The following is a 72,089-nucleotide window of genomic DNA, read 5'->3' on the forward strand; positions in this document are numbered from 1 at the left end:
CTCGCCGAGTCACCGCCATGCAACTATTCTACACTCGATTCTGCTCGAATCCAAAACATACAAATGATAGATCTGAGTCCAATAAGTTGATTTACCACGTAAAGTTTCCAACTTTACGTGTACAAACACATGAACAAGGGAATAAAGGCTAGAAAGGCACTTAAAAGGGTAGATCTAGGGTTATGATGCAAAATAGCTCCATAAAGGCAATAGATCTGGGCTCTACAACTCCTAAATGAACAGATCTAAAGATATTTTGACATAAAAGGGCTTCCATATCAACATAAGGCTTGAGAAAAGCATCAACTAGATCTAGAGGGGGTTTTAAAGCATAAAAGGGAAGGAAATCCGAAGAATACCTCAAAGAACTCTTGTTTTCCCTTGAATCTCTGCTCTACAATCCTTCTCCTTGCTCCTTTCTTCAAGCCTTCACAATTGCACACAAAATCACTTAGAATCACTCAATAACGAATTAGGGTTTTCTCACAGCTTTTGAGGGTGAAGGAGGCGAGAATGGAGGCCATAAGATGGCTTAAATAGTGGGCAACCCGGGGATTTAGGGTTTCTCCCAGACGGACAGACTCGCCGAGTCGCTAGCTAACACGTGCTCGAAATCCCGTCCCTACTCGGCGAGTCAGGCTATGAACTCGCCGAGTCCCTCTTGCAAAACTTCAAAATAAAATCCAAGGAATCATCATACCGGAGACGGGTCGTTACAACTAGTCTCTCAATGTAATTCAGGTGGTCATAAACTTGAACATCGCCCAAAGGAATAACCCTTGAATCATCAGCCACACACTTCCGTAGCTGCGAAACATGGAAGGTGTTGTGAATCTGATTGAGCTCATCAGGAAAATCCAACATATAAGTTACCTTTCCCACCCTGGAAATCACCCAAAATGGCCCAATATACATGGGACCCAATTTGCCCCTCTTCCTGAAGTGTATTACACCCATCCAGGGCGATACCTTCAACAAAACCATGTCACCAAACTGAAACTCTAACTCAGATGGACGCTTGTTGGCATAACTCTTATGTCAACTCTAAGATGTCTGCAACCTTTGTCTAATCTGATGAATAAGCTCTGACGTTTGAAGGACTACCTTAGTTCTTCCCAAGACCCTTTGACCAATCTCTCCCCAACACACTAGGGTACGACACTTCCTCCCATAGAGAAGCTCGAAAGGTAGTGTGTCGATACTGGAGTGATAGATGTTGTTGTAAGAAAACTCATCTAAGGGAAGGTAGAAGTCCCAGCTCCCACTGAAGTCTATGTCACAGGCTCTCAACATGTCCTCAAGAGTATGAATGGTCCGCTCACTCTGACCGTCAGTCTGCGAATGATAGGCAGTGCTAAGATGCAACCTCGTACCTAGTTCCTCGTGGAACTTCTGCCAAAAACGAGATGTGAACCAAGAATCTCGATTAGATACAATGGAGACCAGAATACCATGTCGAGCAACAATCCCGTGAACGTACAAATCGGCCAATTTCTTGGCTGGATAACCCTCTTGAATGGCTAGAATGTGGACGCTCTTGGTCAGCGGTCCACAATAACCTATATCGCGTCGAATCCCTTAGCAGTCTGATGCAAATTGGTGATGAAACCCATAGTGATATGTTCCCATTTCCACATGTGAACCTCCAATGGTTGCAGCTTGCCATGCAGCATCTGGTGCACGGCATTGACCATCCAACAAGTCAAGCACCTCTCAGCATACCATGATATCTCTCTCTTCATGCACAACCACCAATAACTGAGCCTCAAATCCCAATACAACTAGGTGGCCCCGGGGTGAATCGAAAACCTAGACTTGTGCGCCTCCTCCAACACAGTCTTCCCGACCCCACCAAAATCTGGCACCCAAACCTGTCCATACGGGATCAAATAAACCACGGCTGTCAGTGGTAACCCTATAAAGCTCACCCCTGAGTCTCTCCTGTTTCCAATTATCCTTCTTGACTCCCTCGGCTTAAGCCTGCCTAGTCATATCAAGAAGCAAAGAATCAATCGATATTCTCATACACAGACTCTTTATAGAAAAACTAGTCGTCTTGCGGTTCAAAGTGTCAGCGACCACATTCGCTTTCTCGGGGTGATACATAATCTCGCAGTTATAATCCTTGACCACGCCAAGCCAGCTACATTGTCTCATATTCAGATTTAGTTGATCCATGAGATATCTCAAACTCTTGTGATCCATGTAAATAGTACATCGGACCCCATACAAATAATGCCGCCAAATCTTGAAAGCAAACATCACTGCTCCCAACTCAAAATCATGAGTTGGATATCGTACCTCATGCGACTTCAACTGTCGGGAAGCATAAGCAATCACTCTCTCACACTGCATAACCACCGCTCCCAAACCAGTGATGGATGCATCACAAAGTACCAATAAATCCTTAGCACCCTCAGGTAGGGTCAACACTGGGGCCTCACACAACTTCTGCCTCAATGTCTCAAACGTGGCCTGCTGCTCATGCTCCCAACAAACAACCACGCGCTTCCTCATCAAATGAGTGAGGGGTACTGCAATCTTGGAGAAGTCCTGAATAAATCTTCGTCGATAGTACCTTGCCAACCCCAGGCGACTCCTGATTTCCGAAGGCGACTTCAGAACCTCCCACTACATCACAGCCTCAATCTTGGCCGGGTCAACTAATAACCCATTCTAGTTAACGAGATACCCTGAGAATTGGACCTTTCATAACCAAAACTCACACTTCGAGAACATATCATACAACTGTTCTTGTCTCAAAACCCCTAGAAGCTCTCGAAGGTGCTCTTCATGTTGCTCCTTGGTCTTGGAATATACCAAGATATCATCAATGAAAACAATAATTGATCTATTGAGCATCGGCTTACACACCCGATTCATCAAATCTATAAATGCAACAGGTGCATTGGTGAGCGTGAATGACATCACCACGAACTCGTAATGACAATAACGAGTCTGGAATGTGGTCTTCTCCACATCTTCCTCTCTAACCCTCTTTTGATGATACTCGGACCTCAAATCGATATTGGAGAACCAAGATGCACCATGTAGCTGATCAAAGAGGTCATTAATCCACGGAAGGGGATAACGGTTCTTCACTGTCAACTTGTTCAACTCCCGATATCCAGTACAAACCATCCTTCTTATTGATGAACAATATCAATGCTCCCCACGGAAAACTACTCGGTCTGATAAACTGCTTGCCCAACAGCTCTTGAAGCTGAGAGGACAACTCATGCATCTCAGGCGGTGCCAATCGGTATAGTGCTTTGGCAATCAGAACCGCACCTGGAAGTTAATCAACCTTGAATTCAATCTGCTTCTCGAGAGGCACACCGGGTAACTCCTCCGGAAACACATCAACAAACCCCCTCATAAATGGCACATCTGAAACCGATGCCTGCTTCCCAACCTGAGTATCAACCACGTAGGCAAGATCACCCATACAACCATGTTGAATATACTGCCGACCCCTAACCGCCAAACAAAAACCTAACCCAATCCTAGTACCTTATTCACAAATGACCAGCTCTCCCCCGCTTGGGGTTCGAACTACCAATCGCTGACCCTCATAGTCTATCATAACACCAAACCGACTCATCCAATCCATCCCTACTATCACACATACATCCTTCATGGGGATAGGAATCAAATCAATCGAATAAGGCACCCCGAAAATCTCCAAGACATAACCCTGATAAACTATGGATGCAGAAACCCCGTGTTCGTTGGCGATAGAAACCCGCAACGGACACTCTAACTCCTCAATAGGCATATCAAACCCCCTACCGATACAAAAGATCGACTCACACCCGAGTAAAAAAGCATAAGAGCATGCAAAGAGTTCACTAGGAAGGTACCTAACAGAATCATAAGCTTAAGCATATCATAAAATAACTCAACATAATATAAATAGAAACACACCAAAAACGCCATTTGACGTTGCCCTATCCTACTTGGCGGTAAGATGGAAAGCACGACCTCTAGCCCTTGGCGGCTTCGCCTACCCTGACGTCCATCGGTGATCCTCATAGTGGCTGGCGTTGGATCCTACGCCAATCTCGCCACGAGAAAGGGATAGTTGGCCTTCACATGGCCAACCTGCTCGCAGTGATATCAAATTTGGGTACTCAGTACTGGGGCCTGCTGACGGTAATCCTTGGCATAATGCCCCTCCTTGCCACATTTGTGGCAACTAGATAAAGATCGACAAACACCCTCATGAACCTTGTCGCACTTCCCACAAGTGCGAACCCTTTGTCTTCCAGACCCTGAATCAGTGGGATTGAACCGCTTTGCCGCAAGCTGCGACTACATAGGGGCCTGCCTCAGCTCCCTCGATTGGAGCTCCATCTCAATCTACTGCCTCCTCGCGGTCTCCTGTAACTCATCGAGTGAACCATATCGATGAGTGGGCACAAACTGGCAGATATCCGTCTTGAGCATACTCAAGTATCGGGTCATCTGAGCCTACTCAGATACAACAAAATCAGGGCAGAAAAGAGCCCTCTCCATAAACATCTTGGTGATCTTAATCACCGTCTCCGTCCCCTGCCTCAAATCCAGATACTCCGGAGCCAGCCTCTCTCTCTCTCTCTACCAAAGGGACATGTCTCGAGCGAAACATCTCAGCAAACTACTCTCAGGTAACAGCAACCCTCTGCTCAGGAGTGTATGAGCCAGTAACAAATCTCTAACAATCCTTCACACTTGAATGAAGAAGGTTCAGGGCGCACTTTACATTTTGGTCAGCAGGGCAAGAACACATGAAGAAACAATCCTCTACATAAGATAACCACCTCATCGCCACAATCGGGTCCCAAAGTCCATCGAACTCCGGGGGCTTCGTGTTGTCGAAGTCCCGGTATTGGAAGGCTCTTCCCCCACCAATCCCCACAGTAGCAACAGTTGCGGTAGCTGCAGCAGCAACAACCTCAGAAAGAGCAGCGTATCAATCATCAAAGAGCTCAATCATAGCGGTGTTGATAGAACCAAACATATCCAGCATAGATTGTCGGACATCAGCAACCACCTCAATGGCGATGACCTCCCGAATCTGGTCATCCTTCATCCTCGACCCATCCTGGCCGTTCGCTCCAGATCCAGAACCTAATCCCTGCATGAACACCATACTGAAAATAAACCAGAGTATATCAGAATTCGACAATCCATATAATTACAACCATTCCAGACACATGAACCCTCCGGGTTTGTGACTTCCTTGTGACGCGTACAGGTCCTGTGCTTTCAATAGTCGATCCCATAATACCTTCCACACCTACCCGTATTTGTCTCAACGATCATCACAACCACCCAAACAGATACCACAACTAGGATACACATCCATCCTATTCCTCTCCCTCTCAAGGGCGGCTAAACATTTCTCTTCTAACTGGCTACTCACGCAAATACTCACCCTTGAAACTTCCACCAACCCTGTAGCACTCGCATATGCTAATCATACATAACATTGAATCCTATAGACAGTCGAATACTTGATCCTACCCTAAGACCACAACCAAACAAGGAATAGGAAATAAGGCCAAACCAAACATTCTCAGGCTATAAAATCTTAATTATGTATAATTGTGATGCATACACTAAACAACTACAGTAATGATTTCAATTCCATACAAGAAGTAACCCTAGGCTATCATGCATCATATATCAGGAAATTCTACTATGTCATTCATGAAGATCCCCAACCTATCACATGTTGTTCTACCATAAACATCATATCAAATAATAGTGTGGTAACTTGGGGTATACTTTCTGGCTCCAGCTGATCATACACATCACATCCTTCCTTGGTCACGTTTGAAAACATTTTTTTTTTGAAAATGATTTTAAAACTTTTGCAGTTCCTTAATTTGAGTTTGGATTCACACGAATGTTTCTCCAATTCACTCAAACCAAGACTCTGATACCAACTTGTAACAACTTAAAAATCACAACAAATTTAAACTTTTCAAAAACATCCCATTTACTCATAAAGTGATTACAACAACCATTGTTCCCAAAAATATTATCTAAAATCAGAGTTGCCCAAAATCCATAAACATAAAACCCAAGGATGTGTATGGTCACGCCTTCGCCTTGCCACGATCATTTGAAATACATGAAAAAATAAACTAAAACTTTAAGCCAAAGCTTAGTGAGTTCCCCTAAAGTACCAACACACAACAGGCAATAACATATATTGGGTCCACAGGTAACAGACTGGATTACCCATGAGCCCACAATATGATTCTTGTTTGCCTTTCAGGCCCACAAATCATATCTGGCCTGCTCCCGAATCCAAAACATAATTATGGCTTGCCCTTCAGGCCCACACTTATGTATGGCTTGCTCCTGGGTTTGTTGTCTACCGCACAAAGCAGTACTATCTCAACCTAACCATACTACGTCGATATATACATCATTGATAAACATATAACAACAAACAGATAATCATAAAGATCTTAACAGATCACTACAACATAACAACATCCTAAACATGATACATAATCTATCGGGTCGGCATTGGTGCCTTCGACTTACAAGTACAGTGAGGAAAACTCACATCTTAGTCCAAATACAAGTTGAATGAATCTCTGCTCCTAAAACCGGCTCTACCCGACTCCGAATAATCAAAACATTTCCCATTATAAGTTAATATCAATTTCCCAAAATACCCTTGGTCAAAATTAGTCAATATCAACAAAATCAGCCGAGTCAACTTAGCCAAGTCGACCCAAAGCTCGTACGCGGGGCGGGGCATACTCAATATCCGAGGAATTGGGGCTTGAACTGCGTATGTGCAGCGTACCAATTGGTACGCCCATCGTATGCAACTGGACTTCCTCTTAATGAGTTAAGAGCTTAATACTTAAGCTATTATGACCAAATTACAAATCCAAGTCCCAAACATCATCCTTGACCATAAAGTTTGCAACTTTAGGGTCTTGCATGGCCAACAAGTGCTAAATGCTAAAAAAAAACCACCATATTAACGCATTAAGACACTCAAACACATGCATGGAAAAGGATTAAGAGCCAAAACCCTATTTTTATGCTTCTAAACCCCTCAAAACATGTAAAAGGACAACTAGATTGGACTAGAGCATGTCATACTCTAAACGGTCAAGACTTGGGACCAAAATGATCATGAATCAAGAACTTAACTAGATCTAAGGTAATACACGCCAAGTTTAAAACTTTATACCTCTTTGAGGTTGCTAGAGAGGTGAAGATCACAGATCCAAAGTTTCTTCAAGCTTCAAAGGTGGTTCTACTTCTTTCTTTCTCATTTAAAATCACCAAAAACACACACAAGGGTCAAGAATGTTCAAACAAGTGGCCAGGGTTTGCTAAAATTGAATGGAGGTGTTGGAGGCTAATGAGAGATGAGTTTGGAGGCCATAAAGATGGTTAAATAGTGTCTAAACCCTAAAAATTAGGTTTGAAGGTCTTGCACGTACGCCTTGCGTACGCAGTGTACGCCCAACGTACTAAACCTCGGTCTGAAACTACAAAGATGCCACTATGGGCCATTTTGCAATCTTTCTTATACAGAATGGTTAAATACTATAAGTTTTTATACTTAAGGGTTAATTTGGAAATAAATCATCGCCGAGATGTTACAATCCTTCCCTTCACCCTCAAATTTTTTGTCAATCATCTCCCTCTTGTTCTTGATTTTTTTACTTAATTTGTTCATACTTTACTTTATTCAATCTTAAATACTTTGTTGAAGTTATTTATTTCAAGTCTTGACTGGTTTGACCAAACTTGACTGGATCCTAATTACTAGCGATCATCGATATTAAAGGTTAATTCAAGATTTATGTTTGCAAACCTTGTCCGCGCATTTAATAGAGTTTAAGCACTCTCATAATATACTTATTTGCTTTGAGAATGTTAACTATACTTGTTGATATTCTTCTATTTTCTCCATACATGATAGAGGTTCATCTTTTTTCTACACATTATTTCGGCTTCATACATTACTTTATCGATCATTCCCAAGATAACATCAAACCCACCAAGTTGGATGCGAATCAAATTAACACTAAACTTCACTTCTATCACAACATTTGAATACGCTTTACTACCATTAATTTATTTACCATCGACAGTTTCAACAATATTTCCTATCTTTAGTGTTTTCAATAGTACTTATAACTTTCTACCAAAAACGAAAGAAACATGCAAATTTGTTGCACCCAAATCAAATAAAAGTGATATTTGGACAAAGTTTACTAAAAATGTACACTACCATCGGTTGTCATATGCAAAGCCTTCACCTTCATCTTCACTTTTCTACTTGTTTCGACATTCATAAAAGATATATACTTCATGAAAAAAGTAGCATGTTAGGCCAAACAGTAGGGATGTACGTTTGGACTGAATACCCAAACCGAAACTGAAACCCAGACCGGACCAACCCGAACGAGGACCGAATAAGTTATTTGGGTCGGTTCTCGGGTATCTATTTTTGCCCAATTCGGGTTTCGGGTTACTCGGTCCGGGTTACCCGAATAAAGGGTTAATTAGGCCAAAAAGACCGACCCGGAAAGTGAATAGTCACTTAAACTGAATAACCCAAATAAACCGAAATGACCTGAATAACCCAAATAAACCGAAATGACCTAATAACCCAAATAAGTTCAAGAAAAAAAAAATATTAATTTAATATTTTTTCTTGAACTAAATATAGAATTTCCTTATTTTGATTATTCGAGTCATTTCGGTTTATTTAGGTTATTCGGTTTAAAAACATAGTGTAAATGTTTATTTGGGTTATCTCGGTCCTTTCGGGTTAATAACCGAACTGAAACTCATATTACCCGAACTGAACCGGTCTCGTATTAGTATAATCGGTATGAGTTTTGGTTCCCACTTTTCATCCAATTCGCGTTTCGGGTTATTCGGGTTCGAGTCAGTTCGGGTTGGTTCCGGCCTGAAGCACATCCCTACCAGACAGTATACTCCCTCCTGCTATGTGCGGTGGCCGAAACCACACACCTTAGGTACAGTTTGTAGTGAAAGATTTTTGGATGGAAGCTCTCTTCTCCGCTCCTTTCCTCTTTTGATTAGATGGAACCATTTAAATATAATTTACATTTTTTTTATTAAGTTATATATATACTAAAAAATTATAAATTATATATTTAATTGTGTGGTTTTTTATTCTTTCTAAAAAAATATAATATTTGTATAAAATATATATATTTTTTAAATAAAAAAATGAAAGATGATTTTGTGAAATTAGGTCTTTCCCTCCGCACTTACTTCCTGTCAGGATTTAGATTTTTCATCCCAACTCTTACGTCATTCATTTAAGTTCTTCTTCTTAGTCTACTCAGTATGCATAGGCGGAGCTTTATTAAGGCACAGCCCCCCCCCCCCCCCCTCTTAAATTTTTGGTTACAAATAGTCCTTTTAGTTTCATTTTATACATTTTAGGCCCAAAACTATAAAATTTTGGCTGTGCCCCCCTGCTTACCAATTTCTATACATATTATATTTCCGGCCCACCAACCTTACTGTCAAAACTACTCTTTCCTTGAGTTTCACTCACTTTTGCGTTTGTTGCCTTCTTGACCCACAATTTTTCCTTGTCTTCTTATTTTCCAATGTCTTCCTAATTTTTCTTACCTTTTTTTTACAGCTACATCTCTCTAAAATTCACCTTATACATACCTCTCCACCAAAGCAGTAATAACAGGGTAAAAGACGCTAAAGTAAACACAAGAGCAGCCAGTTTTGAACCCAAAGTATGAAAAATGCGATGTATGTTTGAGAATCAACGTGCTGTACTGTTTCTAGCAAAACTATGATGTAATTAAAAAAAAAAAAAAAACTAATTTACATAAGTATTATAGGTACTTGGAAAACTGCACAATCATCTATATGAGGTGAAACACAAGGTCCGTGTTTGTGATTGATTATGTTTCTAACAGAGCAAGTTGGAAAACATTCTCTTGAGTAGAGTGAATGCAAGTGCAATAAGTAGCACTGTGACCACTTTCTTTGAAGCAAGCATTCTCAAATTCACCCTCATACCATGTTCTCTCATAAACTTCACTGCCTCCCGATAAAATGTCATCACCCCACCCACCACCAACCTCATTGTATCCTTCACTCCATACACATCACCACCACCACCACCACCAGAAACCACCACATACGTGGTGCTGCTGCTGGTGGAACCATTCTCCCATGGGTGGTTCAGCCCAAGAATCTCGTTCAGCCACCCAGAAAGTTTCACAAGAAGAGTGGCCAGCCATGCCACCTCATCACCAGAGATTGGTCTCTTCATCCAGTCACCTCTGTATCTTATGTCTGTTGTCTGGCGGTTGCCACCAGTTCTAGGCCGGAATATCTCCCGATGTTTTTCTTTTTCTGATTGTTTGCATTGCGAGTATGATGTTATCACATTGCCACTAAATAGGCATCCCATTTGGGCCTTCACAGACTTTACAAGTTGTAGCTTGTTTGAAATGTTTTCATTTGAGATAACTTGAAGCTCCGACTCAGCACGCAAAGCAAGCAGCTGCACAAACAAATTAATCTGGTAAGTTGTAATTATTATTAATTTGGAAGAAGAGGGAAAACACAAAAAAAAAAACCTGAAGAAGTTGTTGTCCACCATCTTCACTTGTGCTGAATAGTTTCAGATCTTTATTCCAGTTCTCATGTAAGAATGAGCCATCAGCATCAGTTTCAGACAAGCCATCCTCCCAATCCTAGTACATTAAGAAAATTAAAACAGGTTGTAAAAAGACGCAAATGCCCTTGTCATCTTTATATTGTAAACTTACCTGCAACTGTTCACGGATTGAAGGGACAAATCTGTATAATGTATTAAGCATTGATTTGGATGATCCTGCTGCTGGAACTGAATGAAAAACAATGTCTACATTCTTTATGAGGTCCACAAGCTCCCTAGATGATGTCAACACATTTATAACCTGAAGAAACAATAGTTGGGTAAGTGCTCATGGTTGCAGATCACTTTCAGTTGCATATATTTCCTTATGGATGAACTTATGAGCAAAAGGGTTACCATGATAGATAATAGGAAACAAACAAACCTTGGACAACATTTGCACTATAACTTCTGGATCTGTATGAATGAACTTATGAGCAAATCCAATGAAGTGCATAACCAAGGAACTATAGAAAAGGTAGTTTGATAACACAAAGCCTTGCCAAGAGGATGAATATTCATGTGGTTTACAATCTCTTTTCATATTAACCGTATTCGCATCAAGCTCAGGAAATTCATCCAAACTAACTGCCCATGGTTCCATATAGTTAACCCAAAGGGAAAACACCTGAGAAACATTCTTCACAGGAGTGTCAACTGGGGAAAACAGGAATGTTCTCAAAATATATCTGTAGAGTGGCCTCTGGATGCAACTGTTCCAATAACCAATAGATCCTATAGAAGAAAACATCTCCCTAGACTTCAATTCAACAGAACCTGCACCCTTCCATGTTGCAGCTTTAATAAGTTCCATCTGATCACATCCCTCAACACCATTGAGAAGTAAACTCGAATTTAGGTATTTCACAAACACATTGGCAACTTCACCCAAAACATCTGTGGGGGGAAGTTCAGCCAAGATAGACCGAAGAGGGAGTACAACACCATATGACTTGCATAGCTTAACAGACAAAGGTGAGAAATCATTATCCACAATCCAGAAATGTATAAGCGTATGAACAAAAAACTCAGCATTCTCAAGGACGAAACTATTGTAAGATGAAGAGTAATGCAACAATGAACTTCGGTAAGGTGAATGAGCATTCAAATCGCCCAAAGGAACAAAGAAACGCAGATAAGCACACAAAAGCCGTATATACAAATTACCATTGTCGCTGTTCTTCTGCTCATTTCCACGTGGTTTACTAGCACTACCAAAGACCGGAATCGATTTATAAGCCCAATTCTCTAACCTAAACCTTTTGCTTACGCTAGTTCTGACAGTGATATGATTATCAGAACTTCCTTTGCAAACAGGGTAATAAGCAAACCAAAACAAGTAATACTCCAGAATATTCAACTGGACCTGAAACGGAACTCCATCCTTAAGCCTCCCTTTGAATAGAGGACATAAATCAGACAAAACACCACATTCCCTACCGTTTTGTAGCGTCAACCGGACCCATTCAGGCAGCCGTTCAATTGGGAAAACATATTTAACAAGAGATAACCGATCAACAGCTGTAACAGAACTCATTAAAACGCCAGTCGGAGAAAGGAGGTCAAAAACCTTACAAGAGATTTCCGTATCATTGGCTGACGCTAAAATGTCAATCCAGCCGTTACCGTTAGGGTTTTGGGGCTTCTGTTCGTCGAAACCGAATATTTTGCAAATTAGGGTTGGGAAAGTGATGGAGAAGAACCACCGCGACTGGTCAGGTGAGTGCCTATGTAGAAAGGACTCCACCGAGGCGCAAGCGGTGGCAATTTGCTCTGGTGTTGAGGAGATGACGATTGTGGCGGCGAGGTCAGCGGATTTTGTTTGGGCATCTGTTGCATACGAGTGTGACATGATGGTGAAACGTAAGTGAGAAAGAGATGAGGATGATGGAGAGAGCAAGAGATTAGGGCAGAGGAAGAGAGAAGAGGAATTTTGAAGATTTAAATGGCGGGGTTGAGAAGATGGCGGAAGGAGAGAGGGGTGTGTACGTGGTGTTGAAAGCGTGGATCTTGTGATTTTGATGACCTGGGTCCCACTCAAGACCATTTTTTCAACTTAAGTACGTGTGATTTTATAAATATAAATAAATAAATAATCGACATCTAGTCTAGCAAAGTTACAAAATACAAAGTATAAAGGAAAGATTTTTTTAGTAAAGTATTGGGGTCTTTTTTTTTTAGTAGTCTGAAATTGATCTTTGAAAATTAAAAAACAAAATGTTTTGTCATTTTAACTTCTTTTTAATTTCTTAATATTTGGTCATTTTCCTAACTATAACTAGTTTTGCCATACAAAAAAAATCTTATAATTTATAACTTTTTGTCATTACATAAATTAATCCAAATATTGTTTTAAAAAAATTATTTTGTTACCACAAACTATTAACCACTTTTACTAAGGATTTTTGTTTAAACACAATTTCAAACACCCCCTTAAAATATCAATGCACTTTCAAAATTTGTTGGGTTTTTTTTGTAAGTGTTTATAACAAATTAACAATAGAGCAATATTGCAATTTAAGTAATAACTAGGATTCTACCCACCATACGTTGCGACAGTGTCAATCCATTTTATAAGTTGAATTTGGATGATTGTATTGATAAAAAAAAAAAATAAGTATTGGTGCATTTATTGGTAGATAAATATACAAGATAGGCACCATTGACTATTTCTAATATATATATATGTAACCAAATTCATACATAAGAAACATACATAAAAATAAACACAAAAACATAAAGAAACTAGAAATTATAATGACACAAACATAAAAGTAAGTAAAATTTCTTTTTTAAAAGTTAACGAACAGAAATTCAAATAATCAAAAATGTATTTATATGTTCGTACGTAGAAATCGTACATACAAATAAACATGAAAAAAACCGTTGAAACATAGACAAACTCGAATGCATAGATACCTACATAAAATAAACAAATAAGTTTTTTTTTTTTTTTTAAATTATAGAATAGTTCTAAACAATGTCAAAACATTGACCACTTCAAATTAATACCGATAAATTATAAAAATAAACACGTAATATGGAGGATAAATAGGAACGTGAAAAACAGAGGAAGCAAAAATGATGTTTTATAAAGTTGAAAATGAAAAAGGTTAAAAGTGGCATTTTAAATACTAATATTTAGGGAAAAAAAATATCATTTGTATTACAAAATATTTATAAAAAAAATAAAGGTATAAAATGTAACTTTTAGAAGTACAATGGACCAACTATGAAGAGAAACCGCCACCGACATTAGTAATTAATATAGATATAATTAATTAGATAATATGATTGGTACATTTTATTAAAATAGTATTGTGATTGAAAAATACGGTATCTTACTATTAAAGTATAGAATATATCCACTTTCTGGTACGATGTTTTTACTTTTTAGTTCATGGTTTGCCTTGGGAGTGGAAAAAAACTTTTGAGGTCAAACAGTCGGTCAGCACTCAGCAAGTTGTGTGCTTTTGGTGTGAAGTTTGGAAATGACTTCCTTTAAAGAAAACCAAGTAAAATTTCATAGTCATACATACATAAGTTTGATGCAGCATATATAGTTTTAAATTTTAATCTTGCAAGCAGCACACCCAATAGTCTTTTTAACAACTAATTTAGTCGCACATTATGAATGTTAAAACAATGGCAGAAGTTGCTATGATATTATTACTATTATTATAGCTTAGCAGAGTGCAGCTTCTGTTTGAGGATTGGTTGGACATATTGATGGAATCCATCCGCCACATCCGAGTCATTGAGAGGATCCTCCCAAGCAGCTTCATACAGTTTTGGATACACGTTCCCATCATAACGCCCAAGAATCGAACCCAGGTAGTGATCCGTGTAATTAAATGCATCAACCAATGCTATCGCATTTGGACGCACCTATAAACATACATTGAAGTTTTAGTTTTGTTTTAACTACTTTATACTAATATAATAGACGAATAAATGAATGAGAGTGAGTAACCTTAGAGTACAAAGTTCTGAGCTGATCGTTAGCAAGTGAGGCCTGTTTAGGGGTAAGATACCCGGTTGCCAGGAAATCACCTTGATGCTTGTGAACAAGGAACAATGCATACACATAACACAGCACCTCTAACGACTCCTTCACTCCTTTTCCAGGGATCTCTTGCTGCAATTTCTCAATGAACCTGAAAGTACATAAATATTTGAGAAAATGGAAGGATATAAAGGCAAAATTCCGAAAATATTTGTATAAAACTTACTTGGACACAACAATTAATTGGCAGTGAGCAACTGATGCCTCCACTAGATCAGCAGCTAGTTCTGCAAAACCTGTAGAGCAAAATTCACATGAATTAACCTTTTTCTGCATGATCATACAACAAGACATATGGATATGAATATGAATCATGAAGCCAAGCCAAGCCAAACCTTCTTCTGGATTCTCAAACTTGGCTAACCGTTGACCACAGCTAACAGCCATTCTAGCAGCCCTAGCCTCAAATGCTTCCACAACCGCATCAGGGTTTAGCCACTCCTCAACTGCATCCCATTAAAGATTAGAAGTCATTCACATAACACTAATAAATCCAAATAAACATTTATTATAAAAAAGAGTTGTGAGTGGATTTACCAGTTTGAATGGCACAATTATTTTGCAGCAGATCTGCTGCTCGTCCCATATAACCTGTTGTCCCAACTGGCTTTTTGTACCCAAGCTCAGAGACTGTCTTCACCAAAAACCTTGCAACCTTCAAAATTTTTAAGTTTCACCATTTTACCCTTTAATACCATCAAATAAAATCTCAATCTCAATCAACACATTTTTCAGTTTTCACATTACCTGTAGGAGAAGGACAACATTGTCCCCTTCATATGTACAAGCAGGAATGTAAACAGCAAAAAGTTCAGGAAGCCCACTACTAACAAGGTACCCATGCCCACCACATAGTTTTCTACATTCTTCAATTCCATCCTGAAACCAACATATTACATATACAAATCAAATTAAACCTAAATATTTAAGGAGAAATGAAAATAGGATACTCATACTATATAATAAACAAATCAAACACTCACAGCTGTAGCAGTAGTTGTCAAGGACTTCAACCCTGCAGTACATGCATGTGCCTCAGGCAAAGTTGAGAAGTCATTAGCTGCTAATCTTTGCTTCACATCCATGTACAACCATTTCAACCACTCCCCCACAAATCTGAAGGCATAAGCAGAAGCCAGCAAAGGGAAGAGTCTACTTTGCTGAGTTTTATAATCAATCACCTGAACAAAAAAAAAACGAACCCAACATCTTCAATCATTTAGATTTTAGACCCCTTTGTCATAAAAGAAGAATCATTTTATATAATCTTTTTATAAAATGAAAATTTTTAAATAACCTGTGTCTCGGGCCCACCATTACGTGAGCCAAACTGTCTGCGAACAGCACTATATCTTGTGGCAATACAAACAGCACGAGATAATGCTTTGGAAGCATCTGCAACAATTGTTTGCCTAACATACACCATTGTCCCATAAATGAGTTGTCTAGGAACATCAGATTGCTTGATTTTTCCTTCCTTTGTAACCTGTAACACCCTGATTGAATCAAAAAAATAAAAATTTCAGATAGTTTACTACAAGTCAATGCAAGTAAGATAGGTGGATATGTTTACTTATTTACCTCATTAACATTTGGTTCCTCGGTATACGCACATGATCAAATCTTAAGACACCATTGTCCATGGTGTTATATGCTCCATTTCCAAACTTCAGTCCGATATCACCAACAGTAATTCCAGGAAGAGGTGAGTGATCTTCCAAGCTCCTTAGTTGGACAATAAAGCCTTTGAGAAAATAAAGATGGTAGATAATGAGTAACTTCATGTTTCCATAAAATGATGAAAGTTAAGAAATTTAATTGATCTAAGAAATCATTGCAGAAGATAAAATGGTAATCTGCACAAACCATGAACTCCATGGAATTGACCATTTACTATGAGGCGAGCATAAATGACAGCATGTGTTGACACTTTCCCCAATCCACCAGGCCACCACTAAAGAAAAGATTAAGAGGTTGGAAGCAAAGTCGAATTAGAAAATAAGAAAAAATATCAAAAAGTGGAAAAACAGAGAGAAAAAGGGGGGGGGGGGGGGGGGGGGGTCTTTATAAAAGAACAATCCATTTCATGTATAACTTACTTTGCTTGAAGTTAAAGTAGGACTGTGAAGGACAAACTCGTCTGTTTGGGGATCAAATGTTGCAGTTGTTTCAAGACCTTGCACATTGGAGCCATGACCAAGTTCTGTTTGAGCATAACAACCAATAATTTGCATCTTTTGAGCCAATGGCAACCATTTCTGTTTTTGTTCCTCGGTGCCTTGTCCTTCTATAGCTGGGATGAACATTCCCTAAGAAATCATAGGCCACAATCTTTTTGTTAATCATTGAAGATAAAAGTAACCATCTATATAGTTTCAGAAGGGACATAGATCCATTCCATTGTATGTGAAAGTTATCACTTGTAGTTGATAAGAAAATGAAAATCTCCAAACAAACATCCATAAGCATGTTCATAACTAAGACTTGGGAGTTGGGAAGGACAAGAATTTACCCAGTGAAGATCAGTATAAGCAGGCTCATCAATATAAAATCGCAAACATTTGGCTTCTTCTTCTGATATTAACAAAAAATGCATTGCCAAGTGAAAATGGTGAAAGTGCTATATGGAGAGAATAGTCAGCTTTGCTTCCTTAAAGTAAAGATTACCAGATAGACGAAGATTAACAATCAACTTCCATGCATATGCAGCTTTTTTAAGCGTGTTCTTGAACAGCTCTTTCCTACCAAGCATAGGTCTTGTAAACTTCTCAAAGGCCTGCAAATGACAAGATGAACACATAATTTTTTAAGGGAACACGAATCCAAAGTAAGAATAATCAACTTCCTACACTTAGGTAATGGGAATCATATAATACAAGTAAAAGAAGCACATAGCCCCTGAAGACAACACAATTAAAACCTATATCTCAGCTACAAAGAAACCAAATTGCAATTTAACATAAACTGAAGTGAAATCAGAATTATAAAGGGCATCTACGTGTGTGCTTAGCCTAAGCAGACAAAGTGAAGAGTTCAATTTTCTTTAAAAGAACATGAACCAATGATTGCATCATGAACTTTTTAGACTTTAGTTAAAGTGGATCATATAACACGGGTAAAAAAATAAAATAAAATAACCCCAAAAAACAACACGATCAAAACCCTAAATCTCTTCTACAAATAAACGAAATTGGAATTTAACATAAATTGAAGTGAATTCTTAATCATACGGGATCATTAGCAACGAGCTTGGCCATACGATCAGATACTTCAAGTGTTTCCCGAGAGCCAGCCCAAGCAACTTTCATGGCTTCCACATCGAACTGTGCCTTGTTCCTCTCGTCACTCAAGTAATCCACTCCCTCCATTTCTTCTTCAAATGAAAACGGAAATCCCTGGAAAATCAAAATCTTACAAGATCAAACTGACATAAAAGAAAAGTTTATGATCAATGTTGTTATAAATTAGGTGGATTCTTTCGTTACCTAAATGGGTTGATGATCACCAAGAGAAAAAGGGGGATATGCGGAGTCCAGAGATATCGCTTGGTAGAAATCGCAACTGCGAGTCCCTAGACAAACACAACAGACATATTTATCTACCCTTTTTCTCATTTCATTTATTGCATTGATGACGATACAATGCCGACTCCAAATCCTCACGTGTTTGTTTTGTGCACGGTGGCCGGTGCGGTTACCAGTTGTACTAAACGAGAAGAAGGAATAGTCTAGTCGAATAATTTTGACTGAATTAAGAATGAAATATACAGAATTTGTAAAATTTAACCACTTTTTAACTCAAATCTCTAAAATTTAATCAAAATAACCCTCAAGTTCCTAGAGGTGTCTCTGCGTATTTGGCATGCCTTTGGAGTTCGTAGTCGATATTAATTTAAATATAGGGATATTTTGGTAATTTTTTATATACCAGTTATAAAATCTAATAATTTAGAAATCACAAACATAAAAATCTAACAATTTAAAAAATTATATATATATATATATATATATATATATATATATATATATATATATATATATATATATAATTATTAAAGTTGAAGTGTTTATTTATCTTTTAAATTTAAATAAATAAACAACTAAAATAATTAAAATTTAGAAAATATAAGGAAGGTTTATTAATGAATTGGATATACATTTATTATTACATTTATTACATTTAGATATTATATGAAATTTAGTAAAATGAAAAAAAAATAATAAAAATAAAAAATGACACATGAATACAATTTAATCTAAAGTTGGCATGTCTTTGAATAAACTAATGTATTACATGTATTTATTCAAAAAAAATAAACAAACGTAAAGATATAACAACTTAGAATATATATATATATATATATATATATATATATAATTTTCCTTATAATTTCTAAATTTTTAAATTCCAATTATTTTAGTTGTTTATTTATTTAAATTATTAGTTTGAATTACAAGATAAATAAACACTTCAATTTTAATAATTATATATATATATATATATATACTAGTTGTGATACCCGTATAATATACGGGTTGATTAAAACAAAATGTTAAATATAAATGATTAAACATCAAGTTTTATTTGAATTTGAAATTTGAAATAAGTATAAATTAAAAAAAATGAAAAAATTAAATTAAAATTATGTGTTTAGATGTCAGACCCGTGTATTAAATGTGTTAATTATAACAAAATTTTAAATACGAAGGTTTCAATTGTAAATTTATTTAAAATTCAAACTGAAGTTTGAAATTTGAAATTTAAAATTTGAAATTAATATAGTTATTATGATATGTTTAATTTATAGAAACTAAATTAATGGTATACATTCAATAATAATAAATGAAGTAATGGCAAGTGGAAAATAAATATCTCAAAATTATGACAAAATGACATGTATATATATATATATATATATATATATATATATATATATAATTTTCCTTATAATTTCTAAATTTTTAAATTCCAATTATTTTAGTTGCTTATTTATTTAAATTATTAGTTTGAATTACAAGATAAATAAACACTTCAATTTTAATAATTATATATATATATATATATATATATATATATATATAAGATATAGATCCGGTAAGAAATTTTTTTTGGTAGGAAGGTAAGAAGTTTTTTTTCTACATATTTTTTTGACGAACAAAAGAAATGAATCACTAGATGATTCATTTGTAAGATGATTCACAAGAAAAAATTCTCAAAAAAACATATTTATGATTCATTTTTAAGTAAATTAAGAAAAAATTCACTTTTGTGACAATTTTAGTGAATAACAACAAAATCATTGTATAAATGAATCATCGAGATGTTTTTTTGAGAATTTTTTCTTGTGAATCATCTTACAAATGAATCATCTAATGATTCATTTTGTTTGTTCACGAAAAAAATATGTAGAAAAAAAAGTACTTACCTTCCTACCAAAAATTTCTTTCTTATTTGATCTTGACTCTCTCTCTCTCTCTCTCTCTATATATATATATATATATATATATATATATATATATATATATACTAGTTGTGATACCCGTATAATTTACGGGTTGATTAAAAAAATATTAAATATAAATGATTAAACAACAAGTTTTATTTGAATTTGAAATTTGAAATAAGTATAAATTAATAAAATGGAAAAAATTAAATTAAAATTATGTGTTTAGTTGTCAGAACCGTGTATTAAATGTGTTAATTATAACAAAATTTTAAATACGAATGTTTCAATTGTAAATTTATTTAAAATTGAAATTGAGGTTTGAAATTTGAAATTAATATACTTATTATGGTATGTTTAATTTATAGAAACTAAATTAATGGTATATATTCAATAATAATAAATGAAGTAAATGACAAGTGGAAAATAAATATCTCAACATTATGACAAAATGACATGTGGCATAATGCATGAGAGTGTGACAAGTGGAAAAAAAAATTTCATTTATTAGAGAGGATGATATATATATATATATATATATATATATATATATATATATATATATATATATATATATGAAATTGAAGTGTTTATTTATCTTTTAAATTCAAACTAATAATTTAAATAAATAAACAACTAAAATAATTGAAATTTAGAAATTTAGAAATTTAAAAATTATAAGGAAAATTGCATTAATGAAATGGATATACATTTATTACATTTAAGTATTATATGAAATTTAATAAAATGAAAAAAAAACCCACAAAATAGCACATGGATATAGTTTAATATAAATTTACCACAAAATGACATGTGGCATAATGCATACGAGGATGATAAGTGGAAAAATTATTTTTATTTATTAGGAAGGATGTTGAATGTTACTTAAAAGAAAAATGTCATATTAGCCTAAGAACTTGTCATGTTTGTTTTAAAAGATCGTTCATGTTTTTTCTTTTTTGCTTTCTAGGGGCATGAACTTTGTTTTTACCTATTGTTTTGAACCCTTAACCGATTTATAGCAGGCTGCAATGCCACCTAAGCACATACTTAATACACTTGGATCCTACATGTAAACTAGTCAATATTAAATTTCTTTACATATAAGTCAAAATTAACACCAAAATGTTGATCAGGCATTTCCATCATCTTCTCGACACCATCGATTTCTACATCAAAACCTTCATCCACCATTAGATTCTATATCTTTGAAGCTTTAACCAAATCACCGACGTCACAAAGCCCACGATGACGATGAGTATGGGCAAAGATGAAAGCATAAACGACGATGAATAGGAACAATAACCCCAAAATCAAATGTTTGAAACTCAACAATCGCCTAAGGTTGTTTGAAACCCAAAAATCATACCAAAAATCAAATGTTTGAAACCCAAAAATCGCCTAAGGCTGTTGGATCCTTATTTGCAGTAAATTGAAGGTTTGTAGTGAATACCTAGAACCTGCAACAATGGTTTTTGGAGAAAAACCTAGATCTAAAACTTTGTTGTGCTAGAAAATTAAAGGTTATGCTCATCTTCCTCTTCTTATCGATTTCCACCTCATCAATATCACTCTCTACTCTTTTGCCCCAATTTACACCTCCCATATCCCCTTATTTGAGTGAGTTATATCATAATCGGCTCGTTTTTTAAACAAGGTAGACTGAGGTCTGACAGTAATGAAAAGTCAGAGTTTGAAGAAAGCTTTAAGATGGCAAGTAGGTGTGCAAACATAAACTAGCAAGATTCATCAAATTTAAAGTGTGATTAGGTAAGAAACTAAGGTCGCATCTAAAATCGAACCTAAGGTAATAAGGGTTGTTGAATTTTGGGGGGAAGAATGTGAAGATGAAGGTGAAGGTAAAGGGTCAGGGATAGTAAATGGGTAGTGGGAATGCGACGGAGAACACGAAGAAGAAGAATCCATGGGTAAGAAGCCATGTATATCCATTTTAACGACAAAGAAATAGTAATTGAGTTACCCCTTCAGTTTTTAGAAAATGACTATTTAAACCCAAAAAATTCGAGTTTATGCCCCTAGAAAGCAAAAAAATGAATGGCCTTTTAAAGAAAATGTGACAAGTTGCTTGGGCTAATATGACATTTTCCCTAGTTAAAATGTGTAGTGTAATATACCTTCCCGGATAATATGAAGCTTAATGTGTATCGGGTTATTGTAAATGCCTTCAGGATAATATGAAGCTTATGGCATAACATTTTGAACTAAATATGTGATATATCAAAACAAATATTATGTGGGAATTTTCTAGTAGGTGTGTAAGTTATGAGTTTGTAGTATATTACACTTGAAAGAACAAAATAGTAAAAGAACTGGCCTTAGGTAGCGTTTGGCGGATGACACAGGAAATGACATGATAAAACAAGATTCTTCTGTAATATCCCGAGATAAGGTATGTATCGATGACCCTAACTTTTATTGCACTTGTCAAAACTAGCCCTTAATTGAGAAAAAGGTGGTAAATGACTACACAGGGCGTACGCATGTGTACGCTTAGTATACTCATGTGCGTATCAAGAACGCGGAGGCCACCTAGTACATTGGGCGTACTGGAGGGTACGTTGGGCATACTAGGCTCATGTGTAAACCCATATTGTCTTGTGTGTCCCTATTTAAGGAACATGATGGCCTCATTTCCAGCCACCATTTCCATCCTCCAACTCCCCTCAAACCCTAAATCCCGTTTCCATAGTTTGTGTGAGCATTTGTGGCTTATTGAGTGTTCTCGTGAAGTTCTTTTGTAAAGAAGGAGCCTTGAAGGAAGGAGATTTGGTGTTCAAGCTCTTAGATCTGAGTTTTTTTGTGGTTGGTGCATTATCCAGAGGTATCAAGCTTAAAACATTCTCATTGTTTAAAATAGTTCATGTTTTGGTCCATTTTTAGGGTTTTATGTCCCAAGCTTGAAGCTTTATGAGTTTGATGAATTCCAGAGCATAACTTTTATCCTTTTTGGTGTTTTTAGACATTTGGGTTCATAAAAATGAGATCTTGGTTGTCAAGATCTCTCCATGCATGAGATATGTAGAACCTTGTGATTAAATGACTAGAGTTTATGAGTTTTAGACTTGTCCATCCTTGCTAAGGCTTAAAGTCACCAACTTTATGGAGTAATGGACCTTATTCAGCCCAGATCTATAGTAATAGCAATTGTCTTAACAGATTAAGACAAAAAGATTGAAAAGAAGAAATTTGGGGAGTACGTCATGCGTACTCCAAACTAATCGCATCATAGCGTTGAGCCACCATGATGCATGCATGGCTGGCTGTACGCCCAACGTAGAGGGACGTACGCCCATCGTATGCACTGGGTGTTGACTTTCTTTGACCTTTAGGGTTTTGGTCAAGATGTGGACTTTTGAGGGGCAAAATGGTCTTTTTACCCTCCTAAGGTTTAGTAGAGGACTTGGTTTAACATTTTAAGGGTTCTTCATGTCAATTATTAATTAGAGGTGTATGTGATGTATGTTAGGCGGAGACTAGACCGTCAGTTCGGGTGCATGATTTATTTACTTTACTTGCGAGGTGAGTCTTCTCATTATACTTACCTGTGTGGTAATCTATGTGTGACCGGAGGGTCTTATTCGTGTTATTGACCAGAGGGTCCTATGTGCTTATACTGAGATATGTGTTATTGTGCATTCTGTCTATGTGATTTGTGCTGTTACATTATCCTGCATATATTGAGTTATAACCGGAGGGTCCATACCGAGCCGTGAGACCGAAGGGTCTTCACTGAGACACATGACCGAAGGGTCCATACCGAGACGTAAGACCAGAGGGTCCTCACTAAGACTTAAGACCGGAGGGTCCTTATCGAGACATAGCCATAAGAGGCTAATTATTTGTGTATGTTGTATTTTGGGGAACTCAGTAAGCATCATGCTTACAGTGTTTGTGTAAAATGTGTTTCAGGTACATCTCAAAATCAAGAGAAGGCGCCGTCATGATTGTACATACCAGCTTGATAATTTGTGTTTACGTGGATTCTGGGATATTTGACAAACTATTTCTGATGTTTTGTGTTTGGGGAAATTTCAAATTTGGCATGAGAAATGTTAAACTATGTGTTGTGTGAGTTTGAAAATGTAGAGTGTTACAAGTTGGCATCAGAGTCTTGGTTTGAGGGATTCAGATGTACCCTTAGGTATGTCTGGACTCAAACTGAGGATTTGAGGATTTTTTCAAAAAGAAATGATTTTCTAAACGAGCAAAGGATTTTAAGAGGAAATGAGACGAAGCAGTGTGTACAATCAGCCAGAGCCCGAACGGTGATTTCCCAAAATACCCTTACTTGCTTATATTATGAGATGAGTTAGTCCTGAGCTATTAGAACTGCATTCTAGATGGTAGGCTAGGTATTTCAGAGATTTTGAGCTAGATTGCCTGATTCATGATGCCTTAGCCTAGGAGGCCATTTCTTGATCGACACTATTTTGCCATTTGTTTCGTGTGTGTGTGTGTTGAGTAGTTGTACATGGCAAAAATCTTTAAGAGATAGATTAAAGTGGAAGAGTAATCTAGGAGGGGTACCTAGATATTCAGCTTGAGAAGTCTACTGAGAGAGTAGTTAGATATCCATGAGGGATAGAGTACTTGTGAATTGGGGTCCTAAAAGGACTTGGGACAAATACGGGTTGGTGTGGAAGGTAGTATTGGGCCCGTACTACTGAAAGCACCGGATCCGTACGTGACTCAAGTAAGAATCTTAGGGTACTAAGGATCATGTAAATGTGTGTGTGCTTTAGCCTATTCCTGATGATTTCTGTGTTTGTGTTCCAGAGAGAGACTATGGTGGTTACCAGAGGTTCAAGCTCCAGCAACCCCGAGAGGGCGAGTACCAGTGACGAGGAGATCCGCGTGATTATTGCAGATGAGGTGGCCGCAGCTATCAGAGATGCCATTCCGAAGATGTTCGGGTCTATTAAGACCACGTTGATCGAGACTTTTAACGAGCGTTATGTTGCCGTCACTGAGGTTGCCGGTGCCGCAGTCACCGCAGCTCTTGTAGCTGCAAGGCCACAGGGGGGGGGGGTGATTCGTTGATGTTTTGAGAGTTTAGCAACACGAAGCCACCAAATTTTGACGGGACCCAGGACCCGATTGTTGCGATGAGATGGATCTCTGACGTTGAGGGATGCTTCTATACTTGTTCATGCCCTGAGAACCTAAAGGTTCGATTGAACCAGCTTTGCTTGGGAGCGAATGACGGGTGGAAGTTTGGTGACGACTGATTACACTCCTGCAGAGCAAGTTGTAGTGACTTGGGAGAGATTCACCCAACTATTTCGAGATGAGTTCGTTCCCTAGGTGGAGAGGGAATGGTTGGCTCAAGAGTTTCTGTCTCTCAAGCAGAAGACAGAGATCACGAGGATGTTTCATGAGATGACGTTATTCTGACCTGAGCACATGGCTACGGAGCAGACACGTGTGAGCCGGTACTTAAGCATATTGAGGAGGTACATTCGAGAGTTCGTGGCGAACTCATCGTAACGGGACATTGGTTGAGCTACAGACCAATGCCAGTAGGAGGGAGATCGAGCTAGAGACTCAGACGAGGGAGGAAAGAGGGTCTCATGGGAGAGACATGAGACCAAAGCAGTCGCAGTCGGCAACCAAGCGGGCTAAGCCCGCTGATACTAGAGCAGGAGGCCAGAAGGGCCGCACTTGTGGCAAGTGCGGTAAGAGTCACGAGGGATCTTGCCGACATGGGATTTGCTACAAATACGACAAGGAGGGGCATATGGCAAAGGATTGCCCCAAGGGATTTTCGATTTGCTTTCATTGTAACCAGACTGGCCACCGGGAGGACGAGTTTCCTCAGCTCACTCAGGGACCAACCTAGGCCCCTGCTCCTACTGCCTTGTGTGTCACTGATGGTCAGCCGGGGAAGGTCGAAGCTCCGAGAGCTTGTGGGAGAACCTTCCAGCTGACTGCGAAGGAGGTCCGTGCAACACCTGACGTTGTTGTTGGTATGTATGTCCTTATTAATGTTGTATTTATGACTCATTTATGCTTATATTGTGCTTCATATAGGTACTTTCCTTGTAAATTCCGTACCAGCCTTGGTGCTGTTTGACTCGAGTGCGAGTCGATCCTTTGTGTCTTTATCCTTTAGTCGTTGCTTTAGCGTTAGACGCGAGGCTTTGAGTCGACCATTGAGGGTTTCTATAGCCAACGAGCATGTTGTTTCTGCTACTAATGTATTTCGGGATTGTGTTTTGGAGATTTTTGGTGTTGAGTTTCCGATTGATCTGGTGCCGATAGCGATGGGGGATGTCTGCGTTATAGTGGGCATGAATTAGTTGAGTCCATTTGGAGCGGTGATTGATTGCGAGCGTCAGATGGTGACGATCTGAGACCCTAGTAGGGGAGTGCTCACTATCTATGGCGAGGGAACTAGATCATGATTAGTTTTCTGCTCTGCCACCAGAGCGAGACAGAGTTTGCAGCATGGATGCATGGGCTTCTTAGCTTATGTAGTGGATACTTGGGTTGCCAATGAGAGATGGGTTTCTGTTTCTGAGGTTCCAGTAGTACGTGACTTTCCGGATGTTTTTCCCGAGGATTTTGCCTCCTGAGCGGCAGGTGTAGTTTCGGATTGATCTGATTTCGGGGGCGGCGCCTATTGACAAGGCACCATATCGTCGTGCGATGCCCGAGATGTAAGAGTTATCCTTGCAGCTTCAGGAGCTCGTGGGTAAGGGATTTATTCGGCCGAGTAATTCGTCGTGGGGAGCGCCGATCTTTTTTGTCAAGAAGAAGGATGGTTCATACCGGATGTGCATCGATTACCGGGAGTTGAACAAGTTGAAGGTTAAGAACTGTTATCCATTGTCGAGGATCGATAACTTATTTGATCAGTTGCAGGGAGCGTCTTGGTTTTCAAAGATTGATTTGAGATTTGAATATCATCTAGCATTATCTCATTGACCATCTCCGCTTCATTATGTTTTCTAAACATCTACTCAATTATCATGGTATTTGACTATGCTGACCAAAATCCCAATTTATGACGAATCATCACATTTTATTAATATAATTTTTATCTTGGTATTTGACTAAGCTGACTACACTCCCATGCTAGGAGAATAAAAAACAAGCCTGTTTAATCTTTCATGTTTCATTGATATTATAACTAAGAGTTCTTATCTATGTAATACAAAATGTATTTTACGTGTATAAATACATTTTAAATTTCTATTGAGTTGTGATACAATGTAATGAAAATTGTTTTCAAGTAGCCTTAATTGTATTTAGTTTCCTTGCACAATGCAAATCAATATTGTTTCATTTTATTTTGTTTGTATATATATATATATATATATATATATATATATATATATATATATATATATATATATATATATATGGCTAGGTTAAAGTGTTTTTTATATTTATTGTGTGCTAGAATGCACCAATAGAAATTTAGTAAAATTATATTATTATTTAATTAAATAATGATAGATATTAAATGGTTTCCATAATTGTATGTATATTAAATGATATTCATAATTATAATTTTTTCATTATGGAAATTAAATAAATTCGTCATTAATGTTAGCAATAACATTCCTTCAGAATGAATTCGTATCTAGGTTTTTATGTTAGTAATAACATTATTTCAGGACTCATTCACTTAAAATACAATAAAGTTGTATGGAATATGAAGAATGAGGGTGTATTCTAGTAGAATATACTCTCGTTCTCCTAGAATACACTCTTATTATTTTATATATAAATTCATTCTGAAAAAATATTATTATTGACATTAATTACGAATTAAATTAGTTTTTATAAAAAGGAATTATAAATATGGATATCATTTAATATACATTTAATGTTTACTCAATTCTTATTGGTGCATTCTAATACACAATAGATGTGAAAAACATTTGAACCTACCTCTCTCTCTCTCTCTCTCTCTCTATATATATATATATATATATATATATATATATATATATATATATATATATATATATATATATATATATATATATATGGGTAAATTACTCCAATTGTCCCTCGTGCATATGCCAAAAGACACGTTCAGTCCCTATTTTTAAAAATTAACTCGGACCATCCCTGAGTGTGTTTTTTCTTGCACGGTTAGTCCCTCCGCATATAAAAAGACCATTTTACCCTTATTTATTTATTTTTTGATTTATTTTCTATTTATTTGTTATTTATTATTTATTTATTATAAAAATAATTATTTATTGCCTTTTAAAAAAAGAAATAGACCCTAAACCTAGCACCTTCATAACCCGTCTCTTCCCCTATATTCTTCTTCATTCCATCTCATCTCCACCATCTACCATCACCACCGACACCGATCGTCGTCCCTTGAAGAAGAAGAAACCAGAAAAAAAAATTTAATTGTTTGAAACCAAAAATCCTGCAACTTAACAAATCTACAACTTGAAACCAGAAACGATGAAGATGCGAGGGTTAATCTGCAACTATCTACTAGGTTTTACCCGTTTAGGTCATAAGGGTTAGAAAGGAACGTCTTATATACTGATATTTTGTTTCGATTTGGGACCCATATCGCCGGAGAAGAAAGGCGAGATGATCTAAAATGAGGACAAAAAAAGCTTATCGGAGAAGAAGAAAAGGGAGAGGGCAACCACATATGAGCGGAAAACCGCCACCACTGGAACAAACTAAACCTCATTCTCATCCATGGCTACAGAGGTAACTCAAGTGGTAATTCATATTGCAGGTATCTCTATTGACACACGATTTCATTATACCAGATCTGGTGTTTTTCACCAAATCATACTTGATAAGGACAGAGCTTACAGAGGTGTTTCAGGTTAAGTGTGTGTTTGTTTGTGTGTGTAATAGAATGAAGAAATTAGGGGTTAACGGAATTTTGGTGTATATAATTAGTTACAGAGGTTTATCGTGTACTGGATGGTGGAGATGGAGGAGACGATGGTGGAGAAAGTGGTGATTTCTAGCAGTGGAATTGGGTATACGAAAGAGCATAAATCTGAGTATCTGGAGAAGATTGGGCGGAATGTGGTGGAGATTTTGGTGTTGGAAAAATCAAGAGAAGGAGGAGGAAGAAGGTCGATGGTGGATGTGTTAAATCAATAATCGTCGGTGGTGATGTTATTTCCCACATGAATATAGGAAGGAAAATGAGGTGGTAGTCCATGGCGGCGATCAAGCGGGTTTCTGGTGGTCGTTGTATCTCCGGTGGCCGGATTTTAGTTTCAAAGGGAGGCGAGGGACGGTGAACAGAGGGATCGGAGAGTTTGGGTATTTCTTGGTAAATAGGGTGGGGGTGATAGGTAAATGTTTAGAAACTATTAATAAATGTAAAAATATACGATTAAAGTTTATTTTTTGTTTTTCTTATTAATACAAAATAAAAAAACAAGGGCAATATAGTCATTTTATGTGAGGCAAAGGATGAATCGTGCAGATTTAAACTAACGAGGGATTAACTGTGTAAGTTTAAACCAAACGAGGGACGGTCCGAGTTAATTTTTGAAAATAGGGACTGAACGTGCTTTTCGGCATATGCACGAGGGACGATTGGTGTAATTTACCCTATATATATATATATATATATATATATATATATATATATATATAATATTAAGTGTTACAAGAATAAGAGATGTAAAGTAAAAGCAAACGCTCAATTGAAGACCATACTATTGAACTTTGCTTGGTTTGATTGTAAATAGAAAAAACTGCAAGTACAAAATGATCATAATTAACCATCTATACATAGAAGGCAAACAAACAATGTGGAAACTTCTTTTCACATCCATGTAATGTAACCATCTGTTTTTATTGGGGAAACTAATTGTGGATACACATGTAATGCAGTCACCAAATTACATATCAATTCACCAATTAATCGTAACCGTCTTCTATAATTTTAAGGCAAGATTAATCTCATCGAAAAAAAGTTAAAACAAGGCATCTTTGAACAAAATGGCTGAAATTTGTATGAAGGCAAAATTAGCATGCTACTTTCTCTTTTAATACAGAAATAGCATGCTACTTTCATCTCAAGGCAAAATTAGCAAGTCACTTATTATTTAGTATCTATGTTATTTAACTTGTCACATGTTTATAAATAGTGTTTAGATATAGGAGGCATCACTCCTTACACAATACGCATTGTGATTTATATCAACATAGCGAGACCACCAATGGATGGTGTTTACCCTTTTATTTTATTGACTACTTAGCATCATCGTTAGCAAGAAAAGCAAACACTACAAAGGCAAAATCAAAATCCCAATAAGAGCATTTGACACAATACATAAAAAAATGTATGTAAAGATCTCACAGCAACAAAACAAAACATAAAAGAAATAAGAGGCCATAGGAGGAGCAACTATTCCACTTGACAGAAAATGAGACAAATAGTACCTTTTTTTTTCTTCATTTTTCTAATTAACACACCAAAATCGACAATCATGATATTAAAGGATAAAATGAAAAATATTATACCAATACAAAACATAGACTACGATTATTGGACAAATAAAACATGTCCTTTAGAATATGGTTCAAGCCGATCAACTCAAAAAACCTATAAAACTCGAAGCATATTTTAATTAGAACACAAAGAAAACCTCAGGCTCACCTGTTTGCATGACGGAAGTACACAAGTGCTACTGTAGCAATAGCACCAGCTCCCACAGCAACAATGGGCCAATCGAGCTTCTTCTCATCACCATTGAGGACGATACCTCTCTTAGCTTCTATGCCATTGGTATCCTCTACCACTTTCTCCTTCAGAACACTGTTAATCTTCTCGTACGCTTCCAATTCTTTTTGTAATTGATCCAATCTGTCCTCCATCTCCTTAACCTTACTCTCTGAATTCTTCAACAGGGCTTCCAAATCATTCTTCCTAATCTCCAACTCCTCTTTCTCCTTTTCTGATTTCTCCATATCTTCACGATTCTTGACGATTACAGATTGGAACTCGTCAACCATCATACTCAAACTCTGTATCTGATCATCTTTCTTGCTGATTTTTGCTTTAGCTTCTTCCTCAACCTTGAGCCTCTCACTCTTCTGACTACTCTCCCTCGTCTCAAGACTCTCAATCTTCCTCTCGAGTTCGCGAATTCGATTCTCCTCCTCCTTTAGTTTTTCGGCCTCTTTATTCAAACGTTCCAACAGCAAGTTCCTCTCGTTCTCAATAACATCAACTTTCTCTGCTTTCTCTGATTCGCTCTTCTTTAATTCTTCCACGACTCGTTTCAATTCAGATACCTCAGCATTAGATTCTTGTGCATCCGACATCGACGAAATTAAATCATGTTGCATCCTCGACACCTCAGTCTCGAGTTCAGCCGCCCTTCCAGCAATCGAAGTCAAAGCCCTCATATCGGATTCGGACGTCTTGATCTCATCCTCAAGTTCCTTGATTTTTGCAGTAGCCGATTCCTTATCGTTGATAAGTTCTTGTTTTTCCTGCTCCAAAATCGCGAGCTTTTGCATCAATTTTTGAACAGTTAGGTTCATAGTTCCGTCGGAATCTTCTTCCTTTGCTGCTATTTCAACATCCACGTCGGCGCCGGCACCGTTTACAACCACTTCATCAGACATGGTTCTTCTAACTTTTTCTCTGCAGGGAAAAGATGTTTGATGCTAGGGTTTGGAGGGTCTCAAATCAACTTGAGAGTTGAGACCATGGGGCTAAAAGGCTTAAAGCCCTTGTAGCATGTGTTTGCGTTGTACATTATTCCTCCACCGGTCCACCTTGGGATAATAATATATTTTTATTTTTTTTATATATCTAGTTATTTTATTTGTGTTATTTTATATATGTAACAATTTTATTTGTTTATAAAATACGATTATGACCTATAATTTAGTATTTTTGGCGAGCATACGGTCATCTTTTCTTTTCAAACATGAACTAGATTATAGTCCGCGTTAAACGTGGGAAACGCATAAAAAAACATATAATCGTTTATAGATATTGTATAATGATTATAAAAAAATATATGATTATTGGTATTATTGAAATGTGTAGAAAATACATTGAAAAACGATAAATATATATAATCATTGAAAGATCTCTTTGTAGACATCATTTTTTGTATTATTAGTTGAACGATTTTCCTCGTCTCATATAGTTATGATATTTATATATTTATAAGCATTTTAATTTGACGTTCCTTGCATAATAATGTTACCTAATTTAAACATATATTGACAACCAATATACCGTTTTTTCTATTGCATTAAATATTAACAACTATTTTATTTATTCAAATAAAGTTATGTAATATAATTTATAAAATGTTAAATGTTAAATGTTATATAGATTTAATTTTAGTATATCATTAATGGAGATTCTTTTATAAATCATGATTGGTTTATTTTAAATTGATTATAAATATAAATGCTAGCTTTTATATTTGTTCTTATTTATTAGTGTTCGCAAGAACTTTGCATTAGTTTTGGCGCAACTTTGAATAATTTTAGTATATCATCAATGTAATTTGATATATCTGTCAATTATATGAAATATCAAATAATGACATTTCATTACTATTGTGATTAGTTTATATATTGTATTTTCATTAATCTTAACGGTCTTATTTTTTCTAATAACTATAACACTTTTACTAAATGTACTTTTTACAAATCTCCTAATATCTAATAATTTTTATCTTACTTTATAATTTTTCATAACTATGTTATTTTCAAGATTGACTGCTTTAATAGTGTTTTTTTTCAGTCTATTCAATTTTATATTTCATTGTACAACATCATCGTTTGTATGTATTCCGAAATTTCACTTTAAAAATGCTTAATGTTTACACTTTGGTATTAATTTTTTTAATAAACTCATGTAATAATTATGGAATATATACCTCATTTTAATTAACATTCACTTCCTTTATTATATCAAATTTCTCATTAAACGGATATACTTTTGGAAAATAATAATTATAATAGGGCATCATTATCTAAGACGTAAATGTTTGATATACTTTTGGAGAAAAAAAAATCAGGATCATTAAAAAAAATTATATAAAGAAAATACAAATTTAAATTTGTTGAAATTATGGATGAAATTACAGGCGAAAATTTATTTTGAAGGGAATTGTATTTTGTAAGGTATAATAATATTACAAAATTTGAAATATCTATATTTGCTGTGTAAATTAATAAATTTTATTGTTACTATATAAAGATAAAAAAGTAGGTTGATATGATATACAAAAACATAATAATTTCAATGATATTTTAAAATCATGCCAAAATTAACCGGATTCTTATGACATAAAAATTAAAAAAAAAAAAGAAATCATAATCATCTCTAATATATAAAAGTAACATTTTCGTAATTAATGTCAGTTCTCAAGATAGTTAATTTTTGTTTTGTTAAAGGTACCTAATATCTTTTCATGTTTATTTGAAAAGTTTCAGGAAAGTAGTTAACCGATTTCATGTAATTTGTGACAAAGAAAATCGAAATATATGAATGCATACATTTGATATAAGAACAAAAAATAATCGAAAAAATATAAAAAGCGAAAGAAGATACTGACCTTCTAGCGCACAAGAGTGAATGTTTATAGCAGAGAATGATGATGAAAGTTATAAGCAATATTAACGATGTTGTAGGATAAGGTTTGAAGAAAAGAAACGATTGAAAATAAATGTGAGTCGCGGATTCAATGATGAATCGTATATGTATGTGATAATTTGAATATGATTCTTCGGTATTAATGATTTCCTAATAAAAAAAGATTTTATATTAATGGTTTACTAATATAAACGGATTTATATTAATGGTTGATATTAAGGCATTGATTGAAATGATTTGTTAGTAATATGTTTTTAAAATTGACTATATTAAAATCTTTATAACTGAAAATTCAAGATGGAAAATATGGAAAGCTTTTATTGGAATTAAATACATTCCATTTCAACGAATGTAAGTTATTGATTGATGATTGGAAAACATTTATTGGAATTAAATACTTTCTATATGGGGGAAGATAATGTCAGCAATTTGATCTAAGGGTGGAAAAAATAAGATTGAAATACAATCAATGGTCCAGATTATTTAAGATGATGTCATAAGGTTTCTCTTTTAATAATATTTAAGATTTCCAGCAAGTTCTGATTGATTTTGTTTCCAAAACGAAGAGCATATATGAAAAGGGATTAGTGAAAAATCATATTCAAGGCTCTACCATAAAAGGGTTTAAGATCAAGAATCTTAAGACATCAAGATCAGAAGATCAAAATCACACACATAAATTTTATCAAACACATACTAAAATTAATCAAAAGCAAGAAGGAAGATAGCCATAAGACAAAAAGGAAGACGACATAATTACTTGTTGCTTATACACGTATTGAAAGAAAGAAGCTAATGAAAGGCAAAAAGGAAACGAAGAGAGGTGAACACCGATTATCATCAAGAAGACGACGAGAAGATAAAAACCAATGATCGTGTGAAGAAGTCCTACGATTTAGAAGAAAATGACAAAATGGTCCGTTTATTTTTTCAGTTTTAATGATTAAAAAGTATGAAAAGGATTGTAAAATATTTAAACTATTAAAAATTGATTTGAGCAAATCTAATAATTTAAAGTTTAAGAAAGATATATATAATATTTAGAGTTTAGCATATGTAAAAACGATATTTAATAATGGTATATACAAAATTCTCTAATTATAGCTACTCTTGGTTATTATCATTGGAATAATCTTTTTTGTGTACCAACTTTGTTTTTATGCTTTTTTACATATAATGTTCTTTTATTAAATAGCATTTCATTATGTAAATATTTCTAAATATAATCATTCTTGTATTTTGACTAAAATACTGTATTCAGTTTTACAATATTTCTTTTGGAAAAATTTTCAGATGTTTATTCTGTGTATTTTAACAGAAATTGTTTATCGTTTGTTTAAAGTTGCTTAACTTGTTTTGTTGATTCCCAACAAAGTGAGATTAGAGTTATGGTTAAAGACAAAAAAGTTAGGATCGACAATTTCGAATACCACGATTCCGAACTCTAGAGAAAAAACCAACTTACAATTTTTGTCATTATGAAGACTGTCTACCGATTGATAAACACATTGTCTAATATGTATGAAAAACCTTCAGCGATGAATAAAATTTTCTTGATTCGGTAGTTGGTGAATCTAGAGATGAAGGAAAGTGGCTAGTTAACTAATCATGTTAATGAGTTCAATTCAATCATCACAAGGTTGATTTCGGTTAACATTAGATTCGGGGATGAAATCCAGACACTAATATTATCATCTTTGCCGTTAGTTGGTCTGATATATTGACAACAGTTAGCAGTTCAGCAGAAACTTCTAAGCCAACATTCACGTTTTAATCATTGGTAATGATATGCGCACATGAAGTTCCTAAGAAACTTCGAGTAATATCCTAAGTAAGTACCGAAGACAGAGGAAGAGGGTCCAATAAAAGAGATAAGGTAGATGAAGATTGATTTTGAGAAAAAGAGGTAAACATAATAACATGTGGGATGTTGCCTATTGGCAAGAATCAGAAAGCATTGACATGCATTAGAAAGCATTACAAGGATTCAATAAGTGTTGCCAATCATTTGGTAAAAGGTTAGGCACTTTGTGAATCCATTGCTTATGTGTTGAATGTGCTTAAGCATTTGGAGAATGTGTTCTTGGAGTTGAGAAAGTGATGTTATGTCTTGAGAACGTGCTCTTAGGTGAATGACAGGTGGCCATGCACATCACTCACAGTTGAAGATTCTAGAAGTAATTGCATGATATCATGTGATTGGTTGATTTAGTTTAGAGCCTAATTATGGATAAGCCTAAACCATTAGAATTATGGTATTCTCATACTTTCCTATAAATAAGCACATATTCAAATCATTATTTCGTGGCTAGTTTAGTGAACACAGTCAAGAACAATAATTATGAGGTTGAAAACTTATCCTTTAGAGCAGTTTGTCAGCAAAAAGATTATTTTTGTTTAAGAGTTTTTTTGTGAGTAATTGTAATTGTTTTTAGAAGTTGATAAAATCATTTCTCTCTCGTGACGTATGTCACTTTGATCAAACAACGTTAAATACTCTATTCAATTTTATAGTTTTTCATTTGTAGATTTTTTTTTTCAAAAGTTTATTCCACGTATTTTATATAAATCATCTATCGTGTGTATTAGGGATGAGAAAAGGAACCGACCCGGCTGGAACCTGCTTGAATTGGACCCGGCCTGGGAACCGAAGTCGGCCGAAATTAAGAACCGAACCGGACCGTCGGTTCTACCGGTTCCCGGTTCCTATCGGTTCTTGCCGTGTCTTCATTGTTGGAACCGATCATCGTGAAATAGCAACATATGATTCCGGTTTTTGCCGGTTCTACCGGTTTCCGGTTCCAAAAATCCACAAAAATATCGTCCTGGTCCCAGCCCGACCGGTTCCGGTTCCGGCCGGTTCCCCGGTCCAAATGCTCATCCCTAGTGTGTATGAAGTTGCTTAACTTGTTTAATTGAATTCCAACATGCAGTTTATTTCGGGCCAGATTATCCCAGTAATTTTGTCATGCGTTGCTTGCTTTCTTAAAGTTGTATTATATCACAGGATGTTTTATACCTTTCGAAACCTAATACAGTAATTATTATGACAATAACTATACGCTTTTAAAGTTTGATTATAAAACTATAAAGTCATTAAGTCCCGGGGTTACTCAAATAGAACAAATATGTTGGATAAAATGATAGTTTATTTGTCGACGTTAATGTGCCTTGTAATTTGTAAAGGCAATGTTGTTTAACGTTTTCCTTCAAACTGAGGAGTAAGCTTTGGTATGAACAAAAATATAAACCATAATTATACATAAGGATTTTATTATCTGATTAACAATCGATTATTTCTGTTAAAATACATATTTAGCCAATGGTTTTATAGAGGAGAAGATGACGAAGTTTATTAGATATAGAAATACACATATATAGCTGATAGTCCCGAAACTATTGGGCCAAAAGTCCACTAAAGGGATGGTTAAAGCCTTAAAGGCTTCAAGCCACAAAGTTGCAACTGGTGTGCGTTTGTTAACACAAGTTTAATTGCAACCCAGCCAAAACAAAATAAGAGTCGAGACTTCCATATGGAATTAAAATCTAAATCCACAATGCAACATTTAAAAATGCCTCACCGTTATATTAAGCTTGATAATAGCTCTCAAATTCTGTATGTCAAGAAACTCTGTTGTCATGATTCCATACCCCCTCACAAACCGAAAATAACCTGTTCCTGAAACAACTGAAAACTCTCTTTCTTTCAGCACAAAAGGATCGGCTCCCTGAATCTCGAGTGTGCTCCCTTTATACTCCCCATCGGTGAACATGACAGAAAAGATCATGAACAAAGCCTTCCCATCTAGCTGACTGTTGATGTACATACCTTGCGCCCTTCCAACTTCTTCAGACTTGGGATCAGGGCCTACAGTTACTGGATCATCATGTGCCAGAAGGGTCCCGAAATGCATGATGCTAGTGGTGGGCCCCTCTTTTCCGGCCACTGTCATTGCTGACTTGTCATCACCGGTGAGGTAGTCATGCACATAGAGAACAAGATTGGTTTGCTTGTATTTGTTTTTGGGACAGGTGTAGACCCAATAGAGAAGAGGAATAGCAATAAGCGGGATGGAGAGTGAAGCAAAAAAGAGGGGATTTGTCATGGTTTTTTGGTATTGGGTATGGAGGTTATGTTTGTAGTTTTTGGTGTGTGTTTAAGTGTTAATAAAGATGCTTTGATTAGTGTTTAGAATCTGTTAGCGAAGGAAAATGACAAAAGGGTTTGATTCTTTTTCTTACAATATTAATTGTTTATTAAGTATTATGTATTATTTTAATTTTAGCGCATAGTGGCGGAATATTTTATGTGAAAAGGACATTAAGTATTGCCTTGTATAATTCATCGATGGTAAATAGGGATGCGGATTGTTTAGGCTAAATAAAGTGTATCGATTAGATAAAAAAAATTGGTTGGTTTTGTTATCTGAATTTTATTATATAGTTTAGCATAGTAAAATTTTTTAAGGCTATGTTTGACAAAATAAAATATAGCTAAAAAGTTAGCAGCTTGGTAAAAGAAAACTAGTTGATAATCAATATGTCATATAACATAGTAATAAAATATCATAAACCACATGTGCATAACATAAAAAACAACCACAACCTAACTTGACAATTAGATAACATCAACCGCATGACATCTACCAACAATAACTATTACAACTTGATGTCGTAACCGTATAACATCAAACAACATACCCGGCCCAACTATAGGCGATATGAAGGCCCAGGGCCTCATGTGCTAAGGGGCGTCAGTATAACCCAAGTTCTACTTATGTATATAGGCCTTGTATCTGTGTTTTATGTATTTCCGTATTATAACTATAGTTAGAGTTGTAAAATATATAATGAAAACAATTACATCATGAATTGCAATTTGGGTTTAAGTATTGCTCTTTATTAGTCAATACACAATACTTTGTAGTATTTTGCGCATCATCTATTTCCTCAAATATTATTGTATATGTGTCAAACTCCCTGATCAACTTATCTGATACTTTACGACCAATGCAAATCTTCCACGTGTACAAGAAATCAGTGTTCCATTATTTAAGATCTCATCCACCTATTTTACCTCAGCAACGTGGCGTATCTCTAGCCAGTGGCTCTCTGTAGTAACAAAATTACCAAACACCCCCAACAAACGATGCTTTTGGAAATACATTGAAGGGCAAAATCGTCGTTTCAATCTTCACCCACCTCAAATCCCCGCCAAGACGTTTGTGGTGTGTGTGAGAAATGAAGCTATCTTCCTCAAAACAACACTTTCCTCTGTTTTCTCCTTCTAATGGAGCCACCTCGAAGTTACACTTCACCACTCTCATTAAACCCTCATTTACACATTCTCACCTCCAATTTCCGTATGTACATGCTCTCGACGCTTCTTCCTCCGCCGCCGCATCGTCTCCGGCACCGGTACTTCGCGAAGATGCAATTCCTGTCGAATGCGATGATACTGGAAGTGAAGACGCAGAGGAACAAACATTGGAGGAGCTACTTGTCGTTCGCAGGCCGGTGATGGAGTCTACCGACGATGGTGAGTATGGAGAAGATAACGACGTGGAAAGTGAGATCGAAGTAGAAGAAAGTTCGTCTTCCACGTCGACGTCGACGTCGTCTGTGATTGATGTTAATTTATCTAAGTTTGCGATGAAGATGCCGATTTTTGAGCCGAAGAGAGTTGGTTCTTCGAGCTCCGGTGACAAACCGCTTGGTGTTAATTTAGATCTGGCGTTGTATAGAGCTAAAGTGTTGGCGAGGAACTTTCGATACAAGGAAGCTGAAGAAGTTCTTCAAAAGGTATACAATTCAGTCAATTGTAGTAACGATTATTCTGTTAGAATCGATTTGATCCATTGTTGATGCAAGTAGCTAATTTCGGTGCATTAGATTAATTTTGACTTGACAATTGACATGCTTACAAAGTTTTTGATGATCGTATTAAATTCAAATACGTTTCTTTATAAATCCAGGCAAACTCCCATGAAAGACACTTAGATCATTCAAATTGAGTACACATAAATACAACTAAAGATGAGATAAAATGCTATTGTAAATGCTCTTGATCTGCTGCCATTTCTGTTGTGAGAAGCTCTTGTATTTGTATATATGATGTTCCTAAGATATTTTTATACAAAATTCAATGGTGTGAAGTGCATATCAATTTGGCCTGAAGATGGGAGGTCTTATGTGGCACTAGGGAAGATATTAGGCAAGCAATCAAAATCAACCGAAGCAAGAACAGTCTATGAGAAAGGTTGTCAAGCAACACAAGGCGAAAACGCCTACATTTGGCAGGTCAGTTTTGCTATTTAAAGCAAACTCTAGGGACTATTCTTGTCAATCCTAATTCTTACATACATTTTCTTATCTAAAACCAGTGTTGGGCTGTTCTTGAAAACAAAATGGGAAACATAAGAAAAGCTAGACAGCTATTCGATGCTGCAACAGTAGCTGATAAGAAACACGTTGCAGCATGGCATGGATGGGCAGTTTTGGAATTAAAAGTTGGAAATGTGAAAAAAGCTAGATATCTTCTTAGTAAAGGACTCAAGAATTGTGGTGGAAATGAGTACATTTATCAAACACTTGCAATGCTTGAAGCCAAGTCAAACCGGTTTGACCAAGCTCGATACTTGTTCAGACAGGCCACTAAATGTAACCCCAAAAGTTGCGCCAGCTGGCTCGTAAGTTCGTTCTTACATCATCTGAAATTTCTTAAAGTTGAAGCTATGAGATTCAAACCTGTGTCCTCTTCATTAACAGAAATTAATTGTATTTTATAGACTAAAATGAATTTTACTAATGCAGGCATGGGCTCAGCTTGAGGTACAACAGGAAAATTACCGTGTTGCCAGACAGCTTTTTGAGGTAACAAATTTGATGATTTGAATTTTATTTTGGACAAATGACATAAAAGACACTATATTTTCACTTTTTTCTCTCAATTTTGACACTGCATTACTTTTTGTTCCGGATCGAACATCACATTTTCCAATTTTGTCCATTTCAGTGGGACCCTCTCTGGGTACCCGGTTTGCCATGCTGAGTTGGAAAATGCGATGTCAAAATCGGAAAAAAATGAAAACACAGTGTCTTTAGAAGAAAAATCGGAAAAGCAGTGTCAAAATCGAAAAAAAAATGAAAACATAGTGTCTTTTGTGACACTGAATAAAATTAAAAGGTCAAAACATTGAACAAAATTGGAAAATGCGATGTTTAATTAAAACAAAACATAATGCAGTGTCAAAATCGGAAAAAGTGAAAACATAGTGTCTTTAAAACAAAAATCGGAAAAACAGTGTCAAAATCGAAAAAATTGAAAACAAAGTCTCTTTTGTGCTATTGAACAAAAGTAAAAAGGTCAACAATTAACAAAATTAGAAAATGCGATGTTCGATTTAAAACAAAACATAATGCTGTGTCAAAATCGAAAAAAGAGAAAACATAGTATCTTTAGAACAATAATCGGAAAAACAGTGTCAAAATCGAAAAAAAAAATGAAAATATAGTGTCTTTTGTTTGTGATAATGAATAAAAATGAAAATGTCAAAAAATTTAACAAAATTGGAAAATACGATGTATGATTTTAAACAAAAAATAATGCATTATCAAAAATGGAAAAAAATGAACACATAATGTCTTTTGCACCATTTGCCATGGTATAGTTTTTTTTTTCAATAATAAATATGAAAGAAATGCTACTTATTGTAGAAAGCTGTGGAAGCTAGTCCAAAGAACAGATTTGCATGGCATGTATGGGGAGTTTTTGAAGCAAATGTTGGGAACATTGATCAAGGAAGAAAATTACTAAAAATTGGTCATGCATTGAATCCAAGAGACCCTGTTTTACTTCAATCACTTGGGTTGTTGGAATACAAACATTCAGCTGCAAATCTTGCTAGAGCTTTATTCAGAAGAGCATCAGAATTAGACCCAAGACACCAACCAGTCTGGATTGTAAGCATATTAGCAACATTAATTTTTCTTTTTTCCATTAAAATAAATAATTCTTTAAAATGTAGTGTAATTTTGATTTTATTATTTTAGGCTTGGGGTTGGATGGAGTGGAAAGAAGGAAACATCAAAACAGCAAGGGAACTTTATCAACGAGCATTATCGATCAATTCAACAACCGAAAGTGCTGCTCGCTGTCTTCAGGTATTAAATTATTTTATTTTTAATTTTGTTTTTTTCATTTTCAAAAAATAAAATTAATTTCCATTTATGTGTGAAGGCATGGGGTGTTTTAGAACAGCGAGTTGGGAATTTATCAGCTGCAAGAAGACTGTTTAGATCATCATTAAACATAAATTCCCAAAGCTATGTCACATGGATGACATGGGCTTCTCTTGAAGAAGATGAAGGAAACTCCATACGTGCTGAAGAAATCAGAAACTTGTATTTTCAACAGGTATTTATTTGATTTTTTTTAGTCAAATCATAAGCAACACCCGTTAAATTTGTCTTTTTTCTGTATTTAGTAATGATTAATTAATTGTTGATAACAGCGTACGGAAGTGATTGATGATGGGTCATGGGTGACTGGAGTGTTGGACATGATAGTAGATCCAGCTATTGATAGTATAAAGAAGCTACTCAACATTGATCAGAATTCATATAACAAAATGCAAGATTCTTCCACTAATGAAGAAGGAAATGGTGTTGGTGAAAATAAGACACAAGAAAGTGGAAGTGGGTTTAATTTGGATGGGTTTATCAGAGAAAAACTTTCTCTTGATGCATCAAAATTAGATATAGATTTAGAATCAAAATCTAATAATTTGGTCGAGAGGAAAAGCGTGTCTCTTAGAAAAGTTTGGAGACCAAGTAAAAAGGTGGTCTCCGTATAATAAGTCATTTGATCAAAATTACTTGGTATCTAATGTCTTATATGTTTGACATCAACCATGATAGTTAAAAGATACATTCACAAACAAACTGTCTGAAACATTCATCCAGTAATACAGACACCAGTTTTGCACCCATGGAGGAAATACATTCTTCATAGCAAAATTACAAACACTTTCAAAGTCTTGTCTGATTTTTGGCTTGATCATGATTGTTCATTGGTGAGCTCAAGGAGTGACATGATGGGTTTGACATAGATTCCAATGGTATGCACACGAAAATCCTCCAAATGATGACTTTAGTCCCAAGTCGTAGCTGAATTTTTTATAAACAGGAGGCTTTGGATACAAAGATGTAGCAGGAACACCAACCACATTGCCCCCACAGGGCCCACATTTGCGTTTATTGGTACCAAATGTAATGGAAACCAATCCACTATCGCCAATCTCACCGCTTACTGAAGTTAAAAATTCTGATGGATAATCAAAAGTCACCTGTAATTTTAATTTGCTCCTTGATCAATAAAGAAACTATTTCTTCCATACAATGTTAAGAAGACTTGGAAAATGTAATAGTAATACTAACCATATCAAATTTCAAACCCTTGGGTTCTCCATGAGTTTTTGAATGAGATATCTTCCCATTTGAAAAATGAAAAGTATACAAACTGGATCGAATTGATCGAAACTTCTCCATGTGAGATTAGAATTTGCACAGTTTCAGTTTGCTCACATTCATCCCAGGATTGATATCCATTCGTTGGTTAACCCAATTTCAACATATTCCTCCTTTGGCAGTGACACATAGTAAGAGGAGTGATCCATATTATAATAATGATTCATTTATAAATTTTATCATTAATTACAATATCATTCTACAACTATATTCCAGAAAAACAAAAAAGTTTAAGGTATCAAGATAATGCTAATGATGACAAATTGGGTAAATTTTTTTGGGTATTCCACAGATTAATTTTAAGCCATTACAGTATTGCACAACTATCAAAACATATAATAGAGTAATACATTTGATTCTGAGTCTCATTTCATCAATTTCTCACAACATATAATAGAGTAATTAGCCATTACATTACTCGTGTAGAGAAAGCACAAACAGAAACTTCAACAATTCTGTCAGTAACTCAGTAAGAGCATTGGCATACAAACTACAAATAAAGCACAGATAGAAACTTCAAATGACATATCTCATGTGGGACTGAAGTTTGAACCATTTAGCTGATTTTCAAAAAAATATACTGTTTCAAGATTTGCCAAGAGCCCGATTTCTGGAGGTATTAGGCTGGAAAATGGTTATAATCAAAATCAAGATAAACAAGTTTTGACAGGTTACTAAACCCTGCTGGGATGATCTCAGAAAAAAAATTGTTAACGCTCGGTTCTTCTAATGTACCTGTTACAAGAGCTGACAAAAATCGACCCAACCCACCAACCCAATGTTACAAAAGCTGACAAAAATCGACCCAACCCACCAACCCAATCCAAAATTAGCAAGTTGGATTGAGATTTTCAACCCATTTAAGTTCAATGGGTCAACCCATCTAACCCATTTAATTAAATAGGTTGGGTCGGGTAAAAATTATCAACCCGTTTTCAACCCACCAACCAATTTAACTTTAATTTATATTTAATTTAATAATTATTTAAATATTATCATGTATTAATTTAAGTATTAGTTTATAAATTACAATGTTCGTGTTATTATTTATGTTTTAAAAAATGGAATCGTAATTCCTATATTTTTTTCTTGGCATTGACAACAGTAACCACTCTTCAAAATCACTTAGAAATTACATATATTCAATGTTCTTTGAACAATTTCTTTGTATATATGAATTGGAATTGTGCTTTTGTCATACTTTGAAATTTTATTTACGTCTATAACTATTTAAGTGGCGTAATCTTTAGTTCATTAATTAATTAATTTTTTTATTTTAAATGGGTCAACCCAAGTTTAACCCATTTATTTAATAGGTTGAGTTTCAACCCGGCGACAACCCATTTATCTAAAAGGTTGGGTTAGGTGAAAATATCAACCATTTAAATAAGGTTGGTTTGGGTTCAAATCTTCAACCCAATTAATAAATGGGTTAAACTCTTTAACCCAATTAATAAATGAGTTGAACTCGAACCCAACCCAGTCGACCCATTGCCAGCTCTACCTATTAGAAGAAAAATCTTACTTGTATTGGTGACAGATTTAGTGGGTTAGGTTCCTGTCGGGCCCCGACAGCCTCTAAGCTCCAAGGTGAAGTCGATGATGCAAGATTGCAGGTTAATCGCCAGTAACCTCCAATGTCACACCCCCGAACAAGGACGATGGAAACGTCCGGGGGCGGATGACGTCATTTTATAATATCATAACAATTGAATATGAATGAAACATAGCAACCAAACATCATACATTTAAAGATACCAACATACATTGTTTACAGATTGTATTTGTTCACAAATTTACACAAAAGTGACATAAAATATGATGTTCCAAAATTTAGCAAATATCCCAAAATCCATGGCCCAAATACCTGCTCACTATGTTCCTGAGAATACAAGTCATTTTGAAAAGCGTCAACTAAAAAATTGGTGAGTTCATAAGCATATTTGTATAAAAAGGTTTGTAACATCTTTGATTGTAACAATTTGTAAGACTCCAGAAAATCCAATATTTTATGTAAAAAAATGGTTTGTAAGTCTCGTTCTAAAACTGTGAATGATTGCATGTACGTTCTTTGTTTTCTTTTGTTTGTAATTGAAAAGAGTGTATGTTCCAAGAAAATCCCATATTTTCTGTTTTAGGAAAATTGTAGTCTTAAAACCCTAAGACTGAGGTGGTGGTAGAAGTGTACAAAAAGAAATGAATCGTAGTTTTATATTTTATAAAACCAGTGAAGAGTATACTTTTCGTAAATCCATAATAACATTGTTAATCCCTATGTGAGTCGTTACAACCATGTTTGATACGACTAAAATGTCTGTCATGACGTTCTTCAGGCGTCGGTATTTGTCACCCTAGACTGGCCCCGTCTAGTTGTAGCGAACAGCTCAGATGTGGGGATGTCAACCCCGTATAGATATATACACAATTACCTCGCTCTCTCTCCAGGAGACTCTGGTTATAACTATAGGACTTACGGTGTACGCTAGGTAGGTACGACGAAGGAAAGTATCACAAGTGTCTTAACAGATTTACGCGAACTCTGACTCTCATTATTGAATAATGAAAATAACATTACTAGTGTAAATTCACGACTGAAGTTTTTATGATGCGCGTTTTACATCTTTATGACATACAACTTATAACTTGTTCTTTTAAAAGCTTTATGATGGACAAATTATCACACGCAAAATTTTCTGTCGTAATAATTCTATTTTGTATACCGCTTTGGTTAATTATTTATAGCACTTTTTTATAAATAATCATTAATGGACTTGTCTACTTGTAATATATGTTGTTTAAATAGCATAATCCCCTAAGTTTTCAAACCATTAAAATGATGACAACATATTACGACTATTTCATTAGTAAAATTTATTTTTAGTAAAATAATCAAGTTTTGTAGTTTGTTTAACACACCAAAATTTAGTTTAAGAGTTTTGTACACAAAATATACTATTTTGCTGTGACTCTAGCATGTCATAATGATAGTGTCATATTTATACACATATCTAGGCAATATTTTAATACATTTTAAGCTATAATTTAGTTAATTGCAAAGATATTTGGTACTTATAATGTTTAAATTATATTTTTTGCAGCCAAAAGTGGATATTTTTGAAGAAAATGATTGAAACCGACAAAAGCTGGATACTTGGAGGACTAGAGCTGAAAAAGATACAAAAAGGATGTTGCTAGACAGCTTGACCACTCGTCAGTATTTTGACAATATCTCATGACTCGTAACTCCGATTGACGAGATTCAAAATGATCTGAAAAGTACACAAAATTTCGGACGACTTTCGTTTTTGTACCAAATCCTAATTCCCAGTTCTCACGATGTGAGGATTATAATCTCACGACGTGAGATTGATTCTTCTAGAAGATAGCTACGCTGAGTGCAGTTTCCTTGTCGAACACGAATTTTACTGAGATCACGACGTGAGACGCGATTTTTGGTAAATATAAATATCCATTAGCATATCGACTTTGGGGAGGTTGGATCTGATTTCCTTGAGTTTAATTGAGTTTAGAGGTCAGAAAAGTGCGAAAAACACCCTTTGGAAGGAGAGGTTGTTTGAAGATCGAACATTTGAAGATTAAAACACTACGTTCGGTCTGCGTTAATTTAATCATGTCAATTTATTATGAACATGTGTGTTTACTTTTAGTAATGTGTAGCTAATTTAATAGACTTTCGTTTAGTTAGATGAAACCTTAAAACTATGAGTTAGTTTCTTACTTTATGGATTATATGAATTTGGTTTATGCATGTGTTTGATTATCATTACCTAGCATGTTAAAGTATTCATCTTTGTTGCTTTAATTCAAGTTAAGTGTAGCTTAGTGACCATTTGCTTACCTAGTAATTTAGTGACCATTAAATTGCTAAAGCTAGGATCGACCAAATCTTAGATAAGTAATAAAGGTAAAAACTTTAGCTGTGTTGGAGAACATAAATTGTGACCACAATTGTGTTTGATTAATTGTCTTGACCATAGATAATTATCTCGATATATCTTACATAGCCCAGTTATCATTGATAACTAATTATGTGTTTGCTAATGTGTGACCATACATAGTAGTTCATGAATTGGTGAAAAGATTAGTAGATTTGACCAATATCACTAATTACATATAAATTGGTAACCAACTTTATTAATCCATAAATAAGAACTAACCATAGGAAAAAGGTGGATTCGAAACTAAATGAAAGTGTTTTTAGTATATTGAATACAATCGTCTAGTTGAGAGTTTAAGTTAATCTGAACTTGCAAAATCAGATAAAACCCCCCATCTTAAATTATTGTTGATTTTAGATTAAATATTAGTAGTTAGATTAGTATATTAAATCCGTTCCCTGTGATCGACACTCGACTTACCTAAACTCTTCTATAATTAGACTAGGTACACTGCCTAGGTGCATTTAGTTAGTTAAGTTAGTTAGGTTATAAATTTAAAATTAGGTGTAGCTATTTGCACGCATCAAGTTTTTGGCGCCATTTCCGGGGAATGGCTATCTTAGTTGTTAATTTAATTGCTTTAGGTTAATCGATCCTTTTTGTCGGGTAAAAACCGCAAAAAGTAAATTTTTTGCAATGTTTTTATTTTTCTATTTGTTTAGTTTTCACGACGTGAGGGACACCTCTCACGATGTGAGTTTAGTAGTTTTTAGGTTTTATTTATTTTGTTTTTAGTTCGTTTTTTTTAATATATTTTCCAAATCTCGATGCTTTTGATGCTTTTCTTGAGGAAGTGGAACAGGAATTAGCACGAGAAAATAATGGTTATGACTCAGATGAAGACTTGAAGGAGTTTGGAAGATGGTTAGACTGCGTCTTGCCAGACGAACCTAAGCAAGCCGAGATACAGGAGTTAGAGATAAAAGAGGAGAAATTTCATCCAGAAAGAAATTTGGAGAAGCTGGAAAGTTTTCTAGCAGAATGCTCGGACAAAGAACAAAAACAACCAGAAAATCAAGAACGACGTAATTATATGATCATTACCACAACGCGAGCTCATGATAGTTCGGTTTGTGTTTCAATGCATGGGGTGACAGTTCCATCTTTGAAGAAGGTTTTGAAGAACGATCATTTTCTGACAAGCGACCAACCGGTTCCTACCATTTTTAATTTTCTGAGACTAAATAGATGCTTGCTCGTTTGGCCACAAATTGAAACGAGAGGTCAAATTTTACAAGTTGGTATGAAGAGAGTATTCGATGAAACGGATGAATTAATAACGAGCAAATTGACACTTTATTAAGTTGGGAGTCCAACTCAAGACTCGCACAAAAAGAAGTGCTTATCGGGAGGCAACCCGATGTTTGAAGAATTTATATCCTTTTATTTTTATTTTCTTAGTTTAGTTTTGGTGTGTTTAATTTATGTGTTTATTTTTATTTTTATTTTGTTTTTAAAGACATGTAACCGGATGGTAGATGTTTGTTTTCCTGTTACAACCAATCGTTTGTTTTGTTCGCAGAATTATTAGAATGTCGAGAGAAAGAAGTTGTGAGCGTTAGAGATAAGAATCGAAGCCCATAATTTTTTTTATAAGTGTGGGGAGAATTTTGTGTGCAAAAAGAGATTAGAGAAAGAGAGGGTCCAGAAAATAGAGGTTTTAGAAGGGTGTTAATCTGTTAAGAAGTTCAATTGCAATCTGTGAAGACCCAGTTCTCATGACGTGAGTCTTCACTCCTCACGTTGTGAGCTCGATGCCATCAAGATTCGGAATTCGATTTAGTTAGACACCACGCCGTGACCATTCTTAGCACATATGACCATTAACATTGGCATTTTTGTTCTACTATTCTAATCTTACATTGTGGCATATGCTTTCCCATATTGAGATGTTATGCTTTGAAGATATTATGCACCACACTTTTTGAAGATGAAAGTTTTCGATTCACATTTTTGCCGGCACATTCACACGTATCAAGGAAGTCCAAGTTCCAGTTACATATTCAAGGTGTTCAAGTTTTCACACTTTCAGAATTTGATCTCGCCACTACTACCCCAAGGGAGTCTGTTCCTTTTTCTCCCTTTTAGTACTATTATTTTATGCATAAAATGAGGGCATTGTATGTAATAAGTGTGGGGTAGGGGGTCGAAAAAGTAAATTGCTAGAAAATTAGGAAATTTAAAAAAAAAAATTAGGAATAGATTTGAAATAATAATCTAAAAATTAAATCTAGTGTTAGTTTAAACTTAAGTTGCTAGTGTTGCGTGGGATGATCCGATGCGAGCTCAAATGTTTAACCGAGCCTACATATGCTATAGTATATTTGTGGCTTCCCATTCCTAGTGAAAAGTCATGAGTTATGAAAAGGTAATCTGGTAGTTTATATTACATAATAAGTTGTGCAGCCTGTACTTGAAATCTATCCAAGAGAGCTTATGTAGTCATTGCACTTAGGGCGTGTTTGGCTTAGCTTTTAAAAGCTCAAAAGTTCTTTTCCAAAATGTTACAAAAAGTCAGGGAATCCTGACTTTTCCAAAAAGTTGCTTTTCCTTGTATTAAAACTCCAAAAGTTACTAGTTTGCCAAACATCTTTTTGTTTTTTCTTTCATTTACAAAAAGGACTTTTGGCTGTGAAAAGCTAAGCCAAACACCCCCTTAGACTAATACCTTTAGCCAATAAAGGTTGAAGTTAAGCACCCTTGCTTAAGCATGTAGGTTCTGAGAGAAAAAAGTGAGTTATACCTATAAAAAAAGAGAGAAAAGTTACTGAAAAGTGACAAAATTGAAGAATTTTGGAGCTATCAAGTTTGAAGATCAAAAGATCAAAACTCCAAAGAATCAAAAGTTGAAGATACCAAAAATCATAAATGTGGTGAATTCAAAGCAATCAAAGATCAAATATCAAAGAAGTGAAGAATTCCAAGAGCTCCATTGTGGTATCTAAAGTTGTAATTTCTAGATCATGTATGCTTGGGTAGCTTAACCAATGGAAAACCTAATAGAAGTTTTCGGCCCAATGGAAAGCCCAATAGAAGTTTTTGGCCCAATGGAAAACCCAATAGACCCAATAGAAGTTTTCGTCCCAATGGAAAGCCCAATAGAAATTTCGGCCCAATGGGGCCCAAAGAAAGGTTTTCGGCCCATTAAGGCCCAATGAAGGAGTTATCGGCCCAAAAGGGCCTAATGAAGAAGTCTTGGTCCAATAGGGGTTTTGGGCCGAGAATTCTTGGGCTAAGGCCCAAAATTGATTGGACTTAGCTATTGGATCGAGTTTTGGACTTGCATAAGGCTATTTCAACTTGGTTCACAATGTATGCACGTATGAATTTAAATAACATTGTAGTTTGAATTTCACTAAATGGGATGTTGTAAGGTTACATGGAGGAAATTGTCTCATACAAGAATCACAATCTCAACCCTAATTTGCTAGCTGTAACATCCAAGCTCCAAGGTGAAGTCATTTAGGTTTCCACACTTCCCAGTTTTGAACACGAGAGCGAGAAATCAAGAAAGTGAGAAACCTTTTCCCGTTCGCGTGTTTATTAAGTCTGAAGTAATTGATTTTTGAATACATTGTATAATAAATATAAAACAAAATGTTATTTTATATGATCACTGGTCAAGTCGGGTTTGGTCTTCAATAAACTGAATTGATTTTAATACTCTTCAGATACTTATTTTCTATTTTTCTTAAATATTTTATAATTATTAAATATACAAAGGATCCACCTCTCTCTCTCTCTCGCTCTCTCTCCCACACACCCACATTCAAGAACACACATCTCTATCTCCGGCTACCACCGTCGTTCACTACCACTAACGTCGCCACCGACTTCTAACAAACCTATAGATAGAGATGTTGGTGGATTATTCATCCAGGACATCCCACCAACATTAATACGTATTTGCTAAAGATAAGAACTCCTGGGATCTTTTTGAGAATACGATCGAAAAAGAGCGCTACTGTACTTGCTTATTTATTAACCCCTCACCCAGAAATTGGAACCATTGTATTTGTTGTTTTCTCACACGCTCAGCTACAAATCACTTGTCCGGGATGTCCTAAAAGCTTCAATAATCGCAAGCTACTACCAACGACTCCAATCAAAATGACATCGAGCTCACAATAAGAACAGGAGCATTCATATATTTTGCTTATCTGAACTAATTTCATATCTTCTGTACATATGTTTTCTTATCTACTGAATTGGAAGGTAAAAAAGAGGATCTTTCTAACGTGTGATCTATAGAATGAGGGGGGGGGGGGGAGGGGAAGAAGTGATTCACTCTAGTATTCGACAAATGTCTGAGATAAGAGAAACTTTTGATATTGCAACAAACAAAGCCACCATCAACCTGCTTCTACTAGTCCTCTTCTACAAACACATACCATCATCCTGCTTCTACTGAACGTACTCTGTTGTCACCATTCTGCCTTCATCTTTGTCATTCTCAAAGAACAGTTGTTGATTTCATTGATTCTTACCATCTTTATTGTTCCTAAATTATCATTTTTATCACTAAACGAAAGCAATCAAAATCACAAACCCCAACATTAATACAATATGGAATAAGAAGAGACCAGGTAATATACAAAAGTTATACCTTTGAATAAAATATTTTCCTTTAAACATGTCATCCAATAGTACACAAGCCACCAGGTGCAGGTCTTCAAATTCACAAATTGTTGGTGAATCCAACTTGCGATTCAAAACTTCGGAAAGATTTTCCATATTCTTGTCGAGGTTTTAATTTTAAATTTAAATTTAATCTTAATCCAACAAACACAAATCTATCTTCATTCCACTACTTGAACCCTTACCCACCGTCAACCCAATTCTAAAGCCTACCAAATCACATTCCAAATTGGATGCCTTCAGAACTAGATTTATCAGGTATATTTGGGGAAAAATCATACGAAAAAAATAGGAGATTTACCACGATTGCGGAGATTTAGAAGCGACTGGTTGTGTTGGCGAAGGTGTTAGATGTGGCTATTGACTTGTTGTTGGTTAAATCTACCACAAGAGTCATGGGTCTAAAACCACAATAGAAGCGCTTAGTGATAGAAACCCAACTTGGTATTAGTGCTCCTAATTCTCAAGTTTAAAGGGTAACAACGAAGTCACTAACGATAGAAGGTACTATCATCTATGATAAATCCATGTGAGGTAGGATAGTACATCGTTGCCAAGAACGAGGTTGAGTTACAACTCTTAACAAAGTTTTGGAGACATCTAAGCAACAAAGATGCTATAAAACTTTGCCTATATGATCTAGAGGTGGTGCCACCTCAAGTGAAGATTAGTGGTTTATCTTCTAAAGGGTCATGAAAAAGATTTATAGCGCATGGCCATATTAGCGCTCGTGGAGAACACAAAGACGACATGTGATGTGTGGGGGTAAACCGGAGATGTCACAAGGCTCATGGTTTAAACCTATAAGGATACCATTGAATTGGTCTCTTCTTGTTTGTTCTCATTAAACTAGGGTTTAATATTCATGACACCCAAGTGACATGATATGTGCATATTTAGCTATATATTTAGTATAGATTTTCATCATTTATTAGCTAATTATTTACATATTATGGACAAAAGGTACTTAATAGTGTTCAAAATGTATTTTCAGTCCAAAAGGGAAGCTCGGAAGCAAAAGGAAGCAGGAGATACGATCGAAAGCTGGGGAACTGAAGAAAGAAGAAAAAAAAATGCTAAATCCTGAAGCTACTCGGCGAGTAGGGATGTCTACTCAACGAGTACCTACGAAGATTCGCGAAGCTACACGTAGAGTCGTTGCCGTATACGGATTCCTCAAGGGGGCTCGCCGAGTCAGTTGTCTACTCGACGAGTAGCCCTTTTTTTTGAGATATCTATAAATAGAAGCCATAAATCTGAATGGAGGCTCTCTCTGGCTTTTGGGAAACTTACTTGGCGACTAAGGAGACTACTGGAGATCAGAAGAATGTGAGAAGAACCCTAATCCTCAAATCTAAGAAGAATAAGGCAACTTAGGTTTAATTTTCCACTTTATCTTTGAATAGAACTATGTCTAGCATGTTTGAATTCGTTTTTAGGCTTTATTCAACTATAATCATGAACTAATTTTGTTAGTTTCTGTTTAGGGTAGACAAGTTGCTCCTATGGATTAATTTACTATTTTGATTAATTGTTATGTGGTGAATTTTGTTAAATAAGCTTGTTAAAGACCCTTATGCATTAACCATAACTATTTTTTATTAATTGCTAAGTAATTAAGTTGCATGAACATCTCTTAGTTGCTTATCTCATATAATTTATGTTAACACATTGCTATATGCCTAGGAATAATGAATATGAAACTAGGATTAACTAGAGAATGGGTAAATTAATGTGTGAGCTTGAGTGATACACCATCATCAAGAGGTTAATTGAATCACCAATTTAATTAGCTAGTTACAAGTCTTATTTAACCAGAATGATTAAACTAGGGAATTTATTAGTTGATATTTAGTTGATATTTACGTGTTTTCAGCTGTTAGTTAAGTTTATAGTCTTGCAAAACTAGATAAAACCCCTCTATTTTACTAATTGTTTTAGATAATTCTAGTAATTAGATTAATTTCCGTTCCCTGAGTTCGATACCCTACTTGCTAATTTATATTACCAATTGACAGGTCCACTGCCTTTTGTTTGTCAAATTCATAAATAAAAAGTAGGTTAAACTAGTTAGTTTAACACACACCAAGTTTTTAGCGTCGTTGCCGGGGAACGGTTCAAAATTTTATTCTAATTTCTAGTGTTATCGATCCTTTGTGTGAGATTAATCTTACACAAAGTTTCTGTTTTGATAGTCTAGGTATTAGGTTTAATTTTAAGTTTAACTAATTTGTTAGGATTTTTGTTAATTTTTTTTTCAGTTTTAGCCGTGAACTCGCCGGGTGCAATCGAATCTACTCGACGAGTCCATTGCTGAAACCCAGTTTCGTTTTTATTTTATTTTTGTTCTTTTTACGCGTGTTTTCTGTTTTGTTTACAATTCGTTTATGACTAGGGGAGGAGGTACGCCTTTGATCCCACCGCTTGAAGACCCGGAAGCAACCTTGAAGAAAAACAAAGGCAAGAACGTAGGAGAAACCGCAACATCGAAGAGTTCACCATTGAAGAATCTAAAAGCTGTTTTTAGTAAGAAAATGGGCAAGAAAGTAGGAGAATCCAACTTCTCTTCAGTGGCGGACGAAGACCCAAAGAAGGAGGACACCGAGTACGAAACCGAAGGGGAAGAATCCGAAACCGAGGAAGAAAGCGATTTTGAAGGCAAATTAGCTGACCCCATGGCTAACATCGATGAAGTTCCTATGGGTGAAGGAAAGAAGAGGATACGTGACGATACCAACCCATGACTCGTGCAACCCGTGATTCCCGCGACAACCACTTTCGAACTCAAAGGCCACATAATTGCTCAACTTAAGGAGATTCCCTTCTATAAAAAAGATCTCGAAGACGCATACAAACATTTGGACGAGGTCAACGATGTAGCCGACTACTTTAATGTTCCAAATGTACCTCGCGAAACTATTTTACTCCGTCACATTCAAAGGAGCTGGGAAAGACTGGCTCAAATCACTCCCTCCCGGATCCATCACCACATGGGCCAAGATGAAAGAAGAATTTATTGACCAGTTTGCCCACCTTTGAAGATAGTTAAGTTGAAGAAAGCCATTGCCAACTTTGAATAACAAGCTGGAGAGTCACTTTATGAGGCTTGGGAGAGATACAAGGGCCTACTAAGGAACTGCCCACATCATGATCTAAACAGTCAACAAGAAGTCTCCATTTTCTATGATGGAGTCAATGTAATAACTAGGCAGCTCCTTGACTCACAAGGACCCCTCACAAAGAAGGCACCCCCGGTGATCAAAGAACTAATTGAAGAATTCTCTAAGCACTCTAGAGAGTACCATAACCTAAGGAATGACTTGACTCGAGGGGCGGTAAATTCTATCACTGATGACATGGCAGCAATGATGGCAAAATTGGAAAGCATGGACCGAAGAATGACGAAGATGGATCAATCCATCCATGCTATTAGAGTGGGATGTGAAAGCTGTAAATGGCCCCACCTTACAAAAGACTGATCTTGATGAGAATGGGCACGGAAGGTACAAGTGTGCTATTCAAGTGGTGATAGGTTTGATGATAATTGGCGAAAACCGAAGAAAGAATGGCTACCATATGATGAGTACAAAAAGACAAGGGAAGAAAAGTATAAGCAAAAGTAGAGAGGCTTTTATCAAAAGGAGGAACCGGTACATGAAAAGAAATCAGATTTGGAAGACATGCTTACAAGATTCGTGGCCGCATCCTAGAAAAGACACAATGATACCGATGCTACACTTAAAGATCAACAAAATATGTTGAGAGAACACCAAATTATGATGAAAGATCAACAAGCCTTGCTTACGAATCAGCAAACATCTATTCTCAACATAGAAAAGCAGCTGGGGAAACTTCCGAGCAATACCGAAAGTAACCCGAAAGGTGCACATATAAATATTGTCACAACTAGGAGTGGGAAGATTATAACCCTTCTGACTCCTATTCAACAAGAAGATCCTAAACTGGTGCAAGAGGATAAAGAAGAACATGAAGAATCACAGAATCCCGACTCGACTCGCTGAGTCGACATTATGGACTCGACGAGTCCCCCAACTGAGCAGAAAAACAAGCCTTCTGTTAAGCCATATCAGCCTCCACTTCCCTTTCCGGCTCGAGCTAGACAAGAAAAAAATGAAGTTGACTACCAGAAGTTTCTGGAACACATAAAGGCTTTCCAAATTAATATGCCATTCATAGAGGCAGTTGCACAAATGCCAAAATATGCCAAATTTCTGAAGGAGCTTCTAACTAATAGAAAGAAGATGGAAGAGGTGAAGAAAGTGGTCCTAAATGAGAATTGTTCAGCTGCCATGTTAAAAAAACTACCTAAGAAGAAAAGTGATCCAGGAAGCTTAACATTACCATGCCAATTTGGGAACTTGGCTACCATTTATGCATTGGCTGATTCGGGGGCAAGTGTAAATCTCATGCCATACTCGTTTTTCAAGAAATTAGATCTTCGGAGCCAAGGCCAATTCGAATGGCGATTCACTTAGCAAATAAAACGGTTACATTCCCAAGAGGAATATGTGAAGATCTGTTGGTGAAGGTTGATAAGTTCGTGTTTCCTGCGGACTTCATAGTTTTAGACATGGAAGTAGATCCCCAAGTCCCGATAATACTTGTAAGACCTTTTCTTAACACCGCAAGTGCTATAGTTGATATGCGAGATTCTAAACTTACCCTTCGGGTAGGAGACGAATCAGTCACTTTTGGGGTCGATCAAGCCATGAAACATCCAAGGAGTAGTGATGACACAACATTTTCGGTTGACATGTTGGAAGAATTAATGGAGGAATGGGATGAAGTTGAGTTAAACAAGTCCACAATATCACATGAAGAAGAATTTGATGCGGAAAGAGACCTGCTGGAATTAGAAAGACTGCTCGGGGAAGCTGAGTATAATGATCTAATCAGAAGTGCAGAACACCCGACTCGCCGAGTAGCCTCGACCGGCTCGATGAGTCCATCTGAAGAAACCCGATCAGTCACGGATTTTATGAAGGACTCGACGAGTCCCCTCACTGGACTCGACGTGTTCAACATTCAGAACACGAAAATTGAACTCAAGGCACTACCAGATCACTTGGGTACACGTTTCTTGAAGATGGCCAACAAAAACCTGTAATTATAGCTGCTGATTTGGCCAAGCATGAAAAAGAAAGTCTAGTGGGTGTGTTAAAGAAGAGGCAAGGTGCTATAGCATGGAAGATAACCGACATCAAGGGAATTAGTCCAGCTTATTGTTCTCATAAGATTAACTTAGAAGATGGAGCTAAACCTGTAGTTCAACGCCAAAGAAGACTTAACCCGAACATGCAAGAAGTTGTAAAAAAGGAGGTGGTTAAACTACTTGATGCCGGAATCATTTACTCAATCTCCGATAGCCCATGGGTGAGCCCGGTGCAAGTGATACCGAAAAAGGAGGCATGACAGTCGTGGTCAATGAAGATAACGAATTAATTCCGACAAGAACGGTGACCGGGTGGCGAGTTTGCATAGATTATAGGAAGCTAAATGATGCCACATGCAAGGATCACTTTCCATTACCCTTTATCGACCAAATGCTTGAAGACTCTCCAGCCATTTATACTATTGTTTTCTTGATGGGTTTTCAGGGTATTTTGAAATTCCAATCGACCCGCAAGACCAAGAGAAGATCACTTTTACGTGCCCAAGTGGAACATTTGCATACAGGCGCATGCCTTTTGGGTTATACAATGCACCAGCTACTTTCCAAAGGTGCATGATGGTCAATTTTCATGATATGATCGAAAAGTTTATGGAGGTCTTTATGGATGATTTTTCAGTGTTCGGGTCATCTTTTGAAGATTTCTTATCTAATTTAGACTTGATGTTAGCTCGATGTGAGAAGACAAACCGTGTACTCAATTGGGAAAAATGCCACTTCATGGTGAAAGAAGGAATTGTATTGGGTCACAAAGTTTTACTAAAAGGGATAGAAGTGGATTGAGCAAAAGTGGACACAATAGCTAAGCTACCCCCTCCAACTAATGTAAAAGGGGTAAGGAGTTTTCTTGGCCATGCGGGATTTTATCGCCGCTTTATTAAGGATTTTTCAAAGATTGCTAGACCCTTGACTCAATTACTCTTGAAGGATGCCCCATTTGATTTTTCCAAAGAGTTTCATGAGGCATTTCATTTGTTAAAGGAAAGATTAACCACTACTCCTATTATGATAGCACCAAATTGGAATCTTCCTTTCGAGCTAATGTGTGATGCAAGTGATTATGCTATGGGAGCTGTTTTAGGACAACGAGTTGACAAGCATTTCAGCCCATCTACTATGCAAGCAAGACACTAAACCCAACTCAAGAAAACTACACTACTACCGAGAAGGAGCTACTTGCTGTGGTATATGCTTTTGATAAGTTCCGCCCTTATTTGATATTATTAAAGACCATAATTTTTACCGACCATTTGGCCCTAAAGTATCTTTTTACTAAACAAGATGCTAAGCCCCGATTGATACGTTGGGTCTTACTTTTGCAAGAGTTTGAAATTGAAATACGCGATAAGAAGGGCATGGAAAACGTAGCTGCCGACCATTTGTCAAGATTAGAAAACCCACATTTGGAAGAGTTGGAAGAAAACAAGATGGGGGACGATTTTCCCGATGAATATCTTTTAGTAGTATCCGGAGAAATGCCATGGTTTGCGGATATAGCTAACTACTTAGCAACCAATTACATTCCAAAAGACTTGACCTGCCAACAAAAGAAGAAATTCTTTTCAGAAATCAAGTACTACTTTTTGGATGAGTCGTATCTCTTTCGAAGCTGCGCAGACAGAATGATAGGAAGATGTGTATTTTGGAAGGAAAGTCGAGAAATCTTGGCACACTGTCATAGCGGCCCCGCCGGTGGACATCATGGAGCACACTACTCGGCTAGGAAGATTTTTGATATTGGGTTTTATTGGTCCACAATTTTTAAAGATGCCGATCAATATGTCAAGGAATGTGATTCATGCCAAAGAGCGGGGAATATATCATCTCGAAATGAAATGCCCCAACATAGTATTCAAGTGTGTGAAATATTCGATGTGTGGGGGATTGACTTTATGAGACCTTTTACCATGTCCAAAGGGAATAAATATATCTTAGTGGCGGTTGACTACGTGTCTAAGTGGGCGGAGGCATAAGCATTACCGACTAATGATGCTCGGGTGGTGGTGCGATTTCTAAAGAAACTATTTTCAAGATTTGGAGTTCCTAAAGCCCTCATTAGTGACCGGGGCACTCATTTTGCAAATGATCAGTTAGCTAAAGTTTTGAAAAAGTATGGGGTACACCATAGATTCTCAACTTCCTATCACCCATAAACTAGTGGGCAAATTGAAGTGACAAATAGGGCGTTAAAAAGGATTTTGGAGAGATCGGTGGGTGGCAATCGAAAGGAATGGTCGGATAAATTAGATGATGCACTTTGGGCCTTCCGCATAGATTTTAAGACACCTATTGGTACTACACCATATAGGCTAGTCTATGGAAATAATTGCCACTTGCCGGTTGATATAGAGCACAAGGCTTATTGGGCATTAAAGGTGTGCAATTTTGATTTGGCTGAACTTTGAACTAACCGGTTAATACAAATGAATGCCTTAGAAGAGCTTAGGAATGAGGCCTACACTAGTCCTTGATATACAAAGAAAAGACCAAGAATTGGCATGATAGAAGATTGAAGGGTAATAAAGACTTTAAAGAGGGACAAAAGGTGTTACTCTTCAATTCAAGGTTTAAACTTTTTCTGGGCAAGTTGAAGACATGATGGGATGGTCCATTTATAGTGAAACAAGTTTTTCCACATGGAGCTGTTGAGCTTATATCAAGAGACGGAATTCCTTTCAAGGTTAATGGTCATAGGGTAAAGAAATATGAAGAAGGAGTTCCAAAAGCTGAAGGTCTTGAAGAAGGGATACTTTTGGAAGAAACTACAGAAAATTAAAGTGGGAAGGAGTCTAGCTAATGACTCCTTAAAAAGAAGCGCTTCCGGGAGGCAACCCGATTTTAAAGTTTGCTTTCTTTTTCCTTTCTTTTTCGTTTTTCATTTTCATTTTTTCTTAGGATCTGATTTTATCATTCTTCTTCTGGGCTTATGATGATTGCTTGAGGGCAAGCAATGCTCAAGTGTGGGTTTGGTGGCATACAATTCAAAAACTCAATGTTTTTAGCTTTTTGAATAAAAGAATCGTCAAGTCCCTAAACCTGCTCGGCGAGTCCATTTGTTAAGTCCCGATTATACGCAGAATCGTGTTACTACTCGGTGAGTAGGTATATATACTCGGCGAGTCCACGTATTTACCCATTTTTTTACATTCTGTGAATAAGGGGTTTTAACTCTAATTGGAAAATCAAAGACTCATACGCAGCCACCAGACCGCTCGACGTGCACCTTCTTCCCTTAAGCCATCTTCTTCAATTCCTTGTTAGTTCCTCATCTTCAAATAAAAAGGTAACTTCTTTTACACTAAATCATGTTAAAAATCGTATCTTGGGCAGTTTGATGGTGGTAGTCATGAAGAAAATCGGATTTGGGGTTTACTCCAAATCTAGGGTTGCGATTTTTAGACAAATTAGGTTGTTTTATATGAAATTGCTTGCACATTTATGCTTATTAGATCTACCGAAGCAAACCCTTGGTTTAATCTATGCATTTGGACAATGAATTTCAACCAAAAAGAACTAGAGTCGCACAGTTTGTCCTACTCGCCGAGTCGGTTCGTGGGCTCTGCGAGTCCACGCTGCTGATGGCCAGAAACTGATAATTTTTTTTTTCTGTGCTTTATTTGTGGTTTTCTTGGTTGCGCTGTGCAGGAAATATGTCCAGGAGTGGACAAACTTCCAGAGGAGGCAGCCATGGGGACATTCCCTGGCTTAATTTTCCTCAAATAACTTCAAAGTCTTCACTTACATGTGCAAAAAACAAGTTGGAGGCATTGAGGCGCAAGGAGATTTATGTTCCTAATGAATTAGACTGGTCATGAATAGGACAAGCTGGGTTGGAGGAAGAGTTGAACCATTATTTGGTCAAAGCTGTTGAAGTTAATGTTGGTAACAATAATTTGTGACGGGTGGAGTCGATTATTCAAGCTTCAAGAACCCGTGTATCAAGAGCTGTGCTGGGAGTTCTTTGCCACCATCTCCTTCCGGGGTGGTAATGACTAATACAGTCTGAATGTTATTTCATTCTATCTTGGAGGAGAGCTGCGTCAGTGCAACATTGCAGAGCTGGCATGGAGGCTTGGTATTTATGATCAAAATGTGATCATGACTGCAATTTTTGAATCATTTTTGGAAGAATGCCATAAAGACTTACCTGAAGAGGTGGTTGCATCTACTTCGTGGACCACATTTGCAAACCAGGTTTACATTCCTTCATCCGCCCAAGAGGCGAGCATCCGTTCCCCAATTCATCGCTTGATACATCGTCTGATCGCAAGTACTATTAAAATGCGAAAGGATGACGATAAAGTCCCTACTCTTGACATTTTCTACATGTGGAGTATTATCACTCCTAATGTCTTTTGCAATTTGCCATATTGTATGGAAAAATATTTAGCAGAAGGGGCAGTCAAGGAGCGGATCACTTCAAAGATCAACGGGGGCATGTTTATTACGAGGCTTGCAAGGACTTATGGTATTTTGGACCAACAAGGGGCACAGGCATCGACTATGATTCCTAGTCCTCCCTTTAGCACGACATTATTCAGGAGGGCTAGGATTATTGAGGATTTTAGTGGGGGCATATTTCTATCCCTAATGATGATGAAGCATTAGTGCCGGAGGAGCCGAGAAGAAGGGTGAGACAAAGGAGAGAGCGAGTCCGAGAAGACCCACCGGTTATTCCGGTGGATGAAGAGTTACCCATGGATTGGTACAACATTAAGGTGAGAAGGTACCAAGACGACCTTGGGAGAGGCGTGAACTATACTAACAAGTCATTTGTTTATTTATTTGAACAAATGAATATCGCACCAAGGCCCGAACCCGGATTCCCTTATGTGCCAAGTTGGGAGAAAAGAACGCAAGCAAGGAGAAACCAAGCTGGAGGGAGTGGGATGCAAGGAGATAAAGAGGAAGATGAAGATTGAAGTTTGGTTTTGTGTTTAATTTGGATGTTTAAAAATAATTTGTTTTGCTTGTTCTTGTTTTGGTTGTTTGGAACTTTAACTTTAGGAAATTAAGTTAGGAGTTTAGTTTTTATCACTTGTGATTGTCTTATCTTTCAGATTGAAGCTAGGATGCATGCAAGAGTCTCCATTGTCAAGGCTAAAGTAAGGGTCGGGTCTAGTTGAAAGTGCACAAAGTGTTGAGTTTAAGATTGAGTCCGTTACTAAAGAGGGATAGAGAGTGTCATTTAGTGAAGAAAACTGAAGGAAGGGACACTAAATTATCATACCCAATCATATCATAAACGGACTCAAAAGCAGAAGATATATTTATCACTCAGCGCTGTACTCGCCGAGTGCATATATCGGGCTCGGCGAGTCCGCTTACAAAATTACGACTATTCTGCTAAAAGCCCTTATGCTCGACGAGCAGCCGTATTTACTCGGCGAGTCACTCATTATTTCACTATCAAAATTTGGATTTTGACCACCTATGATATGGGTTTACTCATTTTATTTAAAGACTAATTCCCGTAGATTTCTCAAGACTATTTTCTTGCATACTTGGAGCTGTACCACACGAGATTTGACACCCAAGACATGGATGAATTGTTCCCATGTTTAAAGTCAATTGAAGATGGGCTTTCAAAGAAGGAAATCAACCACGCGACTACTATCCCAGGGGAGTTTGTTCCAATTCTCTCTTTACTTTTATGTTTTTCATGCACAACATGCAATGGGGACATTGCATAATTTAAGTGTGGGGTAGGGGGTTGGTTATTACACTAGTTAAATTTTAAATTTTAAAATTTTTGCATAAAATTTCTAAGACTTAATTTAGAGAATTTGGTAAAAAAAAGCAATTAGGAATCATGCTAATATTATGTTTGGTGATTGCATGAAGACCCAAATGTTTAGTTGAACCTATACACGTTCTAGTGCATTTGTGTCCCCCTTTATTCTAGTGAAATCATGAGACAAAAACACAACCTTTCTTAGTTTGAGGGATGCAAAACATTTAGCATTGTGTACTTGAAATGTATCCAGGAAAACTATTATCTTTAACCAATAAAGGTTGAAGTTGAGCGCCCCTGCTTAAGCATGTAGGGTTTTGAGTGAAAAAAGAAAAGAAAAGCGAGATACATGTTTAAAAAAAAGTGAGAGAGAATTAGAAGAAAAGTTTGAAGAATTTTGGAGCAATTAAAGTGAAGATCAAAAGATCAAAATTCCGAAGGATCAAAAGTTAAAGATACCAAAAATCAAAAGTGGTGAATTCAAAGAAATAAAGATCAAGTTATCAAAGAAGTGAAAAATTCTAAAAGTAGCTCCATATTGGTATCGAAAAATTTGTAATTTTCTAGTTATGTATGCTTGGGTTGCTCAACCAAAAATACCTTGAGGTTAGGAGGTTTTCTGCGGATGGATTCAGAGGGATGCATAAAATAAGCATGGTTCAAAAGAAGTGGGCAAGTGTTTATGAGGATTGTGAGTATTTAGAATTGAAGGGGTCCTTATGAAAATTTTAGACACAAATGCATGCGTTGTGGTCTTGACATAATGGCTGGGTTCGATTGGAATTGTCTTTTAGTATGCTTAAATTTAGTTTTGCTTGGGGGCAAGCAAAAGTCAAGTGTGGGGTATTTTGATATTCGCATATTTAGCTATATATTTAGTATAGATTTTCATCATTTATTAGCCAATTATTTACATATTATGGACAAAAGGTACTTAATAGTGTTCAAATTGTATTTTCAGTGCAAAAGGGAAGCTCGGAAGCAAAAGGAAGCAAGAGATATGATCGAAAGCTGGGGAACTGAAGAAAGAAGAAAAAAAATGCTAAATCCTGAAGCTACTCGGTGAGTAGGGACGTCTACTCGATGAGTACCCACAAAGATCCGCGAAGCTACACGTAGAGTCCTTGCCGTATACGGATTCCTCAAGGGGGTTTGCCGAGTCAGTTGTCTACTCGACGAGTGGCCCCTGTTTTGAGATATCTATAAATAGAAGCCATAAATCTGAATGGAGGCTCTCTCTGGCTTTTGGGAAACTTAGTTGGCGACTTAGGAGACTGCTGGAGGTCAAAAGAACGTGAGAAGAACCCTAATCCTCAAATCTAAGAAGAATAAGGCAAGTTAGGTTTAATTTTCCACTTTATCTTTGAATAGAACTATGTCTGGCATGTTTGAATTCGTTTTTAAGATTTATTCAACTATAATCATGAACTAATTTCGTTAGTTTCTGTTTAGGGTAGACAAGTTGCTCCTATGGATTAATTTACTATTTTGATTAATTGTTATGTTGTGAATTTTGTTAAATAAGCTTGTTAAAGACCCTTATGCATTAACCATAACTATTTTCTATTAATTGCTAAGTAATTAAGTTGCATGAACATCTCTTAGTTGCTTATCTCATATAATTTATGTGAACACATTGCTATATGCCTAGGAATAATGAATATGAAACTAGGATTAACTAGAGAATGGGTAAATTAATGTGTGAGCTTGAGTGATACACCATCATCAAGAGGTTAATTGAATCACCAATTTAATTAGCTAGTTACAAGTCTTATTTAACCAGAATGATTAAACTAGGGAATTTATTAGTTTAGACACTTGATCACTGCTTAATTAATCTATTCTCTAAGGATTGGTAATAACGAATGCGAATCCAATCACCTTACTCGGTAACCAAATAACAATTAATCCATTACATCACCATAAAAATTAACCATAGGAGTAAATGAGTTGAACCTAAACCGAAACCCTTTTGATCATTGAATTTAGTTGATATTTACGTGTTTTCAGCTGTTAGTTATGTTTTAGTTAAGTTTATAGTCTTGCAAAACTATATAAAACCCTCTATTTTACGAATTGTTTTAGATAATTCTAGTAATTAGATTAATTTCCGTTCCCTGAGATCGATACCCTACTTGCTAGTTTATATTACCAATTGACAGGTCCACTGCCTTTTGTGTGTCAAATTCATAAATAAAAAGTAGGTTAAAACTAGTTAGTTTAACACACACCATGACATCATGTAACGCCCCCTTTCTGGTACGTATTTGATCTACTTTTATTCCATTTGTATTAGTGACTCGACGAGTGGAAGCCCTAACTCGTCGAGTAGATGCGAGGTTGGGACGCGGGTTTAAGTAATCTACTCGCTTAGTCCGCGCTTGGATTCAACGAGTAGGACAGTCTGGATGAAACCCTAATTAAAGGGTTTGCACCCAATTTAAACAACATTATGAGCTTCAGGACCAGCCTCCATCACCTCCAGAGAATTACTTTCGAAACCCTAATTCCCTTTTGGCAAACTTGAGCTTTCTTAGTGACTTGGAGGGTTTTTGGTCCATTGTGTATCTAGTAGAAGAGTTGGAAGGAAGAAGTTTCAAGGGAGAAGGATTAGATCCAGGAGCAACATCAGTTTCTTTTCACTTTCAGGTAATCAAGCTCAAAACTTAACTTGTGGTTTTATAGATCTTCTCCTTTGCCCTCTTTATGGAGTTTTGGGGTCAATAAGCTTGATCCTTAAGACTTGGACGTCCCAGGTCAATTCACCTTCAAATCTAGACTCTAGAACCAAGTTCATGGCCTAAAGATGCAAGCTCTATGGCCATAATAGCCCATGCACTTCTTTAGACCTCTTTTTGGGTCCTTAAAGCTTATACTTCCATGCATGCATGTAAGGTTCATAACTTTACGTGTTAGATCGACCTTAGAAGCCCAGATCTACCTTTTTGATAAGGATTGTACATTAGAAATCGAGTTATAGACTTGCACAATGGGCGACTCGAAGAGTTTTTCTTGGAACTCGGCGAGTCCGGGGCTTGAGTCCCCAATCTGTTGTGGTTCAAAAGAGCCCGGTTGAGTGTTAGCAGAGGTTTAGAAAGGTCCCAAGTAGTGTGTCGACATTTTAATATTTAGCCATAATCTAGAAACCATGGGACTCAAAGAGTGTAAGAACACACTCGGCGAGTCCAAGGCAATCTATTTTCCCACAAGAGCAGACTCGACGAGTTGTTCATACAACTCGGCGAGTCAGATGAAGGTTGACTCGATGTTATTATAGAAGGAGAACTCGTCGAGTCTTTGCTAAACTCGACGAGTAGAGTCGGGTTAGGGAATAGAAGAAAGGATAGGGACTCGGCGAGTTGGCGGCCCAACTTGGCGAGTCAGGTCAACTGGCAGTTGACTTAGACCAAAATGTTGACTTTGGCCAGGGGTAAAATAGTCACTTTTGATGGGTTTTGAGCATTCTAACACCCCTAAGTGTACATTCAACCCTAGATAACCTTAGATCTATGTTTGTGTAAAATACATCTAAAATATGATTTCCAAGGTTCATAATCCTATCTAGCATACATGGGGAACTTTTAATCTAAAAGATGGCTAAAATTACAAACCTTGTAGTTGATTTGATTCCTTGAAAACCTTGAGTTCCTAGCACCCCAAGTGTGATGCCTCAAATTCTTCACACAACACCAAATGCTTTGGAATGACTTTGAGAGAATATGTAACACTCTAAAAATCTGCCTAGCCCTCTTGCAACTTAGTGTAGCCGATTTTGGTGAGTACCATGTTGCTTATATAGTGTGTCACAGCTAGGGTTACACCATGTAAACCCTAATGTGATATGACTTTTCATTTCCATTACCCATGGGTTTTTAACTCCTATGGAGCATCCATGGAGCATCCTATGGGTTTAACCCAACTTGATAATCCATGGAGCCTTTTAGCCCACTATACAAGTTATGGATGATTTACATAATCATCCCATATATTTAATTAGTTATCTTTTTGATCACTTAATTAACTCCAAATTAATTCTTGATCAATACTAATTAAATAATACTATTAATATATTAGAACATATAGTATATTAATAAACCACAAATGTTATTTCTCTCATTTAGTCTATCCAAATGCATGATGCCATGCAATCCAAATGGACCATGCCAGGTTGGGTCAAGTACATACCAGAAATAGTTATGGACTTAGACACCTTATCCAACAATCTCCCACTTGGATAAGTCTAATAACTATATCTGTAAGTATCACTTCAGGAACCGATCAACAATCGTAGCTCTTTCAAGGTCTCTCGGAACTGAGAAGATGATGATGTGCCATTTAAGATAAGTGATCATATAATCCTCTGTTCTAGATATTAGCCAGACAAATACATGGAACAATGTCTTACTTATTGTCCAGCAGTTTGTTTCCCGATTTCCGATTTGTTTGACATAGAACTAAATTGAACACATCAATTCGGTTCTGATCGGGCCCGATACATAGGTCAAAAAAAATCATCGAGGGGCCCAGATATCGCTTCTAATCCAAGAAGGAACAAATAAACTTCGACATATATGCTTATTCTACTACTTTTTGAATCACACACAAAAGTACGTTTTATAACATCGAGTTACCAATGCAGTTTCGTACGATCAATGCATAACCAACTCATAGGAAACAAGTCAGATCTCTAGGTTTTAAGACTTATATGATATTACCGTCTCACGATCACTCGAGATAAATTCCATGAAGTGATAACAGTGAGCGTGGGTTGAGTCCAATGCTCAGAACTTATGAGCACTCATGAGTGTTGTACCCATGTCCAACAACTTAGACCTCTGCAACCACTCATGACAGTCTTGATTCATACCTACTTCCAACATATGACCGACTGTGGAGGTTCGAATAATATGATATACCAAACATAATTATTTTGGAAGTCAAAACATGCAAAAGAAATATAGTAAACGATTGACAAAAGATTGCAACACTTTACTCATAAATAAACACAACTTTTATTCATCATTAAATGTCAATTACACTTTACAAATTTCAAATTATCTAACTACTAAAACCAATATCATCCTTCAGCCCTATGCTCCGAGCATGCTGGAGATGCTTAACCCTACTCAGTCCCTTCGTGAGGGGATCTGCTGGGTTCTCATCCGATGATACCCTCTTTGCCACGATGAGTCCTTCTTCTATTCGATGTCTGATGAAATGGTATTTTCTGTCGATGTGTCTGGATCTCCCATGATCCCTTGGTTCCTTGGCTAAGGAAACTGCACTTTCACTATCACAGAAAAATTCCATTGGCTCCTTTATAGCTGGTACAACTCAAGATCTCCAATGAAGTTCTTTAGCCATATCGCCTCCTTTGCTGCCTCGCTCGCTGCTATATACTCTGATTTGCAAGTTGAATCAACCACTGTCTCTTGCTTGGAACTCTTCCAAGAAATTGCTCTTCTGTTTAAGGTAAAGACCCAGCCTGACTGAGAGCGGAAATTATCCCTATCAGTCTGAAAGCTAGCATCACTATACCCTACAACTCTCAAGTCATCACTCCCACCGAGGGTAAGGACCCAATCCTTAGTCCTCCGCAGGTACTTGAGGATATTCTTTACCGCAATCTAGTGTGCCTTGCCAGGGTTCCCCTGATATCTGCTAACCATGCTCAAAGCAAAGGCTACATCAGGTCGAGTGCAGGTCATAGCATACATGATCAAATCTACTGCGGAAGCATAAGGTACTCGACTCATTTCTGATATCTCGGCCTCAGTACTCGGGCTCTGAGTTTTACTCAGTCTGGCGTTACTTTGGATGGGTAAATCTCCTTTCTTGGAGTCTTGCATGTTGAATCTTTTCAGCATCTTCTCCAAGTAAGTACTCTGACTAAGTCCAATTAGTCTTTTACTCCAGTCTCTCATAATCCTTATCCCTAGAATATAGGCAGCTTCTCCTAGGTCTTTCATAGAGAAACACTTTCCAAGCCAGGACTTCACTTCCTGCAGGGTTGGGATGTCATTTCCTATGAGTAGTATGTCATCCACATACAACACCAAAAAAATGACTATACTCCCACTAGCCTTGACATAGACACAAGATTCATCTTCACTCCTAGAAAAGCCAAATTCTTTGACTTTCTCATCAAAGCAAAGATTCCATCTGCGAGGTGCCTGTTTCAATCCATAAATGGATTTCTCGAGCTTACACACTCTATTAGGGTATTCTGTACTGACAAAACCCTCTGACTGACTCATGTAAACATCTTCAACCAAACTTTCATTAAGGAAGGCGGTTTTGACATCCATTTTCCATATTTCATAATCATGAAATACAGCTACGGCTAACAGAACTCTAATGGACTTAATCTTGACCATTGGAGAAAAGGTCTCATCATAATCAACTCCCGGAGTTTGAGAAAAGCTTTTTTCAACCAGTCGCGCCTTATAATTGTGTACATTACCATCCATGTCGGTCTTCTTCTTGAAGATCCACTTGCACCCAACTATCTTACGACCAGGTACATTGTCAACCAAGTTCCAAACTTGATTGTCATACATGGATTGTATCTTGTTGTCCATTGCCTCTTTCCATTTAGCAGACTCGCGGCCTGCCATGGCTTCCGCGTAACTGTTAGGTTCATCTAGACTTACCAATGTCTCATCACTGATAAGTGTATCACCTTCCGCAGTAATATAGAAACCATAATAATGCTCAGGTGCATTCCTAACCCTTGTGGAACGCCTCAGAGGTTCAGACTTGTCAATTGGCTCAACATGAGTTTCCTCCTTAGGTTGAGTGCTAGGGTTTGAAGTTCCTTCACCACTTGACTCTTGAATTTCTTCAAGGTCAATTTGCCTCCCATTGTTTCCTTGGCTTATGAACTCTCTCTCTCTCTCTCTCAAGACACCCCTCCTTGCTATAAAGGCTACATTGTCACTAGGTTTGTAGAAGAGGTAACCAAAGGATTTCTGTGGATAGCCGATGAAAGTACACCTCTCTCTTCGAGGTTCGAGTTATTGTGAGTCTCGTGTCTCACGAAGGCCTCGCAACCCCAAATCTTGATGTGGTTTAGTTTGGGAACTTTACCAGTCCACATCTCATGAGGAGTTTTGGTAACTTTCTTTGTAGGGACCAAATTAAGGATATGGGCGGCAGTCTCTAAGGCATACCCCCAAAATGAGATTGGTAGCGAAGCTCGACTCATCATGGAACGAACCATATCCAACAAGGTTTGTGATGGGTTTTGGTCCTAAGAACATCCTATGTGCTCATACAAACCCTAATGCTTGGATCTAGGTTTCTCTATTGTACATGCAAGTTATCCAAGACTATAAACCCTAGATCTAGCATATGATAATCAATATAACATATAATTAGGGTTTAGATCATACCTTGATTGTTATATAGCAATAACAGTCCCAAATCCTTCTTCTATTGACTTTAGAAAGCTTAGAGTCACAAATGTCACTCCTCTAATGGTTCACAAACACCAAGAGCAAGAGGATGAAGAGGAGAGAGGATGGAGGCTGCCCTAAAACGTGTGAACCCCTAGAAGGATGCTTAGCCACGTTTTTGGGTCATAAGGGATGTATATATAGTTAGGCTATTAGGGTTATCTAACAAGGAAACCCTAATTTGGATGCTTAAGCCCTAAGCAACCCATGGATCCCTTTCCTTAAGGCCTTGGACGATTTCTTCTTGGGTTTCCCCATAGAATTCGTCCACTCCTTAATATAAGGCAATCTATAGCCCAAATTGAAATTATCTTATAATTACAATTCCAGTCCCTTAAGTTTAATTAATCTCTTTTAGTCACAAAACTAATTACCAATTAATTATTGACTAATATTAATTAAACAATATGATTTCTCCTTTAATATATTATTCTCATAATATATTAATAAATCATATTTAATCCTTTCTCTCCATAATTCATCCTATCAAGTTGCTTTGATGAAGGCAACCCAAAAGGACCATGCACCATCGGGTCAAGTACATACCAAAATAGTTTTGGACTTAGACACTAATCCAACAGTCTCCCACTTGGATAATTCTAATAACTATTATGCGTATGACTTCAGATCCTGATCCGCAATCGTAGCTTTCCAAAGCCGTTGTCAACTCTGATCCTATCAGATACGCTTGTCCTTTAGATAAGGGATCATATATTCCTCCATTCTAGATATCGTATGAGACATGATTTCTAATCATTCTCTTTGTACTATTTCTCGAATTCCGATTTATGATGACTGACTAATTGAACAAATCAAATTAGCCCTAGCCCGGCCGAGCATTTACGTTTATCATCACTAAATCATCGAGGGGCCCAAAAGATATCGCTTTTATCCTACTTTGGATAAAATGAACGGATAAACTTTGATTCAATGCTCGCTTGTACTCACGCACCGAATCACACACAACAATATGTTTTATAACACCAAGTTACTAGTGCGTTTACATATTATGAATGTGCAACCGATTTGCAAGATACAACTTACACATCTCGGTTTCAAGAATATAAGATGTTATCGTCTCACCAATCACTCGTGATGCAATTCATGGAGTGATCCAAGTGAGCGTGGGTTTGATCCCATGCTAAAATCATATTCATAAGCACTCATGAACGTTGCAGCAAACATTTTCTTATGTCTAATGCTCTTTAGACAATCCACACACCAATTCACGACAGTCTTCATTCATACCTACTTCCAACATATGAACGACTGTGGCCCGTTCGAATAATTTGACTGTTCTAAACCAATTAAATTATTCAGGAAGTCAAAACATGCAAAGTGAAACACAAGAATAATACTAATCCCATATGGCCTCAACCCTTTGAGCATAAATAAAACACCTTTTATTTATCACCATATCGATTACTCATTATTTGTCGTTTCGGGTAATCAACTTCTTACTTGAATTATTACACTTGTCCCATGCTCTTAGCATGCACACAATGTTTACCTATGGTTCTTACTTTGTGAAATAGATCCAATGAACACATTTCCAATCATACTCATTTCACAACTCCTAATCCTTTTCAGAAGTGTAAGAATATCAAATTCTTGCCACTTATAGAATATGCTAGATTCTAACATTTTATGCAACGATCCATTTGTAATATCACTGTACCAAAGTCACAAAGACTATTGCCAATGAAATTACAAAGTCCTCTATCGAAGATTGTTACAATATAATTCCTTAGATATGATGTCTCTCACTCAA

At 36.5% G+C, this 72,089-nt stretch overlaps 4 protein-coding genes, 1 non-coding gene and 2 pseudogenes across 5 annotated transcripts; 1 reads left to right on the plus strand and 6 right to left on the minus strand.

Moving 5' to 3' along the window:
• Window positions 1-9,748: 9,748 nt before the first annotated feature.
• LOC145057841 (sphingomyelin phosphodiesterase) lies at window positions 9,749-12,675 on the minus strand. Its single transcript, XM_079005752.1, has 4 exons — window positions 11,082-12,675; window positions 10,809-10,958; window positions 10,617-10,733; window positions 9,749-10,540 (listed from the first exon to the last, which is right to left on the minus strand). Exons 1-4 carry the CDS (start codon window positions 12,546-12,548, stop codon window positions 9,941-9,943), a joined length of 2,334 nt encoding a protein of 777 aa, XP_078861878.1. The 5' UTR covers window positions 12,549-12,675; the 3' UTR covers window positions 9,749-9,940.
• A 1,517-nt stretch (window positions 12,676-14,192) lies between these two features.
• On the minus strand, window positions 14,193-18,397 carry ACX1 (acyl-CoA oxidase 1). Its single transcript, XM_079004658.1, has 15 exons — window positions 18,248-18,397; window positions 17,993-18,157; window positions 17,430-17,538; window positions 17,275-17,336; window positions 16,862-17,071; window positions 16,629-16,716; window positions 16,344-16,506; window positions 16,060-16,258; window positions 15,746-15,943; window positions 15,510-15,641; window positions 15,300-15,417; window positions 15,098-15,208; window positions 14,929-14,998; window positions 14,670-14,853; window positions 14,193-14,584 (listed from the first exon to the last, which is right to left on the minus strand). Exons 2-15 carry the CDS (start codon window positions 18,128-18,130, stop codon window positions 14,375-14,377), a joined length of 1,992 nt encoding a protein of 663 aa, XP_078860784.1. The 5' UTR covers window positions 18,131-18,157; window positions 18,248-18,397; the 3' UTR covers window positions 14,193-14,374.
• A 12,265-nt stretch (window positions 18,398-30,662) lies between these two features.
• Window positions 30,663-31,937, minus strand: LOC145058203 (peroxisomal and mitochondrial division factor 2-like). Its single transcript, XM_079006113.1, has one exon. It carries the CDS (start codon window positions 31,813-31,815, stop codon window positions 30,838-30,840), a length of 978 nt encoding a protein of 325 aa, XP_078862239.1. The 5' UTR covers window positions 31,816-31,937; the 3' UTR covers window positions 30,663-30,837.
• A 5,200-nt stretch (window positions 31,938-37,137) lies between these two features.
• LOC145058112 (dirigent protein 1 pseudogene) lies at window positions 37,138-37,958 on the minus strand (annotated as a pseudogene).
• Window positions 37,959-39,008: 1,050 nt separating this feature from the next.
• HCF107 (high chlorophyll fluorescent 107) lies at window positions 39,009-42,810 on the plus strand. The gene is made up of 8 exons (XM_079004723.1): window positions 39,009-39,613; window positions 39,968-40,111; window positions 40,195-40,500; window positions 40,625-40,684; window positions 41,528-41,773; window positions 41,864-41,974; window positions 42,051-42,227; window positions 42,325-42,810. The coding sequence occupies exons 1-8, from the start codon at window positions 39,053-39,055 to the stop codon at window positions 42,664-42,666; spliced, it is 1,947 nt and encodes a 648-aa protein (XP_078860849.1). The 5' UTR covers window positions 39,009-39,052; the 3' UTR covers window positions 42,667-42,810.
• LOC145059574 (inactive protein RESTRICTED TEV MOVEMENT 1-like) lies at window positions 42,320-43,406 on the minus strand (annotated as a pseudogene).
• An 11,577-nt stretch (window positions 43,407-54,983) lies between these two features.
• LOC145060877 (small nucleolar RNA R71) lies at window positions 54,984-55,090 on the minus strand. The gene has a single exon (XR_013687059.1). It is a non-coding gene; the product is annotated as a small nucleolar RNA R71 (small nucleolar RNA).
• Between the last annotated feature and the right edge of the window lie 16,999 nt (window positions 55,091-72,089).

Source organism: Lactuca serriola, chromosome 6 (genome assembly GCF_051521515.1).
Source record: "Lactuca serriola cultivar US96UC23 chromosome 6, Lser_US96UC23_V15, whole genome shotgun sequence".
Lineage (NCBI taxonomy): Eukaryota > Viridiplantae > Streptophyta > Magnoliopsida > Asterales > Asteraceae > Lactuca > Lactuca serriola.

Coding starts and splice junctions, on each gene's coding strand:
- LOC145057841 (XM_079005752.1), bottom strand. CDS start 12,548: ATGTCACACTCGTATGCAACAGATGCCCAAACAAAATCCGCTGACCTC. Junction 10,959..11,081: donor TAGTGCAAATGTTGTCCAAG/GTTTGTTTGTTT, acceptor TTGTTTCTTCAG/GTTATAAATGTGTTGACATC. Junction 10,734..10,808: donor CAATCCGTGAACAGTTGCAG/GTAAGTTTACAA, acceptor TTAATGTACTAG/GATTGGGAGGATGGCTTGTC.
- ACX1 (XM_079004658.1), bottom strand. CDS start 18,130: ATGGAGGGAGTGGATTACTTGAGTGACGAGAGGAACAAGGCACAGTTC. Junction 17,539..17,992: donor AGCTCGTTGCTAATGATCCC/GTATGATTAAGA, acceptor TGTCATTTGCAG/GCCTTTGAGAAGTTTACAAG. Junction 14,854..14,928: donor CAATTAATTGTTGTGTCCAA/GTAAGTTTTATA, acceptor ATGTACTTTCAG/GTTCATTGAGAAATTGCAGC.
- LOC145058203 (XM_079006113.1), bottom strand. CDS start 31,815: ATGTCTGATGAAGTGGTTGTAAACGGTGCCGGCGCCGACGTGGATGTT.
- HCF107 (XM_079004723.1), top strand. CDS start 39,053: ATGAAGCTATCTTCCTCAAAACAACACTTTCCTCTGTTTTCTCCTTCT. Junction 40,501..40,624: donor AAAGTTGCGCCAGCTGGCTC/GTAAGTTCGTTC, acceptor TTACTAATGCAG/GCATGGGCTCAGCTTGAGGT. Junction 40,685..41,527: donor TTGCCAGACAGCTTTTTGAG/GTAACAAATTTG, acceptor TACTTATTGTAG/AAAGCTGTGGAAGCTAGTCC.